The sequence below is a fragment of the Camellia sinensis genome, chromosome 1 (assembly GCF_055761805.1).
Source record: "Camellia sinensis isolate YWXY chromosome 1, ASM5576180v1, whole genome shotgun sequence".
Taxonomy (NCBI): domain Eukaryota; kingdom Viridiplantae; phylum Streptophyta; class Magnoliopsida; order Ericales; family Theaceae; genus Camellia; species Camellia sinensis.
In genome coordinates, this window is record NC_138961.1 from 202775713 (window position 1) to 202847801 (window position 72089).

Sequence of the window (72089 nt, forward strand, 5' to 3'; positions counted from 1 at the left end):
ACGGCGGCCCAACCCAACCCACCCATCTGGCCCTTTCTCTACCAATGGTCAAATTTCAAAAAATAAAAATAAAAAACAACTTGCAACGGTTAAATAATTAAAAAAAATAAAATAAATAAAAAGATTGATCTTGTAAAAATAAAAATAAAAAAACAAAAACAAAAAAAAAAACATAATAGTTAAAGTTAATAATTTGTACAATTATCTATAATTGAATTACAAAAACTGAAATAAAAATTATATAATTAAATAAATAACATTAATAATTTAGAAATATATATTTTTTATAATAGTTTACCCACCCCTAGGCTAACCACATGAACAAGAGAGGTGAGAGAGAGAGAGAGAGAGAGAGAGAAATGGAGTTTGGAAGTGGAGTGGGCACTGTGGCTGCCAATGCTATAGCAGCGGAAATAATGGAACAAGAGAGGAGAGAGGGAGAGAGAGAGAGAGTGTGTGTAATAAGAAACCAACAGTCATAATTCAAACCAACGGCCGATGCTATATACAAACGAACGGTCATTATTCAAACGGTAATATATATTTATAAATTTATTTCACTCTTTAAAACTACTATAAATATCTTTAATTTTTCAAAATAAATCTCACAACAAATAATTCTCTTTTAAATTCTCTCAATCTCTCTTAAACTCTCAATTAATTTTGAAGTGTCATCCTTAAATTGTGCAAGAATAAAATTTTATCAAAAGAACCTAATTTCTTATCGCATTTGCCAGTCAGTAACATTAATTAGTTTAATCAAATTTATTAGCTACTCATTTTTTTAATTAATTATTTGTGCACATATATTAATTATTATTTTTTACTGATTGTATTTACACATTATTTAAATTAATTGTTAATTCTTATATATTATTTTACTTACATTACTATGAATCCTAATATTCTTAATGCTTATCTCAAAGTTGATATATATATCACACAACATGAATCTGTTAATTCTCCTTATAATATCCCTCTTACAACAGTTGGATCATCATCTAGGAGTAAAAGTAGTAGTGCTTGGGATCATTTTGAAAAAATATTTATAAATAATCCTGATGGTACAATTACATTTAAAGCAAAATGTAAATATTGTACACATTTATTTAGTGGCCGGCCTTGCGGTGTCACCAAAATGTCTGTCCCAAACCAAGGTCCATGCTCGAGCGCTAGAACTTACACTCAAGTGTAAAATCACACCTCACAGTATTTTTGCAGACAAGCCAAACTACTGAGAAGGTGAAAACTCCGCTCGAGCACAACCTTCCCCGCTGGAACGGGAAGATCAAAACACCAAGAAAAAATACAACTCGATTAACTGAATCTTGTTCGCAGAATTAGCAATGAGTAGGAACCTACCACTATGCAACTTTGATTACTGATTTGATTGATTTTATATGGACAAAAGAATGATGCGTCTGAAGCTTTGGTTGCTATTTTGGATGTTCTTCATTGGTCATTTACTTTTGGTTCTGATACTAAAATTACCGGAAACCAGTTACACAGACTCTCGGAATTGTGATAGTGATGCTTGTATAGCACAAACAATTCTTGGAATGAACATAATTGAAAAACTGAACTGTAACGCTTGTAGTACTGCTGAATCCCGACAAATAAATTATCTTTGGAAATGGACAAATGCGTCTACAAGCAGACAATTGAAGGCATGTCTTTTTCTGAAACATTTTATGACAAATTAAAAAAATTTCCTGTTATAACGAAAGAAAAGAAAAGTCCATTTTAGATGTCTTTTAAAGTTGTGTTACTTCCCAACTCAACATGATCATCTGAATGAGCTTTTGAAACCCGATATAAGGGAAAAACATCAAAATAGTTGTGGCGGCTGCAGCAAACCAAATATTCCTCATTGTATTCTTTCAACTCCTCCACATGTGTAAACGACAAGTAGATTATAAGTTGTTTAAAAATATTTCATTACTCTTTGTGTTCTTTGTATACTAGTTTTTGATTTGTTAATTGCAATTCTTAGTTGGGAGTCTTAAAAAGCCTGCACATAAAATATCTACAACATTGGGAGCTCTGAGTACCAAGATAAATATTGGTGTCATCTATGAGGGTTTAGATCCAAGAAACACACGTTATGTTATTTCAATGGTAAACTTGCCTTCGCTTTATACTCTTCTATCATTTAGTTCCATTTTTCATGACGGATGTAGTAAACAAATTTTCCCAAGTTTTGTTGCTTATGGACTTCATTTAAAGTTACTTTTTCTTCTTGTGAAATGTTGGTTTAGCAGAATGATTGAGCTGATTTTTTTTTCTCTTTCCATTTTACTGAAGAATGTCTTCTTGCTTGATTGATACTCAATTCTCATTCTTTCCCTGTAGCATAGCATATGCACTATTACTAGTTTGGCATCATTAGTTATATTTTTGGACTAAATCAATAATATGACACAAGAATAGTTTATCTCATTAACAAATTTCCTTTCAGGTTTGTTATGGCCTAGAGCACTACATCTGCTTTGTTTACAATCGTGCGAAAGAAAATTGGATTTTGCATGACAATGATAAAGTGAAGGTACATTCAATTAAGTTACAAGGTTTAATTCTTACATCTTACCTTTCATTTAGTTTGTGTAATTTATGTTTAAATTTGAACAAGTTACTGGTAGTTGGGATGGTGTTCTTGCCATGTGTACAAGAAAGCGTTTGCAACCCCAGCTTCTATTTTTTTGAAGTGAAGGGAAGCGTCTCTGTAACTCCTTTGGAGGAAACCAAGGTGCTCGACAATCCTAAGGAAGTACGAAAGGCTGAAAGGAAAAGATCTGGCAACCATGGCAAGGCCAAGCAAGGCAAGCAACCTTTTATTAAACCTAGGCTATCTTGAATATCATTCTAATTTGTAAAAAAAAATAAAATTGACACGGCATCTGCAAATCTCCAAGACTTGTTTGGATGGTTATATTCTCAAATAAATATGTAGCACTAAAAAGGGCTTTATGCCTACTTATAAAGTGACTTATTATGTATTACATACAATTATTGTTGTTTTCCATCTAAGGTTGTTTTGAATGCCATCATACATCTTAAGATATAGATAAAATGGGGCATTTACAGACAAGTGCTTGTGTTTTGGATTGTTGCTCTTTCATGGGTGGGGAAATTTTATCTGACGAAAGATTCTCCGAATAACTAACAAAAAAAATAAAATAAAATTGATGAAGTAAAATAAAACCAAATATTGAATTGAGTGTTCCATATTCCTCATGAAACATAAATGAGCAAATATAAGCTTCCCATATTGAGAGGTAACTAAAGGATATTCCGAACTTCTAAAATTTATATTTATTTCATTCACTCAAGTAGTTGAAAACCATGGAAGGGCATTGCTCGGATTTATGGTTTGTCCACAATTTTTAGAGACATCATGAGCACCGTAATGAGCCAAAGGGTGCCTTCAAAGCTACCCTTAGGGTTGATTTGATATTTAGAAATATTGATTCAACAGATACATTAGGGCGAGGTTGTTAGATTTTGGTTTAATTTTATATTTTATTACTGTTTGTTTGTATTCAATATTCAAATTTGTAGTTTAAATTCTATAAAATTTGTGGGTTAGTGATTCTATAACTTCTATTATTTGTAGTAAAATTTGTTATTTGCAGCGATATGCTTCATAATTTTTATTTTTCTATAGATATGGATTTGGGTGATGAACACCCATTCAGTCATCCTCTTCAGAGACAATCTAATAGTGTTATTTATGTACTTGAGGGTGACTTGGGAAACCATTCCTATGGTAATACATCCATGCAAAACTATGTTAAGGATTACACTTTTAAAATTAGCACACTGGATTATAAAACTGATGAAGAGGCGTTTGAAGGGTTTATCTGCTTTAAGTCTTGCAAAGGGTTATATATCTTCATGTTGGATAACAACATTTTATTAGTAAAAAGATTAGGGCGCGACTTGGCAATGTACTTTCAAGATAAATACACAACATTTTAAAGAAAGGGTAAGCCTTACACTCGTTGGTTTGAGTTTATCAAGGACAAATTTTGTGCAATTTTCAGGTATTGTTTTTCTTCTAATTATTATGTTTAATAATAATACTTTGTAATTATTATTTTTTGCAATTAGTTATAATTGTTGTTATGTAGGGATATATTTAACGGATTACGGCACATATATTCATTACAATTTGTGAGGGGAATGAGGGTTAGCAGTACTTCAGTAATCAATAATTGTGCGAAACTTTTTTTTAATTCATAATCCTAAATCTGGTATGTTTAGCAAGTTATATTTTTTTATTTTAGACTTTTTATTTTAATAATTTCTTTTCTTGGTATAGAAGTTTTTTTTTGTTTTACGGATTTTTTTTTTTACGAAGTACTTGAGGAGCTTGTTGAACTAAGGGAAATAATCATTGAAATTTTATTGAAGCCGTGTGGCAATTGGGATGGTTTTATAAAGATGTTGGAAAATTGTTTTCATCAACGGCCTGTACCAGTTGATTTGTACTGCTTTGTGTATTCTCTGTGTGATGAAAATTATTTGTAAGTTTTATTTTTTTAAAGCTTTTTTTTATTTATATATTTTTAAATTCACTATTTTTTTTTTCTTCTTTTTGTAGGAATAATGTTGATTTGGATTGCCTACTTGATAATTCTTTTTATGGAATACAATGGAAAAATCTAAATTCATTCGTAAGTTGGATAATATTTTTCACGTGCGGCAAGGTTAGATACCTCGTATCTTGACGAGTATATACATGAATATCTTCGTGATACTTATGATATTATTGTACCTTCTGGCTGGGGGAGTTTGGTTCCAAAGTCAGGACCGGCTTGGGATGTCTATTGTCGGTTTGAAGCATATATGAAGAAGGATAGCAGTGACAACAATAGTAATCAGCTTCAAAGTGTCAGCCATAAAATAGTAAGATACATATGCAACTTGTTTGAACATGCAAATTCGAGCTTCCCTGTACATGTATATATATAATTTTTTTGTCTTTATTTATTTATTTGTCCTATGATCCGCCTTTATTAAAAATTAATTCTTCATTTAAAATTTTGATAGATGCGTGTGAAAAAGGAGAGAATTGTTTAGATGGAAGACGATATGTTTGGAGGGACTGCTGGCCTCTTACACCGTGCATGCAACCACCACTTTTTTATCTCCTATCAAATAGCCCCAGCAATACTGAACGGTATTTAGTCTCTAGTTGCTTTTCGTTTTTGAATTTTTTTTTTTTTTTTTGCATAAATAACCAAATACCATTTATTATTCCAAAACAAAAAACAACCACACACTAAATACCATTTAGTATTGCTGGGGACTATTTGACCGGAGATAAAAAAAAAAAGGGGGAGATTGCAAGCACGGCGTAAAAGGAGAGTAGTCCCTCCAAACACAAACATAATAGTCTTTCCTCTGAACAATTCTCTCCTTTTTCACACACATCTATCAAAAATTTAAAAGAAAAATAAATTTTTAATAAAGTCAATCACAGGACAAAAAAAAAATATATACAAGTGTAGAGAAACTCGAATTTGCATGTTCAAACAAGTTGCACATGTATCTTACTATTTTACGTCTTAACACTTTGAAGCCGATTACTATTGGTGTCACTGCTATCCTTCTTCATATCTGCTTCAAAACGACAATAGACATCCCAAGTCGGCCATGACTTTGGAACCAAACTCTCCCAGCCAGAAGGTGCAATAATACCATAAGTATCACGAAGATATTCATGTATATACTTGTCAAGAAAAGAGGTATCTAACCTTTGTTGTACGTGTAAAATGTTACCCAACTTACGAATGAACTTAGATTTCTCCATTGTATTCTAGAAAAAAGAATTATCAAGTAACCAATCCAAATCAACATTATTCCAACAAAAAGAAAAAAAAAAAAAAAGTGAATTGAAAAACATATAAATAAATACAAAGCTTTGAAAAAATAAAAATAAAACTTACAAATAATTTTCATCACACAAAAAATACACAAAGCAGTACAAATCACCTGGTACAGCTAGTTGATGAAACCAATTTTCCAACATCTTTAAAGAACCATCCCAATTACCACACGGCTTCAATAAAATTTCAATAATTATTTCTTTTAGTTCAACAAGCTCGTCAAATACTTCGTAAAAAAAAAAAAAAAAAAATCTGTAAAACAAAAAAAATTTCAATACCAAGAAAAGAAATTATTAAAATAAAGAGTCTAAAATAAAAAATAAAAAAAATATAACTTGCTAAACATACCAGATTTAGGATTATGAATAAAAAAAAGTTTCGCACAATTATTGATTACTGAAGTACCGCCAACCCTCATTTCACTCACAAATTGTAATGAATATATGCGCCGTAATCCGTTGAGCATATCCCTACATAACAACAATTATAACTAATTGCAAAAAATAATAATTACAAAATATTATTATTAAACATAATAATTAGAAGAAAAACAATACCTGAAATTGCACAAAATTTGTCCTTGATAAACTCAAACCAATGAGTGTAAGGCTAACCCTTTCTCACAAATGTTGTGTATTCATCTTGAAAGTACGTTGCCAAGTCGGGTCCTAATCTTTCTACTAATAAAATGTTGTTATCTAACATGAAACCATTGAAGACATATAACCTTTTGCAAGACTTCAAGCAGATAAACCCTTCAAAGGCCTCCTCATCAGTTTTATAATCCAGTGTGCTAATTTTAAAAGTTTAATCCTCAATAGGAATGGTTTCCCAAGTCACCCTCAAGTACATAAATAACACTATCAGACTGTCTCTGAAGAGAATGACTAAATAGGTGTTCACCACCCAAATCCATATCTACAGAAAAATAAAAATAAAAAATTATAAAGTATATTGCTACAAATAACAAATTTTACTACAAATAATAGAAGTTAAAGAATCACTAACCAACAATAACCCACAAACCCACAAATTTTATAGAATTTAAACTACAAATTTGAATATTGAATACAAACAAACAGTAATAAAATATAAAATTACACCAAAATCTAACAATCTCGCTCTAATGTTTCTGTTAAATCAATATTTCTAAATATCAAATCAACCCTAAGGATAGCTTTGAAGGCACCCTTTGGCTCATTACGGTCCTTATGTGGTCATGATATCTCTGAAAATTGTGGACAAACCAGAAATCCGAGCAAAGGCCCTTCCATAGTTTTCAACTACTTGAGTAAATGAAATAAATATAAATTTTAGAAGTCCGGAATCTCCTTTAGCTACCTCTCAATATGGCAAGCTCATATTTCCTCATTTATGTTTCAGGAGGAATATGGAACACTCAATTCAATATTTGATTTTATTTTACTTCGTCAATTTTATTTTATTTTATTTTATTTTTGTTAGTTATTCAGAGAATCTTTCGTCGGATCAAATTTCCCCACCCATAAAAGAGCAACAATCCAAAACACAAGCACTTGCCTGCATATGCCCCATTTTATCTATATCTTAAGATGTATAATGGCATTAAAACAACCTTAGATGGTAAACAACAATAATTGTATGTAATACATAATAAGTCACTTTATAAGTAGGCATAAAGCCCTTTTTATTGCTACATATTTCTTTGGGAATATAACCATCCAAACAAGTTCTGAAAATTTGCAGATGTCGTGTCAACATGTATAGCATGCCAATTTTATTATTTTTTCAATTTTTTATAGATTAGAATGATATTCAGGATAGCCTAGCTTTAAAAAAAGGTTGCTTACCTTGCTTGGCCTTGCCATGATTGCCAGATCTTTTCCTTTCAGCCTTTCATACTTCCTAAGGATTGTCAGGCACCTTGGTTTCCTCCAAAGGTGTTACAGAGATACTTCCCTTCACTTCAAAAAATAGAAGTTAGGGTTGCAAACGCTTTCTTGAACACATGGCAAGAACACCATCCCAACTACCAATAACCTGTTCAAATTTAAACATAAATTACACAAACTAAATGAAAGGTAAGATATAAGAATAAAATCTTGTAACTTAATTGAATGTACCTTCACTTTCTCATCGTCATACAAAATCCAATTTTCTTTCGCACGGTTGTAAACAAAGCAGATGTAGTGCTCTAGGCCATAACAAACCTAAAAAGAAATTTGTTAATGAGATAAACTGCTCGTGTCATATTATTGATTTAGTCCAAAAATATAAATAGTGATGCCAAACTAGTAATAGTGCATTTGCTATGCTACAGGGAAAGAATGAGAATTGAGTATCAATCAAGCAAGAAGACATTCTTCAATAAAATGGAAAGAGAAAAAAAAAAAATCAGCTCTATCATTCTGCTAAACCAACATTTCACAACAAGAAGAAAAAGTAACTTTAAATGAAGCCCATAAGCAATAGAACTTGGGGAAATTTGTTTACTAAATCCATCATGAAAATTGGAACTAAATGATAGAAGAGTATAAAGCGGAGGCAAGTTTACCATTGAAATAAGATAATGTGTGTTTCCTGGATCTAAACCCTCGTAGATGACACCAATATCTATCTTGGTACTCAGAGCTCCCAATGTTGCAGATATTTTATGTGCAGGCTCTTCAAGATTCTCCCAACTAAGAATTGCAATTAACAAATCAAAAACTAGTAAACAAAGTACACAAAGCGTAATGAAATATTTTCCAACAACTTATAATTTACCTATTGTGAACATATGGAGGAGTTGAAAGAATGCAGTGAAGAATGTTTCGTTTGCTACAGTCGCCACAACTATTCTGATGTTTTTCCCTTATATCGCGTTTCAAAAGCTCATTCGGATGATCATGCTGAGTTGGGAAATAACACAACTTTAAAAGACATCTAAAATGGACTTTTCTTTTCTTTCGCTATAACAGGAAAAATTGACAATTTATCATAAAATGCTTCAGAAAAAACATGCCTTCAATTGTCTGATTGCAGACGCATTTGTCCATTTCCAAAGATAATTCATATGTCGGGATTCAGCAGTACTACAAGCATTACAGTTCGGTTTTTCAATTATGTTCATTACAAAAACTGTATGTGCTATACAAGCATCACTATCACAATTCCGAGTCTGTGTAACTACTTCCGGTAATTTTAGTATCAGAACCAAAAGTAAATGACCAATGAAGCACATCCAAAATAGCTTCAGAAGCATCATTCTTTTGTCCCTGTAAAATCAAGCAAATCAGCAACCGAAGTTGCATAGGAAACAGAAGTGACGTCTAAATTTATAACTTTGAAGAAGGGTGAAAATATGATGACAAGACCATCAAAATTGTCTACACCCTGGAAATTACCATCTTGCCATTTGCTCTGAGCAATTCTTGAAGTGGTAGGAGAAGCAGCATCATCTCCTTCCTTAGCTTCTCTTAGGGCAGTGAAAATACCATGTAATTCGCAAACAATACAGGGATCTTTGATATGAGCATGAGCAGGTGTTGATCTTCTCAAAAACTTGCCTCTAAATGTTCTTAAATGCCAGAGAGACTGCATATTGACAAAAAGGTTGATAAAATGAATTCATTATCATATTTTGGTTAAAGGGGATAGAAAATGAAATTTATACCGAGACCCCCAAAAAAGGAAAACTCTTTGAACAGAACACCAACCTGTACAATCACATTTATAAAGCAATTGTTTTCACCAACATTTCTCAATCCTGACCCTAAGTCAGTGGCGCAAGCGACATCCATTTCTTCCACCTCCTCTGCTATGGATGCAACTGCATGCTTATTTTGCTTGGCTAGATTTGTATGCTTATCCTCTTCCGCAATCTGCCTTTGATACTCCAACTTCTCTTCGAGCTTTCTTTCCTCCACATCATGCTCAATTTCATGCTTAAGTTCCTCTTCCTGTAGCCCCAATCCATCAGCTCTTGCAGCAACAACAATCACAGAACTAGGATAATCACCATTGTAGCTAACAGGAAAGTGACTGGAGGAAGACAAAGATCGAAAACCCAGATTAAACTTAAAATGTGCATTAGAGCCAATATTAGAAAAAAGCTGTGATCTTTTAATAATTTTCTACAGTGCTATCTGCGGCTGAGAGACAATTGAGGACTTACACTTGTTCTTCAGTTTCCTCTTGCGGTACATACAGGTCATCACCTTGAGTAACCTGCAATGCTATGAGTATTAGACTGAACTTGTACAAAACATGTAAGACATACATGACAGCAACCTTGATGGTAAAAAACACAACCAGAGTCTAAAGTTAAAAACCTTTGGATCCTTATTCTTTCTCTGATTTTTATTCTTTTTCTTGGACTCAAAATTTTTCTACTTCTTGGGTTCCAGTTCAATCTCTGATAAAAGTGCTTCTCTTGCAGCATCTGCCTTCTTCTTTGTGTCTTTGTTGACCAAAACCTCAAATAGTTCCTGGAATAGAAAAATTCTGACTAACTTAAATTTAGATCCAAGAAAGTTGGATAACATTGCAGAGAATTATGCTGCATTAAAAAGTCAAACCCGCATGAATGACTTCAGAAGGGGCAGAATGATGAACTGATAGTCAAGTGTAGATGCCTGCATAACGTTAACAATCCTCATGACCGATGCTAGATGCTTGCTAAACTGCAGGATTGAGCATAATGAGCACAGGAAAACAATATATATATATAACAAAACTTTACTTGAGAAGCTCAGGAATCATGCCTGAGAAATATGCAATATAAACAAGTTGAAAAAGGAAAATATTATGAAAATAAATATTCAAAAACAAAAATAAGTAATCAGAAAGAACAGTAATTAATCATCAAATTTTTTTTAGAGATTTCATAAATGAGAAAAATAGAAAGGACGCATTTTGCTCCAAAATTATAAATTAAACATTATGGTCAACAAATTTAGTCTAATATCAAATTGTTGAAATCCACAGCCTCAGCTCTGTAAATTGTATTTTCATTATTAGAGACAAATGAGGTCAAGTATCATATTATGTACACAGAAACAAACCATACTTGCTGTTGTAAACTTTCCGAGAGAAACGAACCCACGACCTGGTGGCCAGCATCTGTAACCGCCATCTTGAGGACCTGAAAAAAAGAATTGATATCAGATGCCAGAAAGCGAGGAAGGGAGAGGGTATAGAATTAACTTATTTATTTATTTTTAGATTGGAAGAAAAGCGATTAATTCTCTTGATTGGAAAAAATTTCAAATAATTTCATCACCACCATATTATTTGATGCAAAAAAATATAAATTACTTTGATGGAAAAATTCATCAACTTAGTTGTCAAGTTTATCAAGTTGATGGAGAAATTCAGCATTAGAGTAAAAAATTAGAGAATCTTAAAAAGCACAAATTTTATGAGTTACTAAGAGACATTTCCAAGCAAAACTTTCCATCCACAGAAACCATGGCCTAGAAAAAATTAAGTTTTGAAAATGGCATGGCTGGGGGGCAATTTTTCAAGCCATTAATTGAAAAAGAAGACCAACTTCTTTTGCCAAAAGGATATTGAGCATTTTAAAGTTAATAATCCAATTAGAGGGTATGGTTTTAAGTCAAATATGACAAAGACTATTGAACAACCATCACGAAATGATGGTGAAAATTCAATTGGAGGGCATGATTTTAAGCCAAACATGGCTAAATTTGATGAACCATCACAAAATGATGTTGAAAATCCAATTAGAGGGCCTGATTTTTAGCCAAACATTGCTAAATTCGATGAATCATCACAAAATGATGGTGAAAATCCAATTAGGGGGTATGATTTTAAGCCAAACATAGCTACAAATTATGAACAACCCACATTTGATGAATTTCAACTTTTTGACATTGTTAATTTTGTTAAAAAAATTAATTTTCTAAAGTCAATTAACATTATGATTTCTGTCATCCAACAACAAGAATGGCTTTGTGGTTCACATCAAAAATTAATTTTGATGAAGTGGTTTACGAAAAGAAATTCTGAATTTTATTTCTATTTCTTATATAAGAGTAATGGAGGAGTATTTCGAAGTGGCCACAAAAAAAAAAAAAAAAAAAAAAAAAAAAAAAAAAAAACTATATATATGGCCAATCGATTATAATTTTCACAGTTTATATTATATATTTATGCTCATACAACTCTTCAAGAATTTGAGTACTCTCATTCTAAAAGAGTTGGAGGGCATTGTTTGCACCATAAATAAATTTTCCATCGAATATGACTATGTTTAAACTTTCTATTACTTATTATTATTATTGTTATTATTATTATTATGATTATGCAGGAAAATCTTAAAAGTTGAGTCAAGTTTTGAAGGTTCAAGGGATGGAGGACAAATGACAATGTAAAAAGGTGGAAGTTATATTGATGGTTAATAGAAGTTTTTTCCTACATTTCTTTGTATAAATTGCCATTGATGGCTCTATTGTAGAGGGCACCAACAAATCAAATACATGACTTGATTTTTATTTCGTTTCTATATTAGGAGTAGATCTAATCTACATTGGAGTAGTTCAAACTTAGATAGGAGTAGTCTTAATGTATTTTATTTGTAACTTGATTGTTTATTCAATCATTTTACTTCATCATCATCTTCTCTCTCTCTCTCTCTCTCTCTCTCTCTCTCTCTCTTGTTTGTTTTGTCATTATTTTTACTCCAAGGAAGTCCTTGAAACTTTCAAGACATAAAACCTCAACACAATTGCTTGATCATTATGTTGTTTGGTGAGATTTTAATTAAGTCTCTGTCGATCTAAGCCTAACAAAAATTCTACTAACAATTTTTGGCTTGCCCAGTGAAACATATTCCTAATTTGGAATGATGACGAGAATTCGAATGCAAGATGAAGTATAAGAAGACCTGAAATACGACATGAAAAAATATCGTAGAATACAATCACATGATGTTTCAATAAGTGGATTTCCATGAAATGATGTGTTGAGAAAAATAGACAAAATGATTTAGTTTTGTGAAGATGAAATGTGTTGGCATGAGAATGAAATTTTATATTTATAATACTCACTTTTAACGACATGAAATGCACGCCATGGTGATGGTTCTACAACGCCCGATGTAAAGTTGTATAATAACCAATCATGGAAAGTCATTCACTCCAATGGCATGTCACAGTACGCCGTTAAAAAACCTTAAACAGTATATTTTGTGTGTAAGTGTATTAAGATTTCTACTACTACTTTTGCACGCTCTTAATTCGTGGGACAAACCACAACACTCTTTGCTTGTTGAATATTTCATATAACGGACTTTTTTGCTGGCCGTAGAATATGTATATGTACTTTTTAATTCGGCAAGTTCTATTTGACTTGCTCTATATAATCTAAGAAAACATTATAAACAAGCTTCACAAAGCATCAATCAACCACCAAAATATTGTTTTAAAATATCAAAAACAAATTATATCCAATCAAGAACATCCAACAATTGTTTATACATTCCAAACATCCAAAAACTATGTTCGTGAAGCTTCAAAAACTATCCTTAAGTTTAAAACCATCCAAAAAGTTCTAAACAACCCAAAAACTCTATTCTTATCTAGGTTTTTAAACAAATCATCTAGGTTTTTAAACAAATCCAAAACTATCCAAAGATTATAGAAATCCATTCATCAAAGTCATATCCAAAACTATCCATACCTGTGCAACGACTTTTGATGTGGTAATGCTCCAAATCCAATAGTTGTGCTATCACCATTGCTATCACCACTTTTTGCTTCCTAGACAAACAAGGAAGTGAAATGAGAATGGAATCTTTAATTCTTCATAAAAGTACTGGTAAAACTTTCCAAAACTTTGAACAAGTAACAATGAGGCTATGGATTTAGAAAAATTCCATTTTCAGAATTTTTAGATCATTTTCCACTATACTTCATTTAAAAAGTAACTAAAATTCTTCTGCCTGGTAGAAGATTATTTTGAAACATTGTTTCTTGATAGAACTCTTCAGAAATGTGTGTAGTAAAAATTTGGAAATTGATCCAAAAGAGAGAAAGAGATGAATAACCAGAGCCTAAAGGTGGTCCCAATAATATTTTGGATTGGACCTTGACCTTTTCTAGATTTGAATTTAATACAGGGGTCATCTAATAATAGCTGGGATGCAATGTTGGGGGTCCCAGTTTCAATTTTATTACAAATAGCACATCTTTACTTTATTAAAACTCTCATTTTTTATTATTATTTAAAACTCATTTTTTATGTTTGGAATAGAATTTTATATCTATAAGAACAAAGAGAAACTCTAGCATACCTTAATTAGATCTAAGGAAGATCTCGCATCAGACAGATGAACAATGTGAAGATGAGCTCCTTCAGCAGGGCCACCAGCCCTTGCGTCGTTTGCTACTGTTAAGAGCTCTCTATTAGCTGCCTCTTCCTTAGTCATCATAGTAAAAATGAGCAGAAGGAGAACATTATCCATCCATTTAAGATGAAATTAACATAAATCAAGCAAATCATAGTATGTAAATACATTCATCCTAAAATTCACACGAGGCATTCTTTTCATACTTTGAAGGTAGAAGTAGATAAAAAACAAATATGACTCTGAAAACTAGCAGCCTTTAAAATAATGTATTTATGTACTATGATTTGCTTGATTTATGTTAATTTCATAAATAAATAAAAAAACATAATTTGGGTGCTTAGTAGAACGTAGAGAAATCAACTTACTTTTCAGGAAAGGAACTTGAGCAATATTTTAAAACGAAGCAAGCCTAGTCTTGAGATATGTTGAATAGGATCGAGGGTCATCTGCAATATCTTCAAGTTCTTGTTGAATCTCTGCATGTACAGGCAAAAGTCTTCTATACTTTGCCAGTATGGACAATCCTTCCTACAGGTGAATAAGAAGATCAACTTCATTAGAAAATTATTCATTTAGTGTGGGGTTGCCAGTATGGACAATCCTTCCTACAGGTGAATAAGAAGATCAACTTCATTAGAAAATTATTCATTTAGTGTGTGTGTGTGTGTGTGTGTGGGGGGGGGGGGGGGGGGGGGGGGGGCATCAAAGTTTAAAAAATGTGAACTTGTGGATAAATTTGGAAATGCATCAGTAAACATCAAAGATGTGGCAGCAAATAACACTGTCATTTATTTCATATGAAAAACAATTAATCATTGTAATATGTGGTCTAAATATCACCAAACGCACCTTAATATGGTCAGCATTTGTCATGGGAAAGTCATTGATCCCCAAAGGACACATAAAGGACTACAGCAAAGAGCAAAAAATGTCAGATTTAATACATGATTCTCCAACAACTGGAAGAATGGGAAAGAATAACACATGCACACAGATTATCAAAGAGAATTGGCAATCAAGCCAAGAAAAAAAAAAAAAAAGTTTTCTGATATCCCACGTATTGAGCAACATTGTAGCAACAAGTAGTACATTAAATGAAAGGGAAAGAAAAAGAATACGGATAATTCCCTACCTTTAAACCAAGAACACTGGCGTTGATCATACTAAAAGAGCTAGCACTACAAATAATTGGCAAAGAGTAAGAAGAGAAGTATTTAAATGTTCTTTTATATGAGAAGTTATGTGTGAGCTATCAACTCGATCCACTCAAATTATTGGCAGAATAGTACAATGATTAATTTGACCAAATACACCTTTGATTAGTTATTTGTGATGCAAATACCTTCCTATATGGGTTGTCAGGAGGTTTCGCTGATGGCAACCAGATTGGATCCTCAAAATGTGCCGCTGCTCTCTGCTCTCTCTCTCTCTCTCTCTCCATAAAGGGCAGCAACATAATAATTTATTTTTTGTAAATTGTAACCAATATCATCATTATGAATGGAATTGAGTAAATGATACAAGCTGTTTTGGTAGGATTTTTTCTTTCTTATTTTGGCAGGATATGGGTTGTTTTTGGTGGGAGACTAATCACGTCAAAAAGAATCCATTACTGCCTGTAGTTGATACAATTCTTCTGCAGAAAAACAGAATCTGAAACTTTATTAGACATCTCGTAGAACTATAAATTGCACCATCTTCAAGGTCACTTCACTACAAGTTTTCATCAATAATAGGCTTTTAAAATCCAACCAAGTCTGATTTTTTAATTGTTCCAAATTTCCTTGCCAAAATTTCTCTTTAAGTGAGTTGAGATAGGCTTATGATGATTATTGCAAGCTTACTATAATGATTTTTAAAATGAAAATTGAAGAGCTAAACATAAAGATATAAGCATGCTTTAACTTTAAGCAGCCTCCAAGGTGAAAAATGAAAAATTAATGGTGCTAACCATCCATACCTTGAGTTCAAAAGCTTCTTTGGCAACTGTAGATGGAAAACTATTAACAGGCATGTCAACCAATGTTGTTAACCCACCTGTATAAACGAAGTTAATTAAGTAGCTAGTTACATGTTGCCAATAAAAGTTTGATTTACAAAGTCAACGACCAAATATAATTAGATACAACAAAGAAATGAATTATTATTTCTGTATATATAAGGTAACCAATAGGGTTAGGAATTATTATAGAATGAGACATGTACTCAAAAGGTTTTTAAAGCATTAGCTTTTGAGAAATCTATGAACTCTTCTCTTAAAGATGATCAAAGCAAGACTAGATATAAAGGACCAAGATCTACAAACTGTAGTTTTAGAGAAGAGAAAGAGTTGGGGAATGAGTTAGACTTCATTCCCTTTTATATTGATAATTCTGAGCAATTACAGGAGTGCCATAAGGCATAATTTTGAGCAATCAATCCAGAGAATAAATAAGAATACAATCAATTATTTCCTATTCTAACACTCTCCCTCAAGCTGGTGCAAAGATATCTCTCATGCCCAACTTGTTGAGAATGCCATGAAAGGATTTGCTTCCTAGTCCCTCGGTGAGAACATCAGCTAGTTAGTCCCCAGTCTTCACAAATGGAATAGATATGGTGCCACTAGCAAGTTTTTCCTTGATAAAGTGCCTATCAATCTCCACATGCTTAGTTCTATCATTCTGAACTGGATTATGAGCAATGTTGATTGCAGCCTTGTTGTCACAGCATAGTCACATGGAGTTAGTTTGATGAATTCCCAAGTCTCCTAACAATAGTTTAATCCATAGTAACTCACATACACCCTGAGCCATAGTCCTGAATTCTGCCTCAGAACTTGATCGAGCAATCACATTCTGTTTCTTACTTTGCCATGTGACTAGGTTGCCACCAACAAATGTGCAGTATCCAAAAGTTAATTGTCTGTCAGTGACTGATCCTACCCAATCTGCATCAGTAAATGCCTCCACACTGAGATGGCCATGTTTTGAGAAATAGAGACCCTTTCCAGGAGAAGACTTCAGGTATCTCAGGATTCTCATAACTGCCTCTAAGTGGGAAGTTCTAAGAGCATGCATAAATTGGTTCACCATGCTCACGGCAATGTCTGGACGTGAGTGGGATAAGTATATGAGCTTACCCACTAGTCTCTGGTATCTCCCCCTGTCCACTGGCTCTCCCTCTTGATCCTCACTAAGTTTATAGCCTGGTTCTAGAGGTGTATCACATGGTCTACCTCCAAACAGTCTAGTTTCCTTTAGCAAATCAAGCACATACTTTCTCTGACATATAAAGATGCCATCCTTGCTCCTAGCTACTTCAATACCTAAGAAATACTTCAAACTACCCAAGTCTTTGATTTCAAACTCCTTGACTAAATATTCGTTCAACCGAGGGATCTCCTCAACGCCATTCCCTGTCAAAACAATATTGTCAACATAAACAATGAGAGTTGTGGTCTTACCATGTGAGAAGTGTTTCACAAACAAGGTGTGATCAGCTTGACTCTGCTTGAACCCATATTTCAGCATAGCTTGAGCAAACCTTTCAAACTAAGCCTTAAGGGACTGCTTTAGTCCATAAAGCGGCTCGGAGCCTGCGTACTTTATCTTTGGACTTGGCATCTGCAAAACCAAGAGGAATATCCATATAGACCTCTTCTGCTAGGTCTCCATGAAAGATGGCATTCTTCACATCAAACTGATGAAGTGACCAATCCAAATTGGCAGCAAGAAAGAGTAAGATTCTCACAGAGTTCATCTTAGCAACCAGTGCAAATGTCTCCTGGTAATCTACTCCATAAGTTTGAGTGAAGCTTTTAACAACCAATCTTGCTTTGTACGCTCTATGGAACCATCTGCTTTCTGTTTTACCGTGTACACCCACTTACACCCAACTGGTTTTTTCCTCTATTACTCTACCAACTCCCAAGTGCCACTTTTGCTGAGAGCTTGCATTTCTTCTATCATGGCATGTTTAAATTCAGGAATAGAGAGAGCATCGTGAAAAGTGGTAGATAGACTCACAGAAGATACTTTAGACAGAAAGGCTTTATATGAGGAAGACAGATTAAAATAAGAGACATAATTAGTAATAGGATGTTGACTACATGACCTAACTCCCTTCCTATTAGCAATAGGAACATCAAGATCAGGAACATCAAGAATAGGAGTACTAGAATTAGAATTACCTGGACTCTTAGGGAGAGTAGGCTCTTGTATCTAAGTGACTTGCTGTTTGTCCTTGTCCCGAATATAAACTTTGCCTGCTTCCTTGTCCTCAACAACTGCTGGCTCATCATCCTCTATCTGTTCAACCACTGGCGGAAGAGAAACAGGCGGAAAAAGAATCTCTTCACACCAAGGCTCCCCCTGAAGAGATGACTGAGATACCGGGGAAGGCGGAAAGTAAGGCTAAGACTCAAAGAACGTGACATCAATGGAGACAAACCATTTGCGAGTGGGAGGGTGATAACACATAACCTTTTTGGGTGGCAGAATAACCCAGAAAACACACTTAAGTGACCTAGGATCCAATTTACCACGAGTGGGAGAATGATTATGGACAAAGCAAACACAGCCAAAGATCTTAGGAGCAATGGAGAACCCAAAAGAGAGAGACCCGAACAAAACTTGAAAAGGTGTTTGTTTTTGAAGGACTTGGGTAGGAAGACCATTAATCAAATAAGCGGCAGTGAGAACCGCTTCCCCCCAACAAGATCGAGGAACCCGTATCTCAAAGGATAGACAATGGGCAACATCAAAGAGATGGCGATTTTTGCGTTCCGCAGCAACATTTTGTTCAAGGGTATTAGTGCATGAAGTCTGGTAAATAATGTCATGTGTTGCGAAGTAAGTGACAAGACCAGAGCCAATACATTCCCCCCATTATCATAACGTAGAATTTTGACAACCGCCCCAAACTAAGTACAAACCATTTTATGAAAGTTTTGAAACACAGAAAAAACCTCACTCTTATCTTTCATCAAATAGACCTAAGTGGCCCTAGAACAATCATCTATGAAGGTAACAAACCATTTTTGATCAGTTAAAGACACAAAACGGGATGGACCCCATACATCAGAATGAATCAAAGAAAAGAGAACTAAACTTTTATTAATAGAAGGAGCAAAAGAGACTCTGTGTTGTTTTCCAAGTTGACAAGACTCAAATTGAAAATCTGACACATTATTTTTCTCCAAAACAGAGGGAAATAAATGCTTAAGTAATAAAAAATAGGGATGTCCTAAGTGACGGTGCCACATCCAACTGTCTTCCTTGGTGGATGGTAACTAAATAGATTAATGAGTCAGCTTGTCTGTCTAATCTAGAATGTAGAGCCCATGTTCCTCTCTACCACTGTCAATCCTCTTCCTCGTGATAAGGTCTTGAAAAAGACAATGATCAGGAAAAAATGTCACGTTACAATTTAAGTAACGGGTGATACGACTCAAAGATAAAAGATTAACGCTAAAATTGAGAACATGAATGACAAAAGACAAAGGAAAGGAAGAAGTGACATGAATTAAACATTTTCCTGACACAAAGGAAATGGTACCATCAGCAATACGCACTTTTTCCTGACCTGAGAAGGGGTTATACTCTAAAAATAAATTAGAAGAGCCAGACATATAGTCAGAAACACCGGAATCAATAATCCATGGTACAGTCGTATGAGATAGCAATGCACATGGGGAGGAAGCTAAGTTACCTGAATTGGCAAAGGAAGAAGAGAGTGCACCTGTAGCAGAAATGGAGGCTCAACGATCTAGCAAGTGGCAAAGAGCAATCTCAAAATCCGAGGCAGATAACCTCGAAACATCAGCAACGGAGGAGACAACTGGAGATGAAGATGGTGGCGCAATAATGTCTGAAAGATGGGCTCGTGCATTGGCCCCGCAGCCTCTAGTACCAAACTGACCCCCTCGAGTACCAGGACGGTCGCCTCGGCCACCAGAGGGAGTGCTATGCAGCTCCCAACAAGTCTCTTGTGTGTGGCGAGGTCGACAATAGTAGTCACAGTAAAGATTATCCTTCTCAAAGGAAGAACGAAAACCACGAGTCACATAGTCGCCATCAGGAGAGGGTGCGGAAACCAAGGCCGAGCGATCAGTAGTAGTAGAAGAAAGCATCACAGAACGGCAACTCTCCTCATTTTGCACAAAAACAAAGGTTTCCTGGAGAGAAGGAAGCACATTTATGCCAAGTACTTTGCTCTGAACTGGATTATACTCCACATTTAGGCCTTCCAAGAACTTGAAGACCCGTTCTTGCGCCACAAACTTCTGGTAACTAGCAGAATCAGTGGGACAGACAGGCTTGTAATTCTGAAGGTGATCAAGCCGCTTCCACCCATTGCTAAGGAAGATAAACTACTAGAGGATAGTCTTCTCACCTTGTACCATCCATTCAATAGAGCGACATAACTCGAAAGCCTTTGAAAAGTTCCCCTTCCTGGAGTAAGTAGTTGCTACGGCCTCCCAAATATCCTGGGTAGTGTCCATAGACAAGTAGCCCTCTCCAATCTCCGGAACCATAGAATGGATTAACCAACCCATAATCAAAGAATTAGTGATCTCCCACTGGTCATAATGAGGGTCGGTGATACAGGTGCCTGAACCCGCCCATTAACATATCCCATCTTCCCATTGCTCTTTAAGAAAATAGTCAAATTCTGCGACCACGCTAGATAATTCTGACCATTGAATAGAGATGTGGTGATTCTAAGGCCAGCGTAGAGGGTATCAATCATAGTAGAAGGGTTTGCCATGGGATGCTACTAACTACTCCTCAACCACAATGCCAATCACAAACCTAGAAGATGAGAGTGGAGGGATAAGCACAATAATAACTAGAAACTCATAAAGAAGTAAGAAACATTTTTTTTTTTTTTTATGTAACAAACGAACCATTACGAGTCAAGAGGGAGAGAGAAGAACACACTAACTATTCAATTGAGAGAGAGTCGACATTGGGAAAGAGTCGACGGCAGCCTAGGAGATGCCGACAGAAGCCAAGGAATCCAGAGGTGCTGTCAACAGGACCTAGGGTGCCAGAGAAGCTGCCGACAGACCCCCTAGTGGACTAACGATGGCTTGGATGGACTGTGGGATGACAGACGATGGCCTGGGTGAGAGGCTACTGTGGCCAACTGGGCTTCTGGGGAAGAAAGAGCTGCCGGCAGACAGGAAAAAGGTGTGGGCTAGGGTTTAGGCTCTGATACCATATAGTTCTAGAGAAGAGAAAGAGTTAGGGAATGAGTTAGACTTCATTCCCTTTTATATTGATACTTCTGAGCAATTACAGGAGTGCCATAAGGCATAATTCTGAGCAATCAATCAAGAGAACAAAAAAGATTACAGTCAATTATTTCCTATTCTAACACAAACCAGCAGTAGCCGCTCTAGTCCCTGAAGGAAATTCTTGCCATTCTGTTCTTCTAGGGTCATCGAGATGTTCATGCCTGCCATGAAGGTAACTTATGAATATCATATCAAAGAGAATTTAAAAGCCTGAAAATTACTTTGATCAATGATCCTCACATAAATTTTTCAGCAAATACATGAATCAAGTGAACGGGAATCCAATATCACCAGAGAACAATGCTGTCATCTAGGAAAATTTGACATTCCAAGAAAAATTGTGAATGAGACCTCCAATATAATGCAAGAGAAAATTTTACTACAGAGAATGAGTGTTTAAATAAAAGATGGGTTTTGATTGTTTACTAAACAAATTAAAAATAGTAACAACATGGCAAGTAAACATTCTTTATAAAAATAAAGCAAAGCTTTCTGAAGCTACACCAAGGCCATAGCAGCCATTCAAGAAAGACCAAAACTAACTGAAAATGATCAAACCAAAAGCATAATGTAGCCAGCAAACAGAGCAAGAGAAAAGGCACATAGAGTAAACATTGACTTATAACATTGTCCAATTATTTCAAGATGGTATACAGCATCTTGGGCGTGGACTAATGGGAATTTGTGCTCCAATTCAACATTCTAGTGTAAGTTGTAGAAATGTTCTTATTTTAATTTTTAGCCAAAGCCTTTTGGATTCCATTTTAAAATAATATTTTGTATGCATTGAACGTTGAAAGCATATGGCCTTTTTTTGAAATGTGCCTCTTCTGGATTTTTTGAAATCTCCAAGCAATCAATGTTGTATGCTACATTGTAATCGTGCTTTATTTATATATTTTGTTATATCTATCTTTCTAGAGAAGAAAAAAAAAAAAAAAGGCATAAATTGTAGTGCTAGTTACTTTTTTAGAAGAAAACAAATTGATAGGTACTATTGTTCCCGTTTACTTCTTGAAGGTGAACATATAATTTTTTCCTTAGCTGCTATGTTTGTTGTAATCTTCTTCACTTTGGTATAGTTTTCTCTCTCGCAATTGAAGGTTGTTCATTATGGCTTGCCATACGAAAGTGTTCCATGGGAGCAAATTTTAATTTAATTTAATTTAATTTTTTTTTTTAAATGGATGGCTTTTCTAAGCTTATATTTGCTTTAAAATTTGTGTGGGTGCTTAAAGTTTTCCATTGTCCCATGTCTCCATGTTGATGCTAGAGATAAGAATGTCATAGTACCACTTGACATAAACAAACACACACCAACCCCAGTATTTTTGTTCAAGAGTTGTATGGTTATTCTAGCTTGCATGTGTGCACACATACTAGCAAGGTGCGTAAGTACCAAGGTTAGGTGGGTGTGTGATTTGGGACTTTCTCTTGCCAAAGTACTCCTGGCTTTGCCAACTCAAATGACTATGAATGGAAACAAAAAAATGTCCTCCTAAGATTCAATTAGGAAACTTGACTCGGGCAAATATGTTTATTCAATAAAAGAATTACCCAGGAAACAATAAGCCTAATAGAAATTGGAAATTAGAAACATGTCTTATGAACTATTGCTAGATTGGTCCTATATGTTTGCTTTGTTCAGTATTAGCTGAGAAAAAGGGAATGTGAACTATAATTGCAGCTTTCTATTTTTGACAAATATAATTTTTTTTTATTATTTAAATTAGTAAGCTTTTGAAAGAACTTATGCATTCCCTTAAAATCTACTTTTGAATATAACATAAACAAATCCCCCAAAACTAACACCAGGCATTCCTTATTAAAGATTTCCATCAAACTAGAAAGGAGATAAACATTACTCATTACATTACTCAAGTCACCAGTGGACACAAGGGGTGGCTAGGGGCACCATGGCCCCTGTGATCCTTTCAAAGAACATAATTAAGTATATGCACTAGCTGCCATGTACTAACTCACATCTTCATTTTTTGTTTTGTGTCATAGGTCCTCAATTTCTTATTCTTCCACTACAAGCAAAGGTATAATTTTTCTTAGTTCCATGAATTACTAGCGGGTGTGTTTTTTACTCTTTTATACTAGTTAGATCCCCACGTGCTCCGCACGTGGGGGTCACGACATTGTTAGCGTCGATAATTGAAATGTACATGTAAAATATGAGATGTCCCAAGGGGAGACAGAGAATAACATCAGAGGGACATACTCATTTGTTCATCCAAATCACAGAGAATTTCTTAACCCCTATACTTTGTCTCAATGATCAATTACACACCTAGACTTTGAATAATGTCAATTTTATCCCTATACTCTTTGAAATCGTATCAATTTAGCCCCTACCGTCAAATTTGAAATGGAAAAAGTACAAAAATTACAATTTGACCCCAATTTCAAAAGAAAGATGCAAAGTCACCCTCTTCTACTCAAATCCACCATCTCCTGAAACCCTCTCCAAATCCAAACCCCAAAACCACTTCTTCTTCTTCTTCAACCTCTCTCATCCTTCTCTGTTCTAGTATCTTATACTCACTTTCACACACACATATAGACACATATATATATATATATATAGAGAGAGAGAGAGAGAGAAAGAAAGGAGGAGAGAGAAGATGAAAGGAGAATATGTAGAGGAAAATGATCCCACACCTCTGATGAAACCAACAGTCCCACCATCGCCACCATGCAATCACTTGTGAAAAGATTCGCATCCTCACATTCAACTAAAATTTGATAATAACTTATCATTTGCAACAAAGTAATAATAATGATAAATAACCATTGAGCTTCCTATCTATAAACATCAAAATTCATATCGTACAACTCAAAATAATATGCAAATGTGTAAAGTAGATATTGAAAGAAAAACTAAAAACCCTCACCAGAAATCCTATTGATGAGACCGAGCACTCGACACAATTCAATAACTTGCTAATACCTTGCAGCAATGGCAACAAAATCAATATGTTCCTCTATGTGGATGTTTGGGAAGTTGTTATTTTAGTAGGCTACTTTAGTTTTTGGCTATTTTAGAAAACTAAAATTTTTGTATTTGGGAAGATGATTGATTCAACTGTCTTTCCCCAACCTTGAATTCACATTAAGAAAGAAATTATTTTGGAAAAATTTCTTGTAGTGCACCGAAAATGTGGTAAAATTTTAATCTGTTCTAATAGCATATTAGATTGTTAACCATTAACTCTTTTAAAAGTTTAAACTTTGTAAGGAGAAGTGTAATTTAATCTTTATCCATTTGAAGGGGAAAAAAAAAGTGTTTGGATTGAAAAACAGATCTAAGAGTTACGTGAAATCTTTCTTGCAGTTTGCAAAGTCACTCTGACTTTCACATTTTCTTCAGTTGTCAATAGATAGTAAAACTACCACTTATCAACGACAAATACAAATATTTGATAGGACCTAGGTGTGTAGTCTGAAGTCTATGTGACAAATGCAATTATGCTGGCTTCACTTGGGAAAACACTTTGAAAGAAGGAAGTGGTCCAGAAAACGAGTTTCACATAGAAATCCACTCTTTTTTGTTTTATTTGTTTTTTTTTTTTAAATAATTATTTAATTTACAAAAGTCCATATGTAGAGGTCACCAATCTATTTTGCCTGTGGACCAAGACAACAATAAGTGGAGAGGCTGGTGAATTGAAAACAATTTAATTTTTAATTTTCCAAAAATAAAAAATCCAATAATTTGCATGTGCATTTTTTCTTTTTCTTTTTTCTATTGCATTTCAGAAAGTATGAATGATGAGGGACATATTCAATCCAACAAGAAGAAAGAAAAAAAAAAAAAGAATCGATCCTGCTACTTGGATGCGGACAGCATGAAAACGAGACTCTTTGAAGCAGATATACTAAGAATTATTGTAGTACTTGATAACTAACCTTTGGGAGTCAGCAACTTTGTACTTATGAACAGGAAGAACATTTATCTCTTCCTCAGTCATTGAAGAAACCGTGGGAACATTATCAGAATCCAGTGCTCTTAAAGTTTGATAATTTGCGTTTAGCAAACAAATAGCTTTTAAAAACCTGATTTAGTTTACCTAAATGAAGTTTTTATGCTTCCGGGAAAAGAAAATAAAAAGGAGAACAAAAATTGTGTACATCACCTCCTTTGTATCATTTTTCAGTTCATTTGTTGTTGAATCTTCAAGCTAGACCATAGTGAACTTCAAAAAATCAAAATAGTTAAAATTTAGATTTAGTTTACATGTGGTTTTAAAATTGATTAGAATTTGAGTAGTTGAATTTTTTAAGGTTGATTCGAGTATCTGCAATTTTTAAGATTTGAATTTGAATTTAATTTTAAAAATTCATGTTAGACACACAAACATTTAAATTAGATTAGATTCCCTCAAGTTCCACAACTTTAGTATTTATTATTAGCAAGCGTCGCTTGTGTTGTCAATATTATTCGATTTTGTTTCATGGACCTCCAATATAATTATATCCATCATTCCTAATCGAAAAAACATTCAATGAATAACTGAACAAGGTGTTGACAATCATACACAAACATCTAAATTACATTCTCCACAAGTTAAAAGCAGTTTGGAATACTACACCGATCATTTGTATTGTCTAAACTATCATACATTATTCCTAATCCAAAACCAGTTCAGCTAATACAGGAGCAACGTCTTTTCCAATCATACATAAACATCTAGAAACCAGTTTAGTAAAACAATCGCTTTTGTTTCCTTGAGTTGGGAAAATTTTGCAAAGCAAATAAAGAGAAACATAAAGAATGTAAAGGCAGTCTGAAGTATATTATTTTTCTTTTTTCTTCATTTTTTTGGGCATATTGACAAATATGTGGTTTGCATGTAGTGCACATAAATACAAAAGAAAATAGGAACATGGAAATTAGGATATCATACAAGACAAATAAGTGTGGAGGTAGGCATGTACATACCAGAATTTGCAGCCATGAGAGGAGCATTACAATATCAAGTTGAATGCAGGGATAAACATCAGACAGTGATGCTGAAAAATGAAGACAAGGATAAATACACGAAAGCAATTTGAGAGAAATAAAGAAACAAAAAATCTAAAATTAGCATTAACAAAAACCTTGACTTTTGATTTTGTCATATTAAGGTAGTGTTTGGAAGAGTTTGGGAAATATGATTTGCAAATAGAGTTGTATTTTGAGTTTGTGTGTTTTGGAATTATGATTCGAGTGTAGAAAATTTGTTTGGTTATGAGTTTGAAAAGAGTTTTGAATTGAGTGGGAAATTTTTGATGTGATATATGATATCTGATGCAAAAACTTACAACTCATAACCAAACATACGACTCAAAAATCTATTAAAAGCTCATAAGAAAATTTTAAAAATTCCGAAAATATTGTTTTATTAAATTTTTTTTTTTTAAAAAAAATGCCAATTGCAACCAAAAAAAAAAAAAAAACTTGTCCTGTTCCAGTTGACCGGTTGGACGACTAGTTTAGCCAAATTTCAAAAAAAAAAAAAAATATCCCGCCTAACACAGAGTTTTCTTTTTGTTGTGGAAATATAATTTGAAAAATATATCCAAACATGGCATTGGAATGCAAGGGTGGAATTATAGTTTGAAAATCTATCCAAACACAGCCTAAGTGTCTCCCTTATTAATTCAGGAGGAGATAAATACACATGAGAAGTAAAATCTAATCAATTCCAAAATATAGCAGGAGAGGCTGATATTTGGCATAATATAAAAGCCACACCACCCCTCTAATCCACAATGGATGCAATCCAAACAAAAGAATAGATTCAATTTGTAGAAGACAATCAAAGTGACTCATTGTGGGATACAAAATGTTTGCATACATGAATTTAGATATCTGGTTGAATTCTTCAAATATCTCATCAACTTCATATGTAATCTCTCCTCTTTAACAAATCTGGGGTTCAAAGACTGGTAGGTTTGGTCTATAATAGGTGATTTCAGGGGCACCCACAAATCCAGTTTTACTGTAATCAAATATCTGGGTTAGGATTAGATGTTTTGAATCTGATTTTCAACTTTAGAATTCTAAACTTTTCCCTGGTTTATTGAATTTTGGTTTGAGTTTTGAAACTTATTACGGATGTAAAGTAGTAGGGAGATAGATGTTCAGATTGAAGTTTTGTGGGAGATTATGTTGTGAACATAACTGGTACATTTTAAGATGCAAGAGGATTATTCTGAAACTTGCATACAGAAATTGTTGTATATGTCTCCACTCTAGAGGCATCAAATATCACCCTAAAGCCTTCTATTTCATTACTTGAGTTTGTTATCTATCCAGAAGAGTTTGAGACATCTTCCTCTCTTTTCATATTCACATCTATCCTTCTTCTAAAGGTTTGGTCCTTTTCACCAACGATCCTTGATATAGTAAGTGGCGATCAGAGGATCATGGTTGTGGTGGAAAATCCCAGTTTGTGCATGATCCAAGCATGCCCAATTGACAAGTATTTAGAAAGAGTGTGCCGATTTCACTCTTACCATGTCTTGTCCAACTAATTTCCTTACACGAATAAAGCAGACAATTTTGTCTAAATTTAATAAGGAATCAAAAAGTGTGCTACTTTCTCCTACAAAATAAACAAAATTTGAATTAATTTTTGCCTTTGCTAAACTTGGTTAGGCTTAGTCAGCCATATTGTCAAGCAGATGGTATGCATAATTTGTCTATGCACTAACAAACATCACTCTAATACAGATGCATAGAAATCAGGTATTGACATCTCCATAGAAGACAGAGAAATAGCAAACCAAAAAATTACATACCAAATAGTATGGATTTGCATCTGGTCTGTGAAAGAAAAAAGCATACAGAGTTCAGCCCAAATACAAACTGTAGAATAAAGGAAGATACAACACTCAAACGAACATTCATTGTAAAAAATTGAACAATTTCTTTGATAAACCTGAGAGCAATTTGCAGCAACGAAATTGAATAATTTACACCTCTTAATATCTCACGACTTGAGGAACAAGCTTGGGTGAAAAGCACACTGCCTAATCTATAGCGGCACAAATCTCGAATTGATGAAGAGCTTGCTGGAGAAGCACTGCATACAACTCAGCCGGTGTCATTGTAGCTTCCCTAGCAATCTTCAACGAGGGTGATTTCATAATTTCCTGTTTGTTAGATGCACTGTTTAGACTCAAATTTTGTTGCTTCTATAAATAGGTTATAGATGTATGTAGTCTTCTCCGCAGGGGACTATACTATGCTAACAATACTATGCTGAGTATTGGCTGGTGTGCTAAAATTTGTTTTTGTTTTTACAAAGCTGCTGGGTAGCTCGAAACGAGCTACCCGATTGGCTCGAAAGTATGATTTGCCTTTGCTGTCACGTGCTTAGTAAATTAAAAGAAAAGAAACAAACGTATAACAATTTAAAAACAAAACACAAGAGAGAGGAGAGGACAGAGAAAGCATGGGAAACGAGAGAGCAGAGCAAAGCTGCCATAGTTAAACATCTTCTCCGAGAACCACGACGACGACCGACTTGGGTGTTCGCCGACGACGGACTTAGGTAAGTTGCGACAATGAAACATCTTCTCCGATGACGACCACTTCTATTCGAAATCCCTACCGCCGTGCATTGGAGATTAGGTAAGTTCCTCTTCTGATTTTTTTTGCATTTGCGATAGGTGCAAATCTATTGATTTTTGTGATGCATTTGAGATGTCTGCAATGGTTCTGGGTTTGTTTTGTTTTTCATTGGTTGTGTGGCCAATGTTTTTGTAGTAATGCATTCCAGGTGTTTGATGAAAGTCCACATAGAGAGATTGTAATTTTGTTAATGAAAATAGTAAATTCTGATTCTCTTTAGAACTAGTTTATGATCTAATGCATTCCAGGTTTTTGTAGTGATGCATTCAATTGTAGGAATTTATGTTGTTGGCAGTTGATGGTTTATATGGTTTGTAATTTTGTTAATGAAAATAGTGAATTCTGATTCTCTTCAGAACTGGTTTATGATCTGATGCATTCCAAGTTTTTGAAGTGATGTAGTCAGATTACACAAATAATTTCCAAATACGAAAATGTTTACTTCATAACACATACTTATATATCTTGATGGGCAAACAAAGAACAAATGCCCATGATTTCCATTCTCATTGGTTTGTACAATATACATTGCAACTGTTCTCCCACAGTCACACATTCTTGGTTTTAATGTAATGTTGCTATTGTTCGTAGAAGAAGAAGCCATTTTTAATCCGCAACTAAACAATGAGAATGTAATATGTGGGTGCTTGGGAAGTGGTTATTTTAGAGGCTTTTTGGCTATTTTAGTAGGCTATTTTAGTTTTTATGTTTGGGAAGTTAGGTTAAATTTTTGAGGTTGAAATGACAAATTTGCCCCTAATCTTATTTTTTCCAAAATTGATCCGCGGGAGCAAAATGGTAATTTAACTGCCTATGGGATGGCAATGGTAGCCTGAGTCTACACTGTGTTGGTCATAGTGTAGGCTGTCCGTGCATGACAGCCACTGCCTTTTCTTTATTTATTTTTTTTATTTTTAAATCAATGGGTTAGTGTGGCTAATTCGTAACGATCTGCTTGTGTTTTCCACAAAATAGTATTTGAGATTTCTTTTTCTTAAATCCGTATGTTAAGTTTCCATATCTTCCTGATAATCTGAGATGTGCTTGCTTGCTATTGTCATGTTTGATTGTACTTTCAGACATTGTATCAAATGGACTGCCCAAAACTTGGGTTTGTTTTTGACTTTGTACACAACCAAAGGCAAAAACAAATTCAGCAAGAATACCACATTTATCAGCAAACATTGTTATGGAAAATTTCAGCAGCAAAACAAGATTTAGCAAATAAATTCTTGAACAAAAACTCAACAGCAAACCAATTTGTAGCAGAAAAACATTATTGGCAAACAATTCAGCGGCAAAACATGATTCTAGCAGCAAACATTCTTGGGGAAAAATTCGCCAGCAAACCAATATGTAACAGCAAAAATCATTGGAAAAAAAGAAGCAGCAAAAAAAATTAAATGTGTGGCAATGAACATCCCTACAAGATCATCACCACAATTAATTTGAACATCCCCAGAAGAACTAACTGTACAACCCACACAGCAAAATCAAACCACATTTTGACATAAATTAAACTCCATCAAATTCTTCATTCAAACAACTGAACATATATACATACAATACATTAGAGAGTCAGGCAAAAAGGAAAAGCACGAAACCCTAATTTCTTGAATCTGCAAACCCTAGTTTTGCGATGTCGGGTTTACCTGAGATTCGTTTTCAATTGGTCGGTAATCCGGCGTATGACAAGTTTCCGGCACTGAGAGGAGTCAGATGAGCGTGGTCGAACGAGAGGAGTATCTCGCTGACCACCAAGTCGAAGGAGAATGAGCATTGAGCAAAGTATGAGAACTTTCCAGTGTGGTGTCGGATGAGGTAGTCGAATGGAGTCGGAATGGCACGTCGGAGAGGTAGTCGGATGAGCGAGGGATGAGAGGGTTTTAGGTGGAGAGTGAGGGGATGAGAGCGATAGAGGTTTTAGGTGGAGAGGAGAGAACGAGCTCAATCTTGGCCAATTTCCATCATTGTGGCATTTTGAATATTTTAGGTTGTGTTTCTACTTTATTCCTAATACAAGGTGAAACGGGTTAGTAAAACCGTTTTTATTAAAATAGCATTGGCAAAGTCGTTTTTGATGAATAAAAAAATAATAAAATTTTTCTCCGTAAAAATGGTTTTTAACCTAATTAATTTTAAGTTTATATAAAATAATTTTTGTAAAATTGTTTTTATTTTTATTAAATTTTTTTTCAATTTATAAAATCATTTTTATTTTTATTATTTTTTTTTTTCAATTTAGAAATATTGTTTGCCTAAAATAATATTTTTATCATAAATAGAAAACGGTTTTTGGAAAGCCTTTTCATTTTAAACAAAGCCCATCTTCTTTTCCCTTTACTAAAGTCGTTTCTTCTTTTCCAGCCCATCTTCTTCTCCCTCACTCAACCGAACTCCGAAGGGAAGACCGACGACGAAGAGGAAACAACGAACAACGGCCAACAGTACACCACCGGGAAAACGAGAAACACCTTCATCAACCACCCACATTCAGGTTTGTATCGCATAAATTAGGGTTTTCATTTCAACTTTGGGATTTTAAATTTCGAAATTAGGGATTGCTGAATCTAGGGCATTGAAAAGTTACAAATTTTGTTATTCGTAGGATATAGTTTACGATTTTCTGTATCTCAGTTCACTTTTTTTGTATCTCTGTTCACTCCTTTTTTGTTTATCATATAATATCCTTATTTTCCTTTTTTTCAATACTGTAAATATTGAAATATCCTTGTTTGTATCTCGGTTTGAAATATTGAAATCTTGGGACATAATCTTGTGTTTGGAAATATATTGGGAATATAGGGCAAAATTTTAAAACAAAAGTAGGGATAGCAATGAAGTAAAGTGGGATTGGATTTGTGCTGTTCTATTCCTACACCATTCCTAGTTGGGGCAATACTACTGGCCTTAGCTCATTATTAGGATCCTTGAGGCATCTCCAATGGAGATGCTGAGCACACTACACACAGATTTATACAAGTATACACACCACACGTTTGGCCATAAGCTAATACACTTAAAAAATCAAAATTTTATATATACTAGGGTAATACACCTAAAAAATCAAAATTTTATAAAAATCAAAATTTTATATATACACCTAAAAAATCAAAATTCTAAAAATCAAAATTTTTAAATGCATAGTCGTATGTCTTGTGAGCATAAAATTGAAAATTAGATAAGTTAGTTCATGTCTCATATAATAAACCCATATATATATATATATATACTAGGCAGGGAGGCCATGGCCTTCCATGGTTTGTGTGCATGTGGTATTCACCCTGATAGACTTTCAGGATGGTATAGAGTTTGAGTTGGAAGTAGAGAGAGTTTGAATTGAAAATAGCAAGTTCACAAGAAGTAAAGTTCGAATTGAAAGTACAGAGAGTTTACCATTGCTTTGTTAGTTTGGCCAAATGATGCCTTTGGCCTTCAAATCTTCAATTAATAGTCTAGATATATATACAAATATCAACAATCCAATGGTGTGGAAACTATCTAATTCTTCCATTATAACCAAATGATTGCCTATTATATATTTTAATTAATAGTCTACATATGTATAACTTTCAATGATCTAGTAGTATGAAAGCTATCTACATCCTTCCACCACCTTATGATGAAAAAATTCTACAATTATCTACCTAATTATAGGGATTTCTACAAAATTTTACATAAATCTAAAATCGAATTCGTAACTCAAATATTAGATAAAATTCCCAAGTTGTGACATTATTCCCCGCCTAATACGACCACATCCTTAACGCAAATTCCTAGTGAAAGCTTTCGATCTTCTCTTCGAATTGATGCAAGAGTTTTGCTAACTCGCTAACTCTCAACTTGTCAATTTCAAGTAGTCCATCTATTTTACTTGGTATTTTTAACACATCATTGGAGTTCCTAGTGATTCCAAACCTTTAAAATATCCAAATTCAACCTTTTAAATCTCCACATTCAAGACGTATTAGTAGTATAATTTTCTCTCAATAAATGCAAATTATATAGATAGCATTTTTAAGCAAGAGACTATCTTATTTACGATTGACCCATATAAACACTAGCCTTATAGTCAGTTAGTAAAGAGATGAGACATAAGCAAAAGAGTGGACTCTATGATTTCTTCTTTTTTTTCTTCTTCCCTTAATCCCACTGTCCCACTGTCCACTACGTTGGGATTGATCTCTCATATTAATCAGTCATTACGGCCGAATACCAATCCAAATAAATATATATATATATATATATATATGCATTTTTGAGATCATTTTAGTCAGTCATTACGGTCAGATACCAATCAAAAAATATTGTGGGGATATATTTTCTGAGTCCCAACACGTGGCCAAGGTGACGTCGACGTGTCAGCCGAGGTGCTATGTGTCCAGGTTATGACGCCGAGGTTATCTCGGCAAGGCCGAGGTTATCTCCGAAGATATCAAAATCCAAGATAAACGGATAGGGGACAAGAGTCCTAGAATGATGAAGGACTATGACATGGATAAGGATAAAGCTCTTAGGGAGTTTATCTTTATCTCTTAGGGAGTCCAAGATAAGCACTGAGTAAGAGTCCATTGAAGCTTGGCTTCTAGTGGGATAAGGATTGAGTTTGTTATAAAAGAGAGGCGCCCCCATGGGTCTAAGGTACGCAAGTTATATTTTGAATAGTGAGTTTAGCACTATTGATTATCTTTAAGAGATATACTGACTTGATTGTCAGAGTGCCCCCGGGTGGACGAACTACCGCCGGAATCTTCTCTTTCTGTTGCAGGTCAGCCAGATGTCATTTATTCTGCCAGTGCTCTCCAGCTGATTACTGAGTTGGGCAGTGTGTTCGGAAAATCACTCACACAATTTGGCACCGTGTGTGGGAAAGAAAGAAGAATAGATAGCCAGTGGCAGACAGAAGGAAAAGATTGGGGACGACACTCCTACTGGGAGTGGCAGACCTATCGACCTTGACGTCGAAGGAGGCAACCGCAACACAGAAACTCGTAACCAGAATCACAGCAAGAAAGACGTCGGCCAGGATAGCGACGTACCAAAGCAGCCAGATCGAAGTGGGTACTACCATAAGGATGGCCTCCAGGTATGGAAGGACAGATGCCTGCGGAGGGACGAAGAGATAAAAGAGATGGCAAATAAATTGGCAAACCTACAATTGGTCGTCAATTTTATGATGCAAAACAATGTCATGCAGCCACCATACCCGCTGCAAGACACGCCAATTCCAGCGGCCAATACCCAGAAAGGAGGGCAGAAGACAATCCCAATAGCCCCTCAACACACCAGAAGCGAAAAACACTCTCACCAGCCTTCCAGGGAGGTCGGGAGAGGAGAGTCGAGGAGAGAAGAGTCGCGGAGGATGCACCGCGCCAAGGAGGCAGACCCCAAAGAACATCGGCATGTTCAAAGACAGGCACTCTACTTCGACACAACCCACGGAGAAAAATCGAAGAGGACCCACTATGAAGCTGAGAGTAGTATACCGAAAAGACTGAAGTCAAGAGATAGCCGAGCTCCTGGACGGAGCAAAGAAGACTTAAGAGATTACCTCAAGAGGAAGCAGCAGAATGCCAATACCGAGGTAACTTCCCCTTAAAAGTCGAGAACACCGTTCTCAGTAGAGTTAGACAAATTTGAGGCGCCGAAGAGATTCAGTATACCGAGGTTCCAAATATACGATGGTAAGTCAGACCCTAACTTCCACGTTGGATTATACTTGAACTCAATGGCATTATATAGTGGGAACGAGCAGTTGCTCTGCCAAGTGTTCCCCTCATCATTCGAGGAGATTGCATCAGATTGGTTTCATAAACTACCGAAGGGAAGTGTGAAGACCTGGGAAGGCCTGGCCGAGATGTTTGTGGCCAGGTTCGTAACAAACAAGTTGCAGCCATTAAGAGTGGATGCATTGATGGCTCTAAAGATCAGTAAGGATGAAGGCCTTAGGGCCTATGCAAAACGGTACTATGAGGTGTTCAACCGAATACCAGAATGTAATCAAGAGGTGGCAGTCGTATCTTTCAAGAACGACCTCAAAGACAACTGTCTACTACGAAAATCTTTAGCAAAGACATTGTCAAAAAACATGGAAGAGCTCATGGCGAGGATCGAGAAATACGCCAGAGTTGAAGAAGATACATCGGGGACCAAGGAGGTAAAGCAAGAAAAGGGAAACGGCTCGCCGAAGCGAGGCTGAGGTAACAACGGATCCAGCAAACAGGAGATAGAACTGAGGGCAACACAGGCAGTGACAACCGTGTTCCGAATCCCAATTTACAAAGTCCTGGATCAAATTTGGAATCAACCCTATTTCAGAACACCTGCAAAAACACCAGGAGAATTCATGGGAAGAAACCTTGGCAGGCATTGTGCCTACCATAATGAAAACAGGCATATGACTCAGGGCTGCAGAGCCCTGAAAACACACTTTGAAGACCTGGTGAGGCAAGGCCATCTGAGAGACCTTGTTGATGAGGCCAAAACAAGGGAAGAACAGGCAAGATTGCCTCAAGCAACAACAGCTCCACCTTCCCCAGCGTAGCAACCACAAGCAGGAGGACCTCCGGTAATTAATGTAATTCACTCGAAGGTCAACGAAAATGAGATTCGAGGAGAGACCCAGAAGGTAAAACATCTGAAACATGTCTACCAAGTCGGGGAGAAGAGACATCGGGCAGAGGAGTACCAAGGGCCAGTAGTGTCCTTTTCCGAAGCCAACCTTGAAATGGTGCAGCACCCACATAATGATGCCTTGGTAGTATCTCTCCAGGTTGGGGAATGCCAAGTATAGCGCATCTTGATTGACCAAGGCAGCTCTTGTGACAGCATGTACGTCCGATGTTACAAGGAGCTCGGCCTTCACCCAGACGACATGGAGCAATCCAATAGCCCAATGGTCAGGTTCAATGGAACGCCGACATGGCCACTGGGAACAACTAGCTTGGAGGTGCAGGCAGGCACCAAGAAGATAACAACAGAATTCACCGTGATTGACACACCCTCCCCTTACAATATCATTTTGAGAAGGCCATGGTTGCATACAATAAGGGTTGTTTCCTCAACTTTGCATCAACTATTACGGTTTCCAACGGAGTATGGGATTGAGGAGGTCAGAGGAGATCAGCTGCAGGCAAAGAATTGCTCCATGGAAGCAATGAAATCCACCTGCAGCATTTGAAAACCAGAGAAAGCAGAGATTAAAGATGAGGATGTGGAGGTCCTAGAGGATGTCAGCAAGGAGCCGGCCGAAAAAAGTGAAGAAACACTGAAGAAAATCCTCGTCCAAGAGGGGGATAAGGAACGCTTCTTTCTTCTCGGCTCGAGCCTAGTCAAAGAAGAAGAAAGAGAAATAGAAGCTTTCTTGAGAGCAAATATTGAGGTGTTTGCGTGGACGCCCTACAAAATGCCTGGCATTGACCCCGAGGTCACTTGCCATAAGCTGAACGTTGACAGGTCAGCCAAACCGGTAGTCCAACGAGCAAGAGGACCGACATTGATACACGTCGAAGTAGTGGAAGAGGAAGTAGACAGACTTCTTGAGGCCAGGGCCATTTGAGAAGTAGATTACCCGACATGGCTATCAAACACAGTGGTGGTGAAGAAAAAGAACGGTAAATAGAGGGTCTGCGTAGACTTTACTAACCTGAACAAAGCCTATCCCAATGACAGCTTCCCTCTACCCAAGATTGACCAACTGGTAGACGCCACTTCGGGGCATGGAAGGATGAGCTTCCTGGATGCATATAGGGGGTACCATCAGATAGCCATGTACCCCCCAGATGAAGAGAAAACTACGTTTATCACTCCCAAAGGGCTGTACTGCTACAGAGTGATGCCTTTCGGGTTGAAAAACGCAGGAACGACTTACCAAAGGCTGGTAACCAAGATGTTCAAACACCTGATTAGCAGAATGGTGGAAGTTTACATCGATGACATAGTCGTGAAGACCAAAGAACCTGAAGGTCATCTGGCCGACCTGAAAGCAGTCTTTGACATTCTTAAAACATATCGGCTCCGACTCAATGTGGCGAAGTGTGCGTTTAGAGTACAATCTGGTAAGTTTTTAGGATGCCTGGTGACTAGAAAAGGCATTGAGGCCAGCCCAGATCAGATTAAGGCCATCCTGGAATTGAAGAGCCCGACGTCGGCAAAACAGGTACAAATGTTGATTGGAAGGGCTACAGCCCTGAACAGGTTCATAAGTAAAAGCTCAGACAAGTGCAAACCTTTCTTTAACTTAATGAAAAAAGCCACAGATTTCTTATGGACAGAAGAATGCGAGGCCGCCCTGGCTGACCTGAAGGAGTATTTGACCACAGCTCCAGTTCTTTCAAGTCCAGAACCTGGGGAGGAGCTGTTCCTATACTTAGCAGTTTCAAAACACGCAGTAAGCGCGGTAGTAATCCAAGAAGAAGAAGGGGAGCAAAGGGCTGTTTACTATGTAAGCAAAACCCTGGCCGATGCAGAAACAAGGTACCTACCCTTAGAGAAATTGGCACTGGCTTTAGTAATGGCTTCAAAGAAGCTAAACCATTACTTCCAGACCCATAAAATTGTGGTGCTAACTGAGCACCCCTTGAAGTCCTTACTGCAACAAGGAGACTTGACAAGGAGAATAGCCAGATGGGCAGTCGCTTTGGGCTAGTATGACTTGGAGTACAGACCCAGAAAAGCAATCAAAGGCCAAGTTTTGGCTGACTTCGTAGCCGAGTTCACACCAGAATCCATCGCACATCGGGCTCTGTTGAGCCGAGATGAACAATGTCCAAGCAAGCAAGGAGAAGCCCAGCCAAATGCAACAGAACAGAGGAAAAAGGAAAAACTCAGACCCTACAGCATTTACATCGGCGACTCCTTTCAACTGTTTGTCGATGGGAGCTCAAACCGGCAAGGAGCGGGGGTAGGAGTAGTACTGGTATCTCCAGATGGAGACGTATTAGAACAGTCCATTCGATTGGGGTTCAAGGCCTCAAACAATGAAGCAGAGTATGAAGCATTGATTGCAGGACTAAAGCTGGAGGTAGCAGTAGGGCCAGATGAAGTAATAGTCTTCTGTGACTCCCAGCTCATAGTCAACTAAACAACAGGCGAATTTGCAGCCCGAGATAAAAGGATGTCAGCCTACGCAAAGGAAGTCAACAGGTTAGTAGCTTTATTTCAGAATTGCCGACTACATCAGGTTAGCCGAGATGATAATAGTCACGCCAATACACTAGCCAATCTGGCCAGTGCAATACAACCTGGAAAATCAAGGATGATCATGGTCGAATACTAGTCGGGCCCGAGCATCAAACCACTGACCACAGAGCGTGAAGCAATGTGTGTGGACATGGGACCAAGCTGGATGGATGCAGTTGTTGCATTCCTAAAAGAAGGAAAGCTGCCAGATGACCACAAGGAGGCACACAAGGTCAGATTGAAGTCGACAAGATTCAGTCTAACAGTAGAAGGGCATCTCTACAGAAGATCTTTCACTGGACCCCTTTTAAGGTGTGTACACCCATCACAAGTTGAAGATTTTTTATATGAAATACATGAAGGAATATGTGGCAGCCACACCGGGGGCAAATCATTAGCCCATAGGGCTATTACCCAGGGGTATTAGTGGCCCTACATGCAAAAGGACGCAGAAGCCTATGTCAAGAAGTGTGAAAAATGCCAAAGGTTTGCACCACTTATACACCAACCAGCAGCAGACCTTAACCCAGTATCCAGTCCTTGGCCGTTTGCCCAATGGGGCATGGATCTCGTTGGGCAACTGCCCCAAGCAACTGGATAAAGGAAGTACCTGCTGGTAGCAACAGATTACTTCACCAAGTGGACAGAAGCTAAGCCCCTAGCCAAGATCCGAGATGTAGATGTGAAGAACTTCTTATGGAGGAACATCATCATCAGATTTGGGATTCCGAGAGCAATAGTTGCTGACAATGGAACACAATTTGACAGCAAACTAATCAAGAACTTCTGTGTAAAGTTCAAGATCAAAAACTACTTTTCAACTCCAAGTTTTCCTTAAAGCAATGGACAAGCAGAAGCATCCAACAAAGTTATCCTAGACGGGATAAAGAAGAGGTTGCAAGCAGCAAAAGGAAAGTTGGTGGATGAACTACCAAATGTACTCTGGGCATATCGGACTATGCCGAGAAGATCAACGGGGAAATCCCCCTTTGCCATGACCTATGGCGTCATTTCGCTTGAAATCGGCATCCCTGGGATCAGAACCTAGGGAGTAGAGAACGGGACTAATGATGTACTCTTAGCCCGAGATCTGGACTTACTAGAAGAAAGAAGGGAGAAGGCTGCAATTCAACTCGCAGCCTACCAGTAGCAGCTCGCCAGAGCTTATAATAAAAGAGTCAACCCAAGGGAATTCCAAATCGGCGACCTAGTCTTGAGAAAAGTCGTCGGCAATAAGAAGGATCCCATGGAGGGCAAGCTTGGCCCAAACTAGGAAGGGTCCTACAGAATCACTTTGATATTGGGCAATGGGGCATATCAGCTTGAAGATAATGAGGGCAAAGAGTTGCCAAGACCCTGGAATACTTGTAATCTGAAGTTTTTCTATCATTGAATTTTCCTTGTTGTTTGCTGAAGTCATGAATAAAATTTTAGCAAAATTCTTCTATATTTGTGATTGATGAAGATACATAACGATTGTTTCAGAATACATGCATAATGAGACCCTAAGTGGAACTTAGGTTTACATTAGGGGGTAGAGAGAAGAGAAATAATGTTTAACGCTTGTTGAAACCTGAGAAAAGTTTACAAGTTGAAGTTAAACCGAAATAATGTTTAGCACTTGTTGAAACTTGAGAAAAGTTTACAAGTTAAAACCGAAATGATGTTTAACACTTGTTGAAACTTGAGAAAAGTTTACAAGTTGAAGTTAAACCGATATAATGTTTAACACTTGTTGAAACTTGAGAAAAGTTTACAAGTTGAAGTTAAACCGATATGATGTTTTACACTTCTTGAAACTTGAGAAAAGTTTACAAGTTAAAGTTAAAACCGAGATAATGTTAAAACACTTGTTGAAATTTGAAAAAAATTTACAAGTTAAAACCAAAGAAGTATTGAGCTAAATACTTATGTACTTGCCGATGTAAACTAAAGTGTTTCACCCCGAGAAGATTGCACAAGACAATGGCGCATCTTGAAGAACACAAAATTATTCTAAGTATGAAAGTCATACAAGAAGTAATAAAGGGAAGACAAACAATGCAAACATTCAAGAAAGAAGGAAGTTGCATTCATTAAAAGGCACATCGGCAACTTAAAGAGTTTACATTACTTTAAAAGAAGAAACAAAGTACACAAAAGAAAGAGAAAAACATGAAATCAAGAGTCTTCAGTAGCAGGTTGGGTTTGGACCTCGGAAGATTGCTGAGAAGACATCTCGGCAACCTTGTCGGCCGCAAGTTCAACATCAATTTCTTGAAGGGTTTCATCTATGCTCTTGTCGGCAGGAGGCACGTCCGATGACGTCTTCTCTAGAGTGGCATCCTTGGAGACTTCCTCATCCTCCTCATCTTGAGTCAAGTCCAGGACTTGCTCATTTTGAGTAGGTGACTTGGCCCCAGTAGCTTCCTTGGGCTTCCTCACCAAAACCTCCTCCTCGGACTCAGAGTCATCGTCGGCGATTTGGCTTAGAGTTGGAGAGAATGGCCGAGGAAGGACATCGACATTCCTGAGGGGGGAGTCCTCGGGGACATCAAGCCTTTTCAGCAAGGTCATCCAGCCAAGGGTGAAACCCTTGTTGCATGCGAGCTTCACTTGCTTTTCAAAATCCGCCGTGACGTCGGCCACCCCTTCATTGTAACCCTTTTCATCGGCTGCCTTGACTTCGGCCTCTTTGGTGGCCAGAGCGTCTTGCAGTTCTATCTAGGCCTGGGCCATCTTTTCTTCGGCTTCTCTCTTCTGGGCCTGAAGAACCTTCTTGATGGCCTCAACAAATTCTGTCTTTTCTTCAGCATCGTTTTGGTCCTTGATGGCAGCCTCGACCTGGTCTTCTAGTTTTTTCATTTTTTATTGTAAAATTTTGTTGGCCTTTTGAAGACTGGAGACCTCTCTCTTCATTTCGGCTAGTTTTTCCCGATTCTCAAAAGATTGGATTGAGAAAGAATGGGCATGCTGGATGGCCTGAAAGTAAACAGAACAAAAGTTGTTAGAAAAAATTACAAAGTGTGGAAATGAACAGAAAGAAAGAAAAAAGTTGCCAGATAAAGACACTTACTTGAATGGAGCGTTGAAGCATCAGAGCGTAGTTTTCGTACTCGCTTAACTCGGCGTTTTGGTCGAGATCGCCAGGGAGAAGCAAAGCAATACTGAGGGCTACGCCGACGTTGATATCATCAGCGCTATCATTTGCCATAACTGGCTTATCTTCCAGAGTGATTTTTGGGGCCCAAGAAGCGTCATGTTTTTTGGACCCCGAGGTGGTTGCAGAGGATGACCTCGGCCTCTTTGATTTCGGAGAATCAGATGGCTGGGCCTCGGCACGCCTCTTCTCCGTGGTAGGCTGGGACTTGTCACTTCCAGCCAGTTTGGAGATTGGCAAAGTGTCCTCAGTGTCAATCTGAGTCACCTTGGCCTTTGGTTGAGCCTTTTTAATTCTCTTTTGTTTTGGTGGAGGCTGGGTTTGCATTGGCTGAGCATCAACAGTTGATGGGATGCTGGCCAGGAGATCTTTTGCAACAGCTTTTTGACGGCCCATCTCAGCAAAAAAAATGGTTCGTCGCCGGCGTTGTCGTTGGGATATCAGAATCAGGTATGGAGCCGAGGTTGACGGCTGCTCAGCAGGATCAGAGGTTGATCCTTAGTCTGTCCGAGATGTGAACACGACTTGTGGAGTTGTGGCAGAAAGTAGAGAAATGCTTTTCTTCTTCCTCTTTGGGACGTCGGGAAGAGCCGACTTATACGTCGGAATGAAATTAAGCAGCAAAGGGGCCTTTCGCTTGAGAACTGGCAGATCCAAAAGTCTCCTCAAGTCTTTACTGGGAAAGAAAGACTGACGGAAACCCTTTGGAGGCTGAGGAAGAGTTGCAAGAAAAAACAAGCATTAGAAACAAATAAAGAGTATCAAAGACTTTGAAACAAACAAGTAAGTACGGACACGGGGCTCTTACCATTGCCATCTACAAAAACTAATCGAGGAAGAGGATAGAGATGTAGGTCCTCGTCTGGAGTGAATTCCCAGTTCCCCGAGGTAATGAAGTAATCGTCTCCAGTTCCCTTGTTGGAGTCTGGGAGGTCAGCTACGATTTTGTATTCAGTGGACCTCGACTTAAGGTAGTAAATATAGCCCGTATCTTTTTTGAGGCCACACATGGTGTAGCAGAACTGGATGTTGGCTAAGGTGATCCTAGCGTTCTCTTATTTGGCTAAGGCTATGATACCATGAATAACTCGGTATGAGTTGATGGCAAGTTGGATAGGGTTCAACTTATAGTAATGAAGTATTTCACGAAAAAGGGTATTGAGTGGAAGCCGAAGTCCACACTCGATAAAGGCCACTACAGGGAAGGGTATAGAATCAGTGGTGGGCATGATGGAGTCGTCATCCCTAGCCAACCTCAGATGAACGTCGGCAGGGATGGAAAACTCTTGCCTAAAGTAGTCTAATTTTGTCGGGGTGTCTACCATATGCACATACCCATGATATCGGCTTAACTGAAGGGGTTGGATTTCAGAAAGGTGTTTTAAAAGGGTTATTGGGACCTCGACAAAAAACCTAAAGAATGTACTGGGTAAAGATTTGTGGAAATAGTTTCAGTTTTTCCTAAAAATCAAAGGTTCTACAAGCAAATCCCAAACCTAGATCTATGGAAACGAAGATTGGATACACGGATCTGGAAAACAGAAAAACAGGGATGCGCTTCAGAATCAAGAACAAAGATGGATTGTCAAGAACATTGAAAGAACAAAAAGGTATCAGGCCAAGAACAGTGGCAGAAATCAACTAGTGTGTGAATAGTGTGCATTCAAGAAGATGATTTGGGTAAAAACAGAATCATTAAACAAACATGTCCAAATATACGATGGAATACAAGATGCAAATACCAGAAATATGAACAAGATGGCAAAGACAGCAGGAAAAAACAGTGAAGTTCAGTAAAGCAACAAGAAATAAAGAACCAGGAGGAACAGTGGCTTACCAGAAAGAGGGAAACCGAAATGGGATTTGCCGAAGTCTAACGACAGTTGCAGAGACGAAAGATCGGTGGAAATCACGCCGGAGGTGGTAAAAGAAGCAAAGTCACAGAGCTCAGAAAGCTTGAGTAATGGCGGATCAGAGGAAGAGAGCTAGAGAGAGAAAAAGCTAGAGGATTGAACAAACAGTGAAACGACGAAGAGAGGGAAAAAGTTTTTGTTAAAACTTGAAACGGCGGCAGACAGAATTAATGCGCCTAAAACAACGTGAGCGTCAGACAGCGCACGTATGCGCGAGACGATTTAGAAGTGCGTCACAAGCACGATCTAGTAGGAGGAAAGTATGTGGTTAGAAATGGTCGAGTTGTTATGCATGACAACTCATACGCGTGAAGAAGTTCTTGAAAATCTTGGTCGTTAAGAAGACATGTCGGCTTATAGTAAAGAGCTCGGCTTAAACTGATGTACTGGCAAGAAGTACTGATATAGGTTCCATCACCTCAGAATGTCGAGGTAATAGAACCTAGGGGGCAGTTGTGGAGATATATTTTTTGAGTCCCAACACGTGGCCAAGGTGACGCCGACGTGTTAGCCGAGGTGCCACGTGTCTAGGTTATGACGCCGAGGTTATCTCTAAAGATATCAGAATCTAAGATAAGCGGATAGGGGACAAGAGTCCTAGAATGATGAAGGACTATGACATGGACAAGGATAAAGCTCTTAGGGAGTTTATCTTTATCTCTTAGGGAGTCCAAGATAAGCACTGTGCAAGAGTCCATTGAAGCTTGGCTTCTAGTGGGACAAGGATTGAGTTTGTTATAAAAGAGAGGCACCCCATGGGTCTAAGATACGCAAGTTATATTCTGAACAGTGAGTTTGGCACTATTGATTATCTTTGAGAGATATACTGACTTGATCGTCGGAGTGCCCCCGGGTGGATGAACCACCGCCGGAATCTTCTCTTTCTGTTGCAGGTCAGCCAGGTCTCATCTATTCTGTCAGTGCTCTCCAGCTGATTACTGAGTTGGGCAGTGTGATCAGAAAATCACTCATACAAATATATATATATATATATATTTTTGTAAGTGGGTTGAGGAAAGATTAAAAACAAAGGACAACAATGAGTTGCTTGGAGTTTTTGGTGATTCAACACCACATTGTTGTCCTCGAACCCCCTACGGCCATTGATGGACACTTGGACTTCATAATTTTCTGAGACTTTACCTCTTGAATGATCAGCATGGAATTAATATGCCAAATGACTGAGGAATAGAGGGGCATATTTTAGAAGATTTAATTTTAATTTCTACATTTGGATTTTAAATTTGTCAATAGAAATGGCAAGAAAAAAAAGAAAAAACAAGATGAACAAGTTCATAAATCTAAAAGTTGGGGAATAACAAATGCCTTCAAATAATAATATAATAGGTTTGAGAAAACTTCACAACAAACTTAACATATTTTTCCTTGTATTTCAATTACATTTTTTTTAGTACATAAAAAGAAAATTATAAATATGTGCAAAAAAGATCCTCAAAACAAATATAAAAAGAAAAAGCCCACATCTAATAAGGGAATCAAACCTTTTTTGAAAAAATGAAAATCCTATAATTCAGAGCCTCTAGATATAGAAGTCTGGCCCATTTGGACCAAGCCCTACAATAAGCCCACAATTTTCTTGTATGAGCCCACAACCTAGCCCAACCCATTACATCGTATGCAATAACAACAGATCTAAATCGAGTTATTCAAGCCTAGATATATGGAAAATGCTACCATATGCACCTGCCACAAAATGTGTAATCCTATTACAAATTGACGTAACAAAAAATGCCGCAACAAAACCATAAACTTTTACATCATGCATAACCTAACTACAAATTGGCATAGTAAAAAGTATCGTAACTAAGCCAAAAACTTTTACATCATTAACCTCAAAAATTTGGACATTTTATTATGCTAATTTGTAACGAGATTATACATTTTGTTACTGATGCTACACAATTTTATGGTAAAACCATATTTTTGTGATAGAGTGCAACCCTTCAGGGCCAGATATATAGATACTAGGGTAAAATGCCCATGCCTTGCACGGGGTTATAGGTACTATTGTGATAAATTTAAATTTAAGAAATACACACATTCTAATAGAGTTTAGAATTTTTTTTTTTAAAAAAAATGAGCTTTTATTTTTGTCTTCATCTATTTTTGATTTTTTTTAGATTTTAATTAAAAATCTATTTATTTTGATGCACCTAATATAAATATACTTAAAATTTTAATATTTATGAGAAGTCTGAAAAAAATTTCACTAAAAAATAAAAAATATGAAAAAGTGCTTATTTTTTCTTCTTTTTATTTTTATTTTTAGTAAGCTTTTTTTTTTTTTTTTTTCTTTGTTTGTTGTTAATTTTGGCTAGTACTTTGTTCGGTGGTACTGTATGGGTGTGCATATGTGATGTCAAACTTGGGTTATAAATTGATGTTAAAGAAATCAAATGTTGTTATTAAAATGTGATAATTTTCCCGTCTTCTTTAATAGGATCAAAATTTCGTTTCTATACATTCTTTCGGTTAGGTTGGAAATGAAAATAGAATTGGAAACTTTTCAAACTTTTCGAAAACATGAGAAATAACAAAAGGATTTGAAAGTGTATGAAAATATTTAGGGAAAAAAATAAAAACTTTTATTGATGTTAATAAAGTCTGAATAGTTAATTACTTGAACATGTTGAGTGTTATGAATGCTTAGTTGGATAAAGGGGTTTCCCATTTTAAGAAAAATATATTAAAAGAAATTGCGAAATTCTTGTAACAGTAGGCATGGAAAAATAAACAACCGGTGCATTGCTCCTTAATGGATTCTAGACTACGAGCACAATTGGTAGCTAATTTGTTATCACAATAAAGTCTCAAAAAATCTTTTTTGGTTGGTCTTATTTCTTGTGGTGATTTTTAGTCAAAAGAAGTTCAAAGGGTCTATGTGTCATTGATTTGCACTTGATCTGACATCTGTTTGACTGGCATTTACTTTACCAAGTTGCAAAGATAACCTCTTTATCAATATAATTAGCCCAATCAAACGGAGTTAAGAAAACAAATGTTTATTCAACAATCCTCAGAGCTTCTTCTAAACTAAGGTGTTGTAACTCCATGCGTGAATTGATTAGCTATAGCTACATGAATCTATTAGAATAGCGATTGACCCAAAAGCTTAATGTGTTTATGTTTTTAGAAGGCAAGATACTTTTTATTCTTCATGGAAAGTTGGAATTTCAATATTTTATACTATTGTTTCAGACTGAACAATTGTGGGCATGGTAGTTTAGAGTTTGAACTTGTGAACAATTTAGGATTTTCCTGTTGGAAGTTCTTAGGTTGTTATAGTATGAAAAATTAGGGCTTGTAAAATTAGGTTCTTTTATAGTATGAAGAATTAGTTTAGTAGAGTTTTTTTGTGTCAAAGGCCTATTGGTTATAATGTCTTACATGGATGGTTCAATACATGAAGATGAAATGAGAAATTATGGTGCGCACAGTGAGGTTGTGGGAAGAGTTCTTACAGTATGTGCATGCTATTTCATAGAATGTGAAATTAAAAAAATCAAAGTATGAAAGCAACTACACACGAAACACATGACGAAAACGAGTTTGATAAACCTGAACAAAATGTCAATTAAAGATATGGAAAAGGTTCTTTCAAAGCATTTGAAAACACCCACCCATGAAAGCCCCAAAAAAAGAGTTTTAATTGAAAAAATTATTTAAAAAACTAATAATAATACCAAAGGGAAAGCATAACAACATAAAACAAAGAGTAAAGGAAAACATTAGCTCGTAAGAAGGGATGAAGAAATCATGACAAATCACAACAAAAGAATTCAAATGTTAATTCATGATAATTGGAGAAATGATTCGGCACATGATTTTTTGTTTAAATGTACAAATAGATAATCCTTCTAAATAATACAAGAAATATAAGTCATGTATAGCGATCCCGGTATTCCCTATTGTCGTTTAACTGTAATCCGGACTCGGTTCTGTAGATTCGTTGCTGTCTTATCCTCTTTCTATTCCTTTCTCTTTGTGTTCGAGCTTTGGGTTGTGTTGGGCAAGTTGGGAATAAGTTGGTCGTGTTTTAAAACGTAAAATCTTTGCCCAATTTTTGGTCCCTCCGCTCGAGCAGCGCTTTTGACGCTCGAGCGGGACTCCGTTGTTGCTTGTCCGCTCGAGCGAGGGTTTTGGCGCTTGAGCGGGGAAATCACCCATCCAGTATTTCGTCTGCAGTGGTATATGCTCGAGCGGGAATATGTGTCTGACGCTCGAGCGGGGAGTTTGACGCTCGAGCGGGCATCATGTCTGTAAAAGTTCTGGGAGCGTGCATCCGCCGCTCGAGCGGGGGATTGGATGCTCGAGCGGGGATCTGTGAGTGACGCTCGAGCAGGGAGTTCGACGCTCGAGCGGGGCGACTTTTATATAAAGCCGAGATCCGACTTTTTTTTGTTCACTTTTCAACATCCTTTCTCTCTCCTACTTTTCCAAAAAAGCTATTTTGAGAGTTCCTCTCACTAAAACCCTAACTTCTCTCTTAGGATTGATCTAGTAGGAGTTGTTTTCTCACCTTGGGCCTTTACAAAAGTTGTGTTGATCGTCGAGGGCTATCTTTTAATCTGAAAATTTCGGGATTTGGAGCATTTTCGTTTCTTCGTCTCCTTCGTTGAGCACCATCATTCGAGGTAGGGATAACCTACTCCATCCTATGAACTTTGTCTTTGAATTTTAGCATTTTGATATGTTGGGGGTTGTTGGGTAATTTTGAGAAAGTTTGGGCCTTTGTGTAATTTTACAAAAGTTGGGATTTTAAATATATAAACCTATATGCATGTTAGGCATAGAGAAATGAGATTAATGTTGGGACATTGATGGAAATGGAACCTTAGGGTTGTTTTTGTGAATTATGGTAATTTGCCCTAATTGGTTTAATTAATTAATGCATATAATTAATTGAAGAAAGCGAGGAATTGAATTGAGAATGTTGAAATTGGGAATGTATGGGACTAAGAGTGCAGTCGAATCTTTCATTGCTCATCTAATTGAATGTTGATATATTATCCATTTGTGTATTTATTTCCTGTTTAGAAATAATTGTTTTGGGCTACCGGTGGAGGGTAGTGTTGATTGTTGTAGACAATACATGATGATTAGGCAAACTAAGACTAATCAATCGGTTGTGTCATAGAGTATGACGGTTGATAGAATACATTAACTTTATGTATTGAGTGATTGTGTATATGACCAATGTGTTTATATGCATTATGTGTAGACAGTTGATGGAATATATTAGCTTTTTGTAATGATTGATTGCGTACGTGATTCTGTGTTTATATGCATTACTTGTGTATGGGAGGAGATAGGGGATGTACTCCACGGTTTAGGGGAAGATGGGGGATGTACCTCTAAGCTGGTTAATGGTTTAGGGGAAGATGGGGGATGTACCTCTAAACTGGTTGATGGTTAAGGGAAGATGGGGGATGGACCCAGGGATGTAGCTCATATGCTCACCCATTGAAGTGTTGATACAACTCATATGCTTATCTGTTGAAGTATTGACATAACTCGTATGCTTATCTGTTGTAGTGATGATATAGCTCATATGCTTATCTATTGAAAAGTTGGTTTGATTTGATATAACACTAAAATGTATGTCATCATCGTTTGCGAAGTATGGAAGTAGTTTATGTGTTATTGATACAACACCAAAATGTGTATCCACCGTAAGTTTTAAAAATGTTCTAGTGATGAACTATAATCTCATCAAAATGTTTTGGCCAGAGTACTGAGCCTTGTTTTCAAACCCAAATTTGAACAAGAAATGAAAAGTGAATTGTAACGTAGACTTGGTTGTCATGGAACTGTAATAAGATGTAAATGGAAGTATAAGTGTTGACCGTTTATCAACTGCTAATCTTTTAGTCATTGTTCATAGTTGGTTTAGTATATTTCTACTGGGCTGTGGCTCACCCTATATGGCAACATCATTTTCAGGTACAGGTAGCATGCCACCTCTGAGGACATAGCTTGGGAGGCTAGGGGCAAACATACTTTTGTTGCCTTATTTTCCTTTTGATGTATTACATGTAAATTCAAGCCAAGGGCTTAATGTGTAATCGAGTCAAAACTCCCTTTTGTAACCAAGTGATAACTTGGAAAGCTGTAAGCCCGTAGGGCATTTACTTTTGTTGTTAACGTGTAATACTTTTGTAATGAAGCACTCTGATAAATTGAGGAAATGTGGATCTTTTGTATATAAATGTATGTTTATATTGATGGGTTTAATGTTATTATTTTGAGGGTGTTACATCATGTAGGATGCTATTATATATGAAGCAAATAACTTTCATTTCCATGTTCATGTCGATATGCCACTTAAATATTTTGTAATACCAAAAGACCCATGCCTAAAGGCACTCCTGTGTAATATATGTGGTGTTTGCTCTCAAATGCGCTTACTTTATTATTTAGAAATAATTGAGTTACTTTGAATGCAAAGTGTAGGTATGGAAGTTGTGAGCATTATGTTCTATTGGGGTGGAAAGATTTTGCGCAATCGCGATGAAAGTGTGTTGTACGACACCGAACCTCAGGGGTTGTATAATGTGCACTGGGGGATAACATTGGGCGAGTTGGAGGCTATGATGGTGCCGAAGGTTGGTACGCATGGGGAAATAATGCGATTAGAGTTTAAATGTAGACTCCCATGTCGGGGGAAGTATAGGTTGCTGCCAATCAAAGATAATGAGACCTTAAGTAATGTCTTAGAGCTCCCACAGAAATTAGGCCCTGATTATTTTTGGAAATCTATGTGGAGAAGGATAGCAATTTTGGTGGCACACAGATACCAATTCCAGTGGGTGGGACATTCACTCAAATGTTGACACAATTGCAATCCCCTGACAATACACTTATACAGTCTGCACACATGTTCCCTGAAGATTACCCTTCATTCAATCATTCTCAAAGTTACAATCAATTTAATGCATCACAGAACGTAGATGGTTATTACAGTGCCGCAGCAGGTTCAAGTGCTCCGACAACATATAATCCGATGGTTCTTACAACCCCATATCCCCACTGGAATGAAGAATGTCCACCAGTTTGTAATGTTCAACGTACAACGGAGATGGCTGTCCAAAATTATGTATCCTCCGATGATACAGTGCCATTGTTTGACGAGGTTGGAGTAAGTGACGAAGATTCCATGGAAGATGTGGATGGCGCATGGGAAGGCACAGACAATGACTCCGGTGATGACGAAGTTGGAGGGCATCATGATATACAGGAGGTACACATAAATGTCCATATCCCTTTCTACCATAATTTGCACTTCGACAATGATGGTTCCATCACTAGCCGTGATGTTGTCGAACGTTGGCCATTGTGGGACTTCGAAACTGCTAATTTGGAGAAAGGAATGATATTTACTGATAAGAAAAGACTAGTGCACGCTGTTCAGTTGTATAACCTGAAGCGCAATCGAGAATGCAAGGTCGTAGAATCCAAAGGAAACAGTTGGGTGGCCGAGTGCAAGCACGGCTGCAACTGGAGGGTTCGGGCAACGAAGTTGAAAGACAAAGATTTCTTTCAAATTAGAAGGTTTGAAGCGCCGCATCAGTGTGTGTACCCTAGAATGAATAAGGACAATTGCAACCTCAAGTCCGAGGTCATTGCTCATTTCATGAAGGCACAAATTGTGGTAAGTGCCATGCTAGATACATTATTGTTTTTAGGATTTCATTATGACTGTAATGTATTCAAATATAATTTATATTTGCAGATATCACCAGAATTGCCTCTTGCTACCATAATTGAGGTCATGAAGGAGAAGTTTCAGTTCACTATATCATATAAGAAAGCGTGGCTTGCAAGGACGAAGGCAGTTGCAATGGTGTTTGGTGACTGGGACGAGTCGCACCGAAGGTTGCATAGATATATATGGCTGCATTGTAGGCATTCAATCCAGGCACAGTTGTCATGTGGGACATGATTCCGAATTTGCACTCTACCTCAATTGGAACTGAAATGTACATGAATTATGTGTTCTGGGCATTTAAACCTGCAATAGAAGGCTTCAAGTATTGTCTTCCAGTGATATGCATTGACGGCACACACTTGTATGGGAAATACGAAGGGAAGATTGTTGCGGCCACTGCAGTGACTGCTGCGGACAAGATTGTACCTCATGCCTTTGCCATTGTTAACAAGGAGATGATCGAGAGTTGGGGTTGGTTCATTACTCTGCTTAGGCGACATGTGTGCCGTGACCGAGAGGGGGTCACATTGATATCCAATCGACACACAGCTTTGCTTAGTGTCGTGTCAAGAATTTGGGACAATCCAACAGTTCAACCAAGAGGGTACCATAGGTATTGCTTGCGACACGTATGTAGCAATTTCAATGAAAGATTTAGCAATACAGCAGCGAAGGATCTTGTGTAGAGAGCTGGTTCTGCACGGCAAGTACGGAAGTTTAACAAGATTATAGATGATATCTACAAGCTTGAGAAGAATGTTGAATGGTGGTTTAGATGGATGAACCCTATTCATTAGACATTGTGCCATGATGGTGGTTGTTGTTGGAGCATATTGACGACAAACCATATAAAGGGCTTCAATGGTGTACTGAAATGCGCACGCAGTGTTCCCATTACAGCATTAGTTGAGATAACTTTTTATCGGCTCGTGAAATATTTTGACGAGGGCAAGACCATTGCTGAAAATGCGAGTAATCAGGGTCACTTGTACACGACTTATGTTCAACGATGGATTGACGAGCACCAAGCTAAAGCGAATGTGCATATGTTGGTACCGATCAATAGGTAATTTTTATTGGATGCACCAAATTCACTACACATTAACATTTTGCACTCGTCGATCATTGATGTTAGTCTATATTTAAACATATATGCATATTAATCCACGTACATACATTTTTCCTGCTGGGGAATAGGGGAATATGAGGTGAGGACCGCACCGCATGGGATGGGAGGTGGTGCTCGTCAAATAGTTAGTCTCCGACCACCGAGTTGTTCATATGGGAAGTACACATTATTTCACTTGCCATGTTCCCACATGCTTGCTGTGACAGCAGACTTGGGCGATGACCCTTTTCCTTTCATTGCACTAGAGCATAGGTTGGAAGTCCACAAGCATATCTTCGTGCAGAAGTTTAGGCCCATGCTGCACGAGCAATATTGGCCTGACAATGATTACCCAACTTTGCTTGCTATTCCAGCTCGACTACGTGAAGTTAAAACGGGTCATCCTCAACATAGCCGTATACACAACGAAATGGATACTTCTAGACAAAGTGGATTGCACCATTGTAGTTTGTGTTTGCAAAGAGGGCATGATAAGAGAAAATGTCCAGCGAGAATCCGATCGATTTGACATTAGTTTTTTGTCTTCTTTACATATTAGTTCCACGCTACTTTCTTTGAATTGGAGTCAATGTAATATTCAATGAATTAGTATTCAGTAAATTGATAATGTATTTACGACTTCAATTACTAATGACATAGATTTGGTCAAATGTGGCAAATCTCTTCAATTGCTTTAGTTGTTGCAAGTGTCCTTTGTGCACTGGATCGTGCAGACTTTGGTGCGTTGATGGTCGATTGTGTCCTGACCTCAATGGACACCAGTTTATCTAATGTTAGAAAAATGCAAATATTCACAGAATGAATTGATAATCACCAATATAAATGCAGTTTATATTCAATGTTTTGCCACATTTTGTTATGTGGGAAACTAATTTTTTTTAATTTTTTTTTCCGAAATCCATTACGTGGGTGAAGGCCCATTTTATGAATTCAATCATTTCTCGGACATTTACTATGTATTCGTATATGCTTAGTTCTTGTAAAAAGTTTGACTAATGTATTTCAAATCTACATAAAACCCTCTTCAAACCTTCGTACTTCTTTCCTGTCCAAATGACAACTCCTTTAAAGTGAAAGCACGTTTTTTCATGTCATGCAGGTTGACGTGACAACACACTGACAATAACTTTAATCACATAGGTACCATGTGAACCTTATCTCCTATGACAATAATGTCAAATGAATTACTAATCACCAATATAAATGCATGTCATATTTAATGCGTTGCCACATTTTGTTAGGTTATGAATTGTTTTTTTAGTTTCCAAAAATTCATTATGTGAGGGAAGACCATTTTATCAATTCAATCATGTGTCTTAAATTTAGTACATATTGGTAAATGCTTAGTTGTTCTAAAAAGTTTGAGTAGTGGATTTGAAATCTACTTAAAGCATGGGTTTTCATGTCATAAAGCTTGACGTGACAACGCGCTGACAATATCTTTAAACTCATAGGTACCATGTGTACCTTATCTCCTATCACAATAATGTGAAATGAATTACTAATCAAAAATATAAATGCATGTACTATTCAATGTGTAGCCACATTTCGTTAGGTGGTGAATTGTTTTTTAGTTATCAAGAAATTTTTCCAGGCAACCCTTTTTTTTTTGTTTTCCCTAACTTGTTGCAGTATGTATACCTGTGATATACTGTCAGGTCGTATTCTAATTTTGTCAGCATATGTATGTACTATTGTCAAACTTCTTGTCATCGGATATCGATTTCATATATGAAAACTTGTGCAGGTCTATGACTCATTTACCAAAGGAGATCCCATTATTGATTCATTAGCATCGAGCCGATACGATATGGCGTCAGTCGGTATGAATTATTTACCTAAAATCAATATTTGAATAGTACACAAACTGTAGTTGTTACATAATATAATGTGAAATTGTAAATGTTAGTCCATGGATCATCTTATTTGGACATTTCAATGGTTTAGACAAATTTCCCCAAGTGTAAACGTTAGTCCATAGAGAGAGAACGAAGAAGATTATATTAAATGGAATAATTAAGAAATATGTAGTACTCTAGGGGAAAAATATGTTGATTCACTTTTGTTAAATAATTAAGAAATAATAAATAATTTACTTAATATGTTATGATTTCTCATTTGTTGATTCATCAGTGAAGCGTTTTGCCAATTCCGAATAACATAATCTTCTACTTGCCAGTGATTTCTTATTTTATATTTTTACTGTCCTAAAAATTATATAAAATAAGAACACAAACAATTTCAATTATTGACAAAGTGACTATTTCAGCTTGTTCGTTTACTTAAATAACTTTTAACTTATTTCATACTACACAACTTGCATTAATATAGTTCGAGCGACATTTTTCATTTCAAAATAAAGGACTTTAAACTCTTCCAAATATATTCATTATATGTTATATTAGTCTGTAATATGTCATTGTATTCATTTGATCCCCAACTTATTTAATTCTTATCTCAATGATGAAATGACGGCTTGGTTATATTTTACGCCCTTCTAATTTAACTGAAAACCACATAAACCCCCATTGCAGTCTACAGTGAAGGGTACAACCCAACTTCGTTAACAGGTGTACCAAACATTCTAAAACTTATATTAGTTTTGATGGAGCCTTTTATTTCTATGTCACGACACTGCAAATCTGTGTCTGTATGTATTTATCTTTGTACATTTACACCACTTACGCACTATGCACCACTAAAATGTTGGTTATCTCACCCACTGTTTCAGTTAATAGAAGATGGGTTCATTATGAAAATTCAACTGTCATTTGTACAAGAATTATGTCTCTTACACACAACATTGTCTTGTGCAGGCGAAAGATCAGCCGAAATTGAAATGCCGACGATCTAATTCGGGCATATGGGTCACCGCCTTGGACCATAGAGTCCTATGTTGCCTACTCCATGCGGGGTTCTACAGGGTGTGTCGGATTGGACCTATTCGATTGGACCACCATCTCGTTACAACTCTCGTAGAGACGTGGTGCATAGAGACGCGTACATTTCATTTTCCTGTTGGAGAGTCCACAGTTACATTACAAGATGTGACTATTCTATTTGGCCTACAGGTTGACGGACACGCAGTCACTGGAAAAGACCTAGGAAATAAGTTGGATGATTTGATAGCGCTATGTGTGGAGTTGTCAGGAGCAGCACCTACACAAGAAGACTTCATTGGATCATCGCTTAAGTTGAAATGGATATCAGAGCATTTCCGTCACCTTCCATATGATGCATCCGATGAGACGGTTCATCATTATGCTCAAGCCTATATTATGTGGCTTATTGGGGGGGTTCTCGTCCCCGATAAGTCACAAAATATAGTCAAGATGATGTTTTTGCCACTACTTATAGACTTTGACCGTATGCAGGAGTACAGCTGGGGTGGTGCCACATTTGCATGTTTGTACAGGATGTTGTGTCGGGCAACTAAGGCTGATACAAAGGAGATAGCTGGCCCACTAGTGTTGTTACAAGTGAGTTGCAATGACTTGTAGTTTTATCTCATATTCTCAATTGCCATGTTTTCTAAAGTGCCTACTGTAATAAATTAATAATGGCATCATTCATTGTAGGTTTGGGCGTGGGAGAGATTGAGCAGGATCGCCCCTAGTCGAAAGTCAAACATTGCTGCTGGCGAGCGTGCCATAGGGAAGGGCGACCAGCTGTTACCACCTGGCTCGCGAGCTTGCAGGTGGAGGGTTCCCTTCAGCCATAAGGTGATATCGACTAATGTCGGTGTCATCTTCCGGGACCAGTTCGACCGCATGGTGGAGGGGGAGGTTTGTAATTTGTTCATGTGAATTTACTCATTTTTTTGTTTGTCAACCTCCATTGTACGAATAGATCTCTAAATTATTTCATTACTATTGCAGTTCATATGGGAGCCTTACAGGACGGAGGATGACATCATGACCAGCTTCCTATTGTATTGTACCGTTGGTCGAGACATATGGATGGCACGAGTGCCACTTATATGCTTCGATATCATTGACTGGCATCTCCCTGACCGGGTGCTTAGACAATTTGGACGAGTTCATAGTGTGCCTGATCGCTTTGACGCCCACTTGGCTATGCATTTTAGAGATAGGCGTGGCAAAATGGCCATTGATTGGGCAAAGGAATACCAGACATTTATTGGTGAGTGGAACAACCGACGCAACACCATTGTCACGACCCCAAACCGCCCCTACTAGTTTGGTGCCGTGATGGCCAGTAATCTGGGATTACCGAAGGCCAACTTCCAAAAACCACACACAAACAGAGTATTAATATATATAGGGCTTACAAGTGCGGAAGCAATAATTTAAAAATAATACAAACGGTCCATAAGAGCAGTGCGTAAGTTACATGGAATGGCATACAACTTTACATAATATTACAACTTGAATACAAATACAATAAAGTACAAAATACATTTTACATCTTGATCAAAAGGCTTCTTTAGCCGACATGTGTACATTACAAGCATTATAAGCCGAGAAGCATAATTTTCAAGACTACCGACGTGAATACAAGTTAGGCCAACATAACAAAAACCCAAAACAAGCTTGCGAGTCACACCTAGGCGTCACCGCCTTCCTGCTCATCACCTACATATATATATAGAGAGGGTGAGCTTGGATACTCAATGAATGGTATAAGAAATAAAGGGGTTTGCATGACTGGTATTCAAGATCTTTATCAAACAATACATAACATAGTTAGTGCAAGTCAAGGGATGAACCAAGTCCATCTTCCAAATCTGTCAAGTTTCAAAGGATGCTTACTAACATCATTATAATACAAGTGATGACATCTCGGCAAACAAACCCACACGGTAAACTGTCAGTGGCAAACAAGGCAAGACAAGACAAGACAAGGGAGATATCTTAATTCAATGGTGCCGTTGCATTATAGTCCCCTGACACTAAGGACTTGTGCTACTAATGCTTAGAGTCCCCTAGCACGTACGGACTTCCAAACTTTGTGCTACAAGTGCCTATAGTCCCTTAGCACGTACGGACTTCCAAACTTTGTGCTACAAGTGCTTATAGTCCTTTAGCACGTACGGACTTCCAAGAATGTCATCAAAACAATATAAATATATTTTCCAATTAGGAATAACCATTCATGCTTTACAATTTCTTTCCAAAACGAAGCAAACAAGACTTTTATCAAAGCATTATAACATAGCTTTATTAAAAATACCACTCACTTAGTTCTTCAAACGTCGGGGTCAAGGCAAGTCCAAATCCTACAAACACATGGCAAAGTCTGTTGAATGCACTTTCAAACAAGTTTCACATGCATGCAGATGATCTCGGCATTCCTCAAGACTAAGTCAAATCAAAACAAACACAATTCTTTATCTCGGGGAAAACATGCTGGGCAACTACTAGGTCTAGGCCGAGGTTCCACATCCCCTGGCCGAGGTGTGGCCTCGATGGCCACATTCAAAGGAATGAAGTCGGGAAAATCTGGGTTTCCCTTTCTTGAAGAACATGATGGACATGAAGAACAAGAACATGAGAAGATGAAAGCAAAGATCGCGATTTGCTATTACAAAATCTGAGATTTCATGCTATGAGTTCAAAAACATGGACTTGGGCACCCATATTCAAGGATCTTGTGAGAACAAACACAAAAACATGAATCTTAATGTAAACTTTCAGATCAAACAAGACTTTTCCTTCAAAAACACATGAACACTATTTTCTCTTTCTAAAACCAATTTTAAATCGATGCATGTCATGCAGAACGGGTTCGATCATGCAATGCAGCTAGATGACCAATAAGAGCGACAAGGGTAAATCTAGAATCTAACCTCAACACGCGAATCTAATGGTTTGATCTCTAGGAATCAAGCTCGAAGACCCACTCTCTCACTCTAAACTTCTTCTTCTTCTTCTAGAGTTTCTCTCTCCTCACAAACAAAGACATACAGCAAAATGATACATTTCTAAGTCTGCTGGCTGACTTAACCCTCTACAAGGGCACGTGGCAGCGGCTGGTTGGTGCTGCCCAAAAAGGTGGCTGAGTGACAAGACAAAACTATGACAAAGTGTGTTCAACAAGCAAGACGGCATGGGCACTCTGGCGAGTAAGGATCTCGGCTAAGAACAAGACATCGGCAAGTAGGGAATAATGACCTCGGCTAGGAAGGACAACACTTGACTAAGCTGTGCCACACCTTGGCCTAGATGTGCCACACCTCGGTCTAGGTCATACCTCTCTGGGACAAGATCACTTAGGTGCAAAGGTAACATCTCAGCCTAGATGATTCACACCTCGGCCTTGGTGATGAACACCTCGGCCTAGATGATGACATCTCGGCCAATATGTCAGGGCGAAGGTGGAGGTCAAACAAAGTGGTTCCAAGGTAATCCTAGATGAAAGATGACCTCGGTTAAACTCACACCAAGCAAGGTACAAAACATGCTGAAACACTTAAACGAACAAGGACAAGACTTGAAACGCAAGCTTACAAGACAGAATCACATGAATGCATATGAGTATGGTTAGGATAGCGTGAGGGTTATTACAACCATTGTCCATGCTGAGAGGAGTAATGAAGTGCTTACATCTTCGGACCCATACATGTTATGGTTTCGCCATCATACATGTCTAGTACTTAGTAATCCGAGTGACATTGCTGCCTTCGGATACCAAGGCGTTGGGGGTAGTTTAGAGGGATTGGTAAGTTCTTTATATTCTCCAAAACGAACATTTGCTTAAGTTTGTGTATGTTTGTTATTTGGCATTGATGGTTATGTAACACAGCTACCATTACATTACAGGTTCGTAGAGTTATGAGGGCATATCACATGGCAGACGCTACCTATATTACACGCGATAGTAGAGAGGGATTGGATGCCATTGCCGAGATACGGGAGTTATTGTATGATGGTTTGCAATAGGCACACCGACGTGACCGACTAGATTTCGGTCACTTTGTCGAGGATCCTTATATGGCATCAATGCCGCACCCGAATATGCGATCCATTGAGCCATCGACATCAATGCCTCCACCACATCCTACCGCACCTCATGCACATCAATCAGACTATTTTGATATGGAACACTTTGGTGAGGGGCCTTCCATAGGCCTGTCCCCTCGTGGTCCATCTACAGCAATGCATACACCACAGACTTCCCCACCTGAATGTACCAATTACAGATCCCAGTTTGCCCTTGAGGTAGATCCTCTAATGTCTGAACATACTTCCACACACCACGGCCATATATTGGACCCCTCCTGGTCACCACCCCCATATAGGACAGCAGTTGGTACCCCGGTGACTCCCTTAGCTCCACTGTCTACTACATGTCTGTCTACTATGATTCCCTCTGCGTCGACATTGACCGCACCCGACCCTTTCATAGTACTATTATCTCCTACCCCACCATATCTCCTACACCACATATAACCTTCACCTACCATGTTGATCCACTCATTACCTATGACTTCCACATTGACGGGGAGGGGGAGGGCCAGGTCCATGCACCTACTAGAGGGACAGGTAAGGGTAGAGGTTGTGGCAGCCGTCGTGGTGTAAGTAGAGGCCAAGGGCGAGGGCGAGGGCGAGGGCGAGGGCGGGGGAGACGCCAAGCAATAGACCATGACAATAATGCAGCAGATGATGGCGTTTCACAGCTTAGTGCCGTATGTGAAGGTGTGCCGGAGGTGGTATCAAATGATTGTACTGCAACCATTGGTGATGTGCAGCCAACTTCTACAGAAGCGGGCGAGGGAGTCGTACGTGCAGCTGCGCAAGATATACAGAGAGTATATAGTAAGAAACCCATGAGACAAACCCATGGAAGGGGTTATGGAACAGGGGGAAAATTAGGACATTAGGAACAACCAACATTGGTAAGTATATTCAAACATTATCTTTAGGTGGTGTTTTCACTTGGATTAATCTACATTGTTTAAGTTATGGCTTATTATATAGTTTTGGCTTTTGGCTTATCTTATCTTGTAATTGTGGCTTATTTTCTAAGATTCTAGATGCTGTTGTTGTTACTATTTTTGTTACTGTTTTGAAGGAAGGGGTAGCTGCTTGCTGTGTTGCTGGTTGCTGGTTGCTAGTTGCTTGCTGTTTCATGATTCTGGTTGCTGTCGGCTGTGTGTTGCTGGTGCTGGCTTGGATCAGTGAGCTGAGAATTGGGTATGAATTTTATGGTCTTTTGCAGTGTGCATGATGCACATACTTATGCATTAAACATTTTTACTCAGAGCTAATGTTGCTGAACCCTTGTTTTTTGAAGCTTGGAACTGCGTTGAGCATCATGATGGCAAAAAGAAATCCTTCCCTAGTCACAACATTTGCCTTCCTTTCATGTGGATACCTTTGTAGCTCCTACCAAGAGGTTGTCTGTTGTATATTAGTAATAATTTTTTGCCCTTTATATACTTTTGTGCCATATGGAACAAAGTGTGTCATTTTTACCTACCAAGTATTTAATTTTTTTGTTTTTGTTTTTGCTCAGGTTAAATCTATTGTGTTGCGTACGCTGAATCGAGCCAGGTTAAATGTGGCTATAGATTCCTTCCTTAAGACAGGTTAGGACAAGTGCCCCACTCACCTGTGCTGATGGGGTTCTGTTGTTTGATCATCTCACTTAATCATCAAGTCCCATATGCACATAAAATGAAGGCCCTTTTCTGATATCCTGTGGCTTAATTGTGTTGTGTATTTATTTTGCAGGGAGAGTTCCAACACTGGAGGAGGGAAATAGGATGGAAAAAATATTCAGTTTTCCCTAGTCAAAAGAGAGGCCTATTGTTCTCGGTATGCAGCATGTATATAACAGCACCTGATGCACATTTTTTGGCGACTAAAATTCAAATTTGTCAGCGTTGGTTCAAGATACCGGTACTAAAATTTTTTAGTCAATAAATATTACTTATTGGCGACTAAATTTAAATTTAGTCGCCAAATATTACTTTTGGCGACTAATATTTTCGTCGCTATTCAGTAATTTCACTATTGTTGGTCTTTTACTATTAATACCATTTTCTCAATTCCAACAGATCGACTTGCAACTCTTTTGGGTTCTCACAGAGAAGCCATTCACTGACTATTAATACCATTTTGCATGACCTCTTTATTGTGGTTTATATATACATATATATATATATATATATATTATGTTTGTTTGGTATTGTTCTAGTTAGTCATGTTATCACATTGACATTCATTTGGTGAAGTGGGTTGGTTTCTTGGATTTTAGGATGTCTAATTGATGCTAGATGACATTCTATGGAAGAGTTCACATTCTAAGCTTTGAGCAAGGTTTTGTGCTCTTTCTACATGGATTCAAGGTTGAGGCTTACAATTCATTATGGTCATGAGCATGTCTCAAATTCTCCATGAGGGCAAAAGATCTTACCTCTTTAAGTCAAAGGCACAAAATCTATAAGCATATATATTCTGGAAAAAGAGATAACCCATCGTAATGTGGCCATTCAGACTTTTTCTACCACATATCTGGTGAGGGACTGAGGGTTTAAAACTGAATGATGTGGAAAATTACAATCTTGTTTACTAGAGTCCATTTAAGTACTTTGTAAACCCACTAGTAGGACATTTGTAGCCCTTGTCTACTTTTTATTTTTTATTTTTTGCTACCGGAAAGCTTGGCCTTCCCAATTATGTGCACTTTTTTATCATTCCAACTTTTATGGTTTCATATTATTTTTTTAAAGTTGGACAACTTTTTTATTTGCAGCAAATAAAATGTAGTACAGTATATAGTTCCTTAATGCTTACTGTGTTGTTACCTTTCATGATTATAATTTAATCAGTTTAAATTCATAAATGATGAAACCCTTCATTAAATCTAATAGGGAGCTTTTGAACTGGGCAAAGCTTTTTGGTCTCATTCATTCACTAAAATTTAGCTTGGTCCGTGTTATACATTCTCCCGTGCGTATAACTTCAATAGATTTCCATGTTTCCATTACTTCGTCCTTGACAGTTTTTCTATGGAATTCTCCCAGTTTATTTCTTGTTTTGCTTTGATTATTTTTTCATTGAATAGATGTATCCCTTGCCTTTGAGTTTGAAATTGTTTAGCAATGAGGACGTCACGCGAAATCAAATTGCTTTGCCATATGGATCATAAGAATGTAATCAATACTTTACATAAATTATAGTGCTTACTTAGTTGTTTGGGGTCACAGATGATTGAATAGGAATAGAGCTTCACACTTAGTATGATTTTTAGCTTAACTGAAAAGGGCGTTAAGGGGGCAAAACTGTAAAACAGCCTTCGAACCACCGTTCGGATATCACAGCCAGCTTTCTCGTGACAAATAAGACTTGTGATAACAGATGGAATGTAATTAGCATGTGTAGGTTGGAAGTTAGAGCCAAAAATGCCTTAAACTTAATCGAAAAATAGCGTTAAGGGGGTGAAACAGCCTCCGAACCACCATTCGGACGTAACAGCCACCTTCCCCGTGACAAATAGGACATGTGACAACAGACAGAATGTAATTAGCACGTGTAGGTTGGGAGTTAGAGCCGAAAACGCCTTAAACTTAATCGAAAAATGACATTAAGAAGGTGAAATTGCGAAACAGCCCCCGAACTACCATTCGGATGTCACAGCCACCTTCCCCGCGACAAATAGGATGTGTGACAATAGACAGAATGTAATTAGCATGTGTAGGTTGGGAGTTAGAGCCGAAAACGCCTTAAACTTAACCGAAAAAGGGCACTAAGAGGGCGAAACTGCGAAACAGCCCCCGAACCACCGTTCGGATGTCACGGCCACCTTCTATGTAACAAATAGGACCTGTGACAATAGACGGAATGTAATTAGCACGTGTATGTTGGGAGTTAGAGCCAAAAATGCCTTAAACATAACCGAAAAAGGGCGTGAAAGAGGCGAAACTGCGAAACAGCCTCCGAACCACTGTTTAGATGTCACAGTCAGCTTTCCCGTGACAAATAGGACCTGTGACAGCAGACAGAATGTAATTAGCACGTGTAGGTTGGGAGTTTGAGCCGAAAATGCATTAAACTTAATCGGAAAAGGGCGTTAAGGGTGCAAAAAAGCTAATTGATAAACTCACTTTGTTGCTGTATAATTGATATTGTGTGTTATATCCTTATAAATCGTTATTTTCCTATTTTAGTTGAAATCTTTAAAATGACAATATATTAAGCTAAAAGGAATCATTGACTGATTTTTCTTTATTTAGTCTTACTATATCAATTGGTATATTCGTTGTGTTATTCATCTAAATTCAACTGAGTTAGTTATCTAATTTTTTCCTTCTCCATAAGCTAAATTACTTGTTAAATAAATTGAACCATATTATGTTTAAACAAAAATCAAGCTCTGCATTTTTGATTACTTACCTCACTGGTTTTTGTTGCAGATTGAAAATGTTGACATGGATACAGTGATGTTTTTAGGACAGCTTGATGATGTTTGCATGGGCGCAATTTACATTATATTTTTTGTTTATGGAAAACATGTACAACTGATATGTTTTGTTATTAAGATTTTTTTTTTTTAGTTTGAATTGTAATTGTTGGTTCGGATAGTATATGTATTTGTTAGATTATACTATGTTTATGGATTCTTATTTTCTTTGATATGTACGGTTAATAGTTAAGTTGTGTATATGGTTGAAAATTGAATGCTACAGGTTGTGGAGAAATATTTTTATTCAATGGTTGAGAATTGAATGAATGATGGATGGATGAATAATTTTGTATATGCACAGGTTACAAGTGACAGAGAGTATTATTTCTTGTAGTGTTATTTGGTGTTTGAACAGGCGTGTTGTTTTTTCTTAATGGGTTGAGCTTCCCAAAAAAACTCCAAGTTAATGTAGACTTGTATTGGGCTGTGGTTATATAGCTTTTTTTTTCATCTTACTCAAATGGGTGAATATAATATTTTTACTCACCAAACACACAAATAGATTTGTATACATTTTTTGTTTCTTTGTTAGGGAGTGCTCTTTCCTTTGCAATTCTTTATTAGTTCATCACTTTCTGTATTGAATTGCAATGAGTTAATGAATGTTCTGGATTAATGAATGGACTCTCTCAGGTATCTTTAATGCTTTGGAATTTTCATGTTTGGTTTTTGAATTTTCAATAATTAAATTAAACATTAATTAGAGATTTCCACCATAAATTTTTTAGAGATTTCCACCATAAATTTATTTTAGATTTAAAAATTAATTAAAAGACCTTCCAAATATTTAATTTGCACTTTAGGATTGACCACCAAAATATTTGAGATTGTAATAAGATTATTATTTAATTATTTACTTAATTTTTATATTCAGGTTCTCACAGAACAGGTAGCTCAGTCAAAATTTTCCATCAATAAGGGCTTCTAAAATAGTGACCTCTACGTAAAGAATTTCAATCCACGTCAGGAAAGAAGAAAGAGTCACCTTCCAATTCTTTGAAGTCCAGTCAAATTGATGAGTCTAGTAAGGAATGGGGGGTTGACAGAAAACTAAACTTGGGGGCTGGACAAACATTACCCAAAAACAAGTGGTTGGTCCAGTTGGGGGAGTAATAAAGTTCAGATAGACGAACTACCGCCTTTAACAACACAGAAAGCAGAACAGGTAGCTCAGTCAAAAGCTTCCCTTAACTAGGGCTCCTCAAATAGTGACCTCTGCGTAAAGAATTTCAATCTCCTTCAGGAAAGAAGAAAGAGTCACCTTCCAATTCCTGTAAGTCCAGTCAAAATGATGAGTCTAGTAAGGAATGGGGGATTGACAGAAAACTAAACTTGGGGGTTGGACAAACATTACCCAAAAACAAGTGGTTGGTCCAGTTGGGGGACTAATAAAGTTCAGACAGACGAACTATCGCCTTCAACAACACAGAAAACAGAACAGGTAGCTCAGTCAAAAGCTTCCCTTAACTGGGGCTCCTTAAAATAGTGACCTCTAAGTATAGAATTTCAATCTCCATCAGGAAAGAAGAAAGAGTCACGTTCCAATTCCTGGAAGTCCAGTCAAATTGATGAGTCTAGTAAGGAATGAGGGGTTGACAGAAAACTAAACTTGGGGGTTGGTCAAACATTACGCAAAAACAAGTGGTTGGTCCAGTTGGGGGAGTAATAAAGTTCAGACAGACGAACTACCACCTTCAACAACACAGAAAACAGAACATGTAGCTCAATCAAAAGCTTCCCTTAACTGGGGCTCCTCAAATAGTGACCTCCACGTAAAAAATTTCAATCTCCATCAGGAAAGAAGAAAGAGTCACCTTTCAATTCCTGGAAGTCCAGCCAAAATGATGAGTCTAGTAAGGAATGGGGGTTGACAGAAAACTAAACTTGAGGGCTGGACAAACATTACCCAAAAACAAGTGGTTGGTCCAGTTGGGGGACTAATAAAGTTCAGACAGACGAACTACCGCCTTCAACAACACAGAAAACAGAACAGGTAGCTCAGTCAAAAGTTTCCCTTAACTGGGGCTCCTCAAAATAGTGACCTCTAAGTAAATAATTTCAATCTCCATCAAGAAAGAAGAAAGAGTCACCTTCCAATTCCTGGAAGTCCAGTTAAAATGATGAGTCTAGTAAAGAATGGGGGGTTGACAGAAAACTAAACTTGGGGGCTGGGCAAACATTACCCAAAAACAAGTGGTTGGTCCAGTTGGGGGAGTAATAAAGTTTAGATAGACGAACTACCGCCTTCAACAACACAGAAAACATAATAGGTAGCTCAGTCAAAAGCTTTCCTTAACTGGGGCTCCTCAAAATAGTGACCTCTAAGTAAAGAATTTCAATTTGCATCAGGAAAAAATAAAGAGTCACCTTCCAATTGTGAGAAAAAATAAAATTTCATATATATTTTGTAAAAAATTGTTAGCCTATCTAACAAACTAGTTCTATTATTTTATAGGACTCAATCTATCTAAACAAACACATAATTTTTTTCCCCTTTTCTTTCACTTCTCTATATGATTGTATTCACTTTCTTTTTTCATGTATTTTTTATTATATCCAAACAAAATGTTGCAGCAACGCATATTTTTTTTTCTTTTCTTAAATCTTCTAAGCAAATGGCAGAGAATTTCTTTTCTTAAATCTTCTAACCAGAAGCAAGCAACAGAGAATTGATAGTGATTGAGCGAAATAATGTCTTAAACAATGTTGTATGTTGTGTCGTATCTTCGTTACTGGAGTGTAAGACAATGTTGTTGTTCATCTAGCTTACAGATGTATTTCAACTGTTTGTTATATGAACCTGAAGTTTATGAAATCACTACATTTACAAGTACACAAATCCATTCATTGAACTATTTGTAGAATTACAAGAACTATTCGAAAACAATTGAAATATCTCCCTTCATTGATAAGTCGTGGACAAGTATTAGAAATCCATTACAAGATAAATGGTTTGGTCATTCATCCAAACAATTTCATTCATTATCATCATCATCTGACATCTCAATATCAAATTCATACATAACATCCATGCTCCAGGTGAAGTACTGGTGTGCATCATCCATTAACCCATCTTCGGCACGCTCATTTGCAGTCTTCATTAGTGAGGACCTTTGCAAACGTTGGGTCATACGATTAACTTCGTCGCGGATATGATGTAATGCCCTTTGCAACAACTGTGGAGTGTCAGTTGGGATACGCATGGCTAACCGGCGAGGAAATTTAATATTAACTTTACGACATAACTCAATGAGAACGTTTGCTCGAGTTTTGTGAAATTCCCACTCAACTCTCATGGTATTGACGGTGGCACGTGAGTAACGCAAATTTGGATTTGATGGGTATTGAAATTCATCTCCATCTGCAACCCAATAGCGACCCATTGCTGAATATAGATCAACCACCATATATCTCATGATGATATCGCTCGAAATAGTTGTAAAACTTTTGTTGTGGTATGATGCGATATTTATACCATATATACACATGGTAGCTGTATGTATGAAATTATTGTAAACAACTATGCATCAGAGTTGTCACGTCAACTTTTATGACCTGAACAACTATGCATCAACTTGATAGGAGTTGTCACTTTGACTTTTATGAATTGCATAATTTATTGTTATTTCAAAACAAAAAGTAAAAAATTTGTGAAAAAATATTTCAAAAAATTAATAGAGCGAGTGCAAAAAATTAATAGAGCATTTCCTGTTCGATCACATGCATGTCACTGGCCTTATACAGTGCATTCGGCTGCCAGGACTCCACTGTTGTCAAGTCATGAACAAATCTAAGGCCTGTAGCATCGGCTATTGTGTTGCAGATGGTGTCAGCCTGGCTAGTGTAAAAATGTAACTTTACCTTCTTTCAAAGGCCAGTTGAAAATTAAGAGGTTGTTTGGGATGATCTAAATAAGTGTATTTTTTGTCTTTTTACAATATGTTTCTACAATATATTTTTCTACCCATTGTTCAAACCACTTTTTCTACAATATTTTTTACTTTTATGTATTTATTAATTTTTTGAAATATTTTACGATCAATTTTTTTTTACTTTTTAGGTGTATTGAAATATTTATTAATTTATTGTTATTTTGTTCTGACACCCCCTCAAAATTTTTATGAATTGCATAATTCACATGGGCACAGTAGGTATGGTACGATAATAAATCGTAGCTCAACGTAGTAATACGTCCAACATTTCTCAGTGATGCTCGCTAGTGACTTGAATAGACGTAATAATTTGGATGCTTTGTTTTTTCCTCAGATGCTATGTGACTTTGTGCAGCGATGTAGTGATGCATCTGACTTTGTGCAGTGATATAGTGATGCATGTGACTTTGTGCAGTGATGCAGTGATGCATGTCACTTCATGCAGTGATGCAGTAATGCATGTCACTTTTTGACTTTGCCATGCTTGTATACGTTGTGACTTTTTTTGTCACATTACGTGATGCATATGACTTTGTGTAGCGCAACTTACATGCTTTGTTTTTTCCTCACATTTCGGAATTCATCTAAGTCACATTAATACGACGACATGGCAATAGTGTTGATAAACAATTATGTGATGGACTGAAGGATTGAAGTGTAATTTACCGAATATAAAAAGAAGCAGGAAATGCAAAGAGGAGAAAGTGGGATGATTGTGAAGTTCATTAAGTGAAAATAAGATAGAATATAGGCTGCAAAGTTCCAAACGTGTTTACATATCAGGTGACCATTTTATAATTTTGGTGAAAAAAACAACGATAGTTTTGCAGGTCGAAGTGAGTTGAACGGTTGTGTATTTACTTGTACTCTGTTTCATAGTTGTTTACGAACAATATTACTTTAAAACAAAGAAAATTAAAGCCGCTGTTTCATTTTATGATTTCATTTATAATTTTTTGAAAACACCAATTTGTACTGAAATCGTCAATTCCAAGTGACTACTTACTGTATTAAAAAAGTAAGCATGAAAAAATAGTTTCATGTGGCGATGTGACAACTCACTGCAATTTGTTTTATTTGACAACTCACTGCTCGAATATGAAGGGATTGCATTGTGATCCTTTGGCCTGCAATTATGATTTTATCTGACAACCACGTCCGTGACTACATCACAGGTACACTTCGTCACGGGTACTCAGGATTGCATGAAATGAATAACATAAAATAATATCACGGGTATCACTTCTTCCATAGTGCCCCAGCATGCATTATCGTCACTAGATCATCTCTAGTTAACCCCCACTATGATGTCTATAAATACCGATATCCCCAGTATGATGTTTGTTCAAGTCATAACAATAGTAATATATCTACAATTACTATTATTATTTGTTTGTTCATTTTATGAACAATGTCTTCAAGAGGTGCAAAAAGTTCACGCCGGCAAAGAAATCCGAAAGTGTGGCTGCTACCTCCATTTACTTATGACTGCAAGAACGAAAAGTACTCGAGTCCGAAGGATTATTATGCTGGTATCCGAGCAGAATGGGCGTTCAAGGTAATGGAGCAAGAAGGATTGTTTAATGATCTACGTAACTTTGGGGCACCGGTACCTCATCGTCATTCATTGACCATGGCTAGATGAAATGTGAGTGACTATGAAAAAGCAGTTAGCAGAATTAAGAAGGAGAACAACAGAATGTTGATGCGGAGATGTTGACATTTCATGCGTCAGCTAGCCACCGAAATGGCAGAAGCAAGCAATAGAGATTTGACAGTGGTTGAGCGAAATAATGTCTTAAACAATGAAAAATATCTCTCTAACTACTACATGTCAAATGAGGAATGAGAAATCAAACACCTTTATCTTTCATATATGTTTGTATGTTGTCTCGTATCTTCGTTGCTGGAGTGTAAGACAATGTTGTTGTTCATCTAACGTACGAATGTATTTCAAGCATTTGTTTTATGAACCTGAAGTTTATGAAATAACTACATTTATAACTGCACATTTATTAGTTCATGACTTTCTTTATTGAATTGCAATGAGTTAATGAATGTTCTGGATTAATGAATGGATTAATGTATGTTGAATTATGTGAATACTTAAAACACATAAAACAGAACAGGTAACTTGGTGAAAAGCTTCCCTTAACTGGGGCTCATGAAATAGGGATCCTCTACGCAAAGAATTTCAATCTCCATCACGAAAGAAGAAAGAGTCGCCTTCCAATTCCTGGAAGTCCAGTCAAAATGATGACTCTGGTAAGGAATGAGGGGTTGATAGAAAACTAAACTTGGGGGGCTGGACAAACAAGCTCAAAGCCAAGTGGTTACTCCAGTTGGGGGACTAATAAAGTTCAGACAAACGAACTACCACCTTCAACAACACATAAAACAAAACACGTAGCTCGGTGAAAAGCTTCCCTTAACTGGGGCTCGTGAAACAGGGATCCTCTACGTAAAGAATTTCAATCTCCATCAGGAAAGAAGAAAAAGTCACCTTCCAATTCCTGGAAGTCCAGTCAAGTACTCCTACGTAACCCACGTTTCACTTACAAGATCCACCATTATTTTAAAGTATATTTCAAAAGTTGAGATTGTAAATGTTTCCCAAAATATTACAAATTCAATATTCAAAAGTTGATTTTAAAATAATTCCAAATGACCACCAAAATTCAAATAGTCATACTTTTCAATGAGATACAAATAGTTGGTCGTAACAACGAATGATGCATAGCTAAGTGAAACACAACATTGCCTACATAAGCTTTCTTTTTTGTTACAGTGACAATTCAAAAAGTCACATGGCAACAGTGAATTCACTTATTTACCTTACAGTGAGCATGCCCTTATTTTGTCCGTATATGCAGATGGATTGTCAAGTCATGTGACTTGGTGTACAGGCTTTAGTTTTCTTAATTTTTTGCTCGATTTTTTGATTACAGTGACAACTCATCTCTTATTGATATATGTGAGATTCTCAATTCAGAAAGTCACATGGCAACAGTGAATTCACTAATTTACCTTACAGTAAGCATGCCCTTATTTTGTCCGTATATGCAGATGGATTGTCACGTCATGTGACTTGGTGCACAGGCTTTGGTTTTCTCACTTTTTTGCTTGATTTTTTTTTATTTAAGTGACAATTCATCTCTTATTGATATATGTGGGATTCTCAATTCAGAAAGTCACATGACAACAGTGAATTCACTGATTTACCTTACAGTGAGCATGCCCTTATTTTGTCCGTATATGCAGATGGATTGTCAAGTCATGTGACTTGGTGCACAGGCTTTGGTTTTCTCAATTTTTTGCTCGATTTTTTTATTACAGTGACAACTCATCTCTTATTGATATATGTGGGATTCTCAATTCAGAAAGTCACATGGCAACAATGAATTCACTGATTTACCTTACAGTGAACATGCCCTTATTTTGTCCGTATATGCAGATGGATTGTTAAGTCATGTGACTTGGTGCACAGGCTTTGGTTTTTTCAATTTGTTGCTCGATTTTTTTGTTACAGTGACAACTCATCTCTTATTGATATATGTGGGATTCTCAATTCAGAAAGTCACATGGCAACAATGAATTCACTGATTTACCTTACAGTGAGCATGCCCTTATTTTGTTTTATATACAGATGGATTGTCAAGTCATGTGACTTGGTGCACAGGCTTTGGTTTTCTCAATTTGTAGCTTGATTTTTTTATTACAGTGACAACTCATCTCTTATTGATATATGTGGGATTCTCAATTCAGAAAGTCACATGGCAACAGTGAATTCACTGATTTACCTTACAGTGAGCATGCCCTTACTTTGTCAGCATATGCAGATAGATTGTCAAGTCACGTGACTTGGTGCATAGTATTTGCTTTTCTCTGTTTTTTCATTCTAGTGACAACTCATACCTTGCTCGTATATGTGGGATTGTCATATAGAGGCATCTTTCTAAAGCCGTTCATAACCCACTATATAAACAACTAAAGGCGAAAACACAACCTTACAACTCATTTCGCCCTACGAAATTATCATTCATTTGTTTTAAAAAATTAGCATGGCTACATGATTCATGGGAGAGAGTGGGAATCGTAGAGGTGGTAGGAACTTGCAAAGGGGTGGCAGTTCACGACGAGGAGGGAGAAGAGGACGTGGCGATGCTGAAGACGATTCATGGGAGGAAGTGGGAATACCTGTTTTAGATTATGCTTGTGGTTATCATGATAGGTTTGGGAAGCGACATTTTTTGATGCCCAAGTATTATCCAGTTCAAGGAGGTTCATGTATGGATCCACTAGATAATCAAACAGGATATGGTTTAGCAGATGCTAGACTTCTGAAGTGGCCCGCACTATTTATAGAGCGAGTGCAAATGAAAAGATTATGTCGGGGAAATCGACTGAAGGTGCCAAAAGCACGTTCTGTTGAGATCCAAAAGGAAGATCCTGATAATGTTGATCGACTATATGAAAGACTACAACGTGAGATTTCTCAAATGCGC

General features: G+C 37.1%; 2 protein-coding genes and 1 long non-coding RNA gene across 28 annotated transcripts; 2 read left to right on the forward strand and 1 right to left on the reverse strand.

Moving 5' to 3' along the window:
- Window positions 1–3646: 3646 nt before the first annotated feature.
- Window positions 3647–30923, reverse strand: LOC114320841 (uncharacterized). Of its 26 annotated transcripts, XM_082893278.1 has the most exons (23): window positions 30785–30920; window positions 28478–28651; window positions 28298–28364; window positions 26454–26524; window positions 25421–25707; window positions 24173–24246; window positions 21746–21815; window positions 21593–21666; window positions 16184–16260; window positions 15566–15859; window positions 15356–15401; window positions 14167–14292; window positions 13554–13633; window positions 10921–10995; window positions 10184–10339; window positions 9990–10079; window positions 9569–9893; window positions 9257–9446; window positions 8875–9127; window positions 8637–8761; window positions 8425–8551; window positions 7994–8080; window positions 3647–7910 (listed from the first exon to the last, which is right to left on the reverse strand). In XM_082893278.1, exons 11-19 carry the CDS (start codon window positions 15383–15385, stop codon window positions 9114–9116), a joined length of 1086 nt encoding a protein of 361 aa, XP_082749404.1. In that variant the 5' UTR covers window positions 15386–15401; window positions 15566–15859; window positions 16184–16260; window positions 21593–21666; window positions 21746–21815; window positions 24173–24246; window positions 25421–25707; window positions 26454–26524; window positions 28298–28364; window positions 28478–28651; window positions 30785–30920; the 3' UTR covers window positions 3647–7910; window positions 7994–8080; window positions 8425–8551; window positions 8637–8761; window positions 8875–9113. The 26 variants fall into 26 exon arrangements, with proteins under 26 accessions (XP_082749404.1, XP_082749336.1, XP_082749322.1 ...); XM_082893210.1 differs by lacking the exon at window positions 21746–21815 and adding an exon at window positions 19945–21017 and having other exon boundaries at window positions 8875–9446; window positions 15566–15876; XM_082893196.1 differs by lacking the exon at window positions 24173–24246 and having other exon boundaries at window positions 8875–9446.
- Window positions 26499–29275, forward strand: LOC145801557 (uncharacterized). The gene is made up of 2 exons (XR_014343168.1): window positions 26499–26638; window positions 27139–29275. It is a non-coding gene; the product is annotated as an uncharacterized LOC145801557 (long non-coding RNA).
- A 20400-nt stretch (window positions 30924–51323) lies between the features above and the next one.
- Window positions 51324–51779, forward strand: LOC145822304 (protein FAR1-RELATED SEQUENCE 6-like). The gene has a single exon (XM_082918973.1). It carries the CDS (start codon window positions 51324–51326, stop codon window positions 51777–51779), a length of 456 nt encoding a protein of 151 aa, XP_082775099.1.
- Window positions 51780–72089: the final 20310 nt, after the last annotated feature.

What these genes read in the sequence shown, in the direction of transcription:
- LOC145822304 (XM_082918973.1), top strand. Translation starts at nt 51,324, where the DNA reads ATGATTCCGAATTTGCACTCTACCTCAATTGGAACTGAAATGTACATG.
- LOC114320841 (XM_082893247.1), bottom strand. Translation starts at nt 15,385, where the DNA reads ATGATCAACGCCAGTGTTCTTGGTTTAAAG. An exon ending in CATCAAAAGTCGTTGCACAG is followed by an intron (nt 10,996 to 13,553) that starts GTATGGATAGTT and finishes TCTTTTTTTCAG; the next exon opens with GTCCTCAAGATGGCGGTTAC. An exon ending in GAAAGAATAAGGATCCAAAG is followed by an intron (nt 10,080 to 10,183) that starts GTTTTTAACTTT and finishes ATAGCATTGCAG; the next exon opens with GTTACTCAAGGTGATGACCT.